Here is a 53,500-nt window from a genome sequence, read left to right as displayed (position 1 = left end):
TTTGTTTTGTTAATTTGATTTTTTATTTTATATTTGCAAATTCATTTATTGATTATAAATATAGATGTTGTGTTTTTCTCAATCCATTTTTGAAATTAAAGATTTTTAGATTATGAGTTTGTTTTTTTTCTTTAATTGCAAAATATTAATATTTCCTATAGAAAAGAAAATTTATGAAGACTTCTTCTTCCTGCCCTTCCCCCCTCCCTTTCATTTTGGTGCACGGTACACAAGAACACGTTGAAAAATTTTTTATCTTATTTCTAATATATTCGTAATTGCACAAATATTTTTCCTATGGTGTGTAACATAAATACATAGATATTAAAAGAAATGTGTGTGTAATGATCGAAAGCTTCAGAAAGTTCGAATTTTTCATTTTCTTTTGTATTCCATTTTGGTATTTTCTTTTGGTTTTCTTAAAATAAAAGAGCTAGGTGTTTTCTATTAGCTCGGATGATTTACAAAATTATGATGAACTTTCTTCTATGTAAATACACATACGTGTTAACGTATACATACATATATCATAAGTGTACATATATAATGCAAAACGAAAGAGAGAGAGAGAGAGAGAAAAAATGCACCGAGTGACAAGACACGTTGCACGTTTGTTAAGAAAAAAAAAAGATCAAATCATTTGTAAACTAAGAAGAAGACATTTATATAAACAAACAAAAAATCGTCTTTCCTTCATTTTTCATCTGATTTTTCTTCTTCTTCTTCTTCTTCTTAATTTTCTCATCTTTATGAAAAAAGAAAAATCAATAAGCTCGATCAAACGAAATAAAATAAAAAAAATGAAAATATTTGTAATAATACTTCGTTGAGAGTAAATGTGAAGAAAAGAAAAAAAAACAAGCATGAGATAATAAAAAAAATCGAATGAATAATTCATTATCATTTTTTTAGTTTATGCAAACCAACACTTCGTAAATGAATTTTAATCATAATCGTTTCAAATGAAAAATAACGCATTTGAAATTAGGAAGTTATATCATCAGTAGTTAAAAATACGTAAGCGTTCGGTTCACGTTTGAAAAAGTTACGTGATAGAAAAAGATAAAAAAACAGGCTGGTATTTATGATTATTTTTTATATTATTGAATTTCTTTTTACGCCAATTGGATTTTTTTTTTTATATGTTTTATCTAATACTATGAATAAAAGTCATAAAAAAAATTGTATATAAAATATTATTCGCATGAAAATTCAATGTGGCTGTTCAATTCATCCGTTTATTCAAATCAAATTTCTTTAATACGAAAAAAAATAAAACGGAAATAATAAGAACAGGAAATAAAGTATACAATGTCAATAAGATTAATTTATTACGATTTAAAATTCAATTTATTCTCCTTCAGGTTATTAAAGGTTAAAATAGGTTTCTACGTAAGTTGATACAAATGTTATGTAAAATATTCAAATTACCACTTCGTCGGTTATGCAAATCTACTTTGGCAAACAATAATTTATCTATAATTGACTATTTTAGTGTAGAATAAGGAAGTAAATGAAACGTCATAGTTGCTATTTTATTTGAAAAATGTCACAGATAAATAAAAGCTTTTACGATTACGTCCAATAACTAAAGACTTAGCAAGTATAAATAATTTAGCAAAAATTTTCGAATATTCTTTCTTTTGTTAATTTTTTTTTAATTGCACAGCAATATTATAAAAATAATGAAATAGTTTTAAAAGGGTATATAACAACTCTCTGGCATAATTCAATTTTATTTATCATTTCTTTTTTCTTATCGTAGTAATTATTATTTAAAACGTTACTATATTTAAAAAATATAAAAAATTTGAGAAATTCGACATTCCGACGGTTATGACGCAATAGTCGTTAAAATTGTTCAAATACTTGAAAATATATATTATTTAAATAATTATCCTTGTCCAAATATTGAGCATATTTAAAATAAATATATGTATTATTTAAAAAAATTATCTTATTCAAGTATTCAAAAGAAACTTGAGAACGACGTAAATGAAAATACGACAAAAGATATTTGTTTGATAATATGTCACGTATAGAATTTGTATAAATATCTATATAAATATTGAATATTGTCACGTTTTGTAGTAATTTTAATTTTTCTTCCTCTTTAATCATATGTAGATAGATATTTATTTGAATAATTTAAAAGAGCATACTAATTTTATTTGACGTCTACGTGAGTTTACGACATATATAATAAACACATGTGTCATAGCATAATGATGTCAAAATCAAAGTCAAAGATCAATCTTATATTTTAAGCTCTTACAAAATTAAACGAAAAAAAAGTAATCTCTACAGATATAAATGATGACGGTAACAAAAAATTTATATAAAATGTCTCCCAGTATTTTTGTGCACAATTTTACCACCATATTCTGGAAGTAAAATTAAGAAAAAATGTTATACGAACGTGAGATCTTAAATGCTTCATTAACAAATTGTAACAAAAATACGAAATAATAACAGACAATCGTTTCGTTACTAAACAGTATTAGGATACATTGTCGATTCTATTTGAATACGCGACGATGATAACATAATCTAATTTTAATTTTGACGTGAATAAATACCTGCACAGCTTTTCTTAGATTTCCTATAAATGAATTGCAGTTATATATATATATATATATAAAATTGATTGGTGATATTCCATTATTATTTCGTCATCATTTATGAATCCTATAAGATGGTTGTTCAGTACATTATATGGTATCAGTTATGGGAATGGTTAAATAATGGACAGGTTGAGAATAATCAATTTTTGGTTCTTCAAAATCATTGGATATCATACTACTAGACTTTTACTTGTGGGGACCAATAAAAGAACAATTTTATTGAACATAAAGGCAGTAATGAATATAAATAATTCGTGACGTATTGCTGCGATTAAAAGAAATATGTAGAAAAAATTAGACACGCAATAAATTTTATTCGTGGGATGTCAGTTTTACATTTATAATAACGAAATACATTTTTAAATAAAATTATAATTCGAACTGACTATTCTATTCCTATGTTGTATCGAACAAGTTCTTTGTCGTCTTTGTCATTTCGTATTTTTCTTAAAACTTTTTAATAATGCATTTTTATTTATAGATATTTTTTTTGTATTATCTATCCTTATTTTTCCCTATAGAATATGATGGTTAAAATGTTACGGAAGAGAAACAATTTATAAATAAAAGTATTTTAAATTGAAAATATTAGGAAGTCTAATGCCTAACATGATTTAAATTAGTACCGTATTATACGATAAATAAATTCAATTATTAAAAATTTATTCTATGTTATCGTCTCACGTCGTCAATTATTATTAATAAAATCATTATTTTTATTTCATTTCTATTTATTCGCTTTAGAATTATCCACTCGATCAATGTAAAATTTATTTAGGTAAAAAAATAAATATAAATGAAGGAAATGAATAAAAACAATGGCTGATTTATAAAATAAAATAGTATTCACAATATATATTACCATTTTGGAACAGTCGAATATTTTCTTTTGAATAATGTAGTATTCGTTTTAAAATTGATAATTATTATGCTTTAAGTGACGTAACTTAAGACAGAAAAAAATCGATAAAGTAGAAGATAAAAATTGTGTCAGTAATGATGACAGTAGACTCTAAACGCTATGAAATTGATAAAATAAATTTGTATAATTTTTTAACTTTAATGATTATTATAACTATTAGCACCATTATATGGGTCAAGAAGTATAAAAAATAAAATAAAAACTTCCTTTTACTTCCTGTTATTTACGCGAGTCATCTTTTAGATTACAAAATAATGCAGGAAGTACTTAATACCTTTCATTGAAAATTTAGAATAAAACGTAGATAACAATATACATAAATTTATTAGAAAAATGTGATTAAAAATGATAACAGACAGATAATAAGAATAGTCGATATTTTATGTTTTTTATAACAATTTTTTTAAGCTCATGTGGCTTGCAAACGAGTCTGTCTAGTTTTATTAGCACGTTTTACGTTGTCATATTTTTTTTTAGTGTAATTTTTTTATAGTGTAATGAAGAGAAAAAAAGATATTCTTATGTCTATAATGCAACGAAAAGAAAAAAAATGAAGAATAAAAAGAAAGAAATTAAAAAAAATAATTAGATAAATTATACTTAAATATAAATCATTCTCATCAAGGCCATATAGACATTGTACATTTTTCAAATTTTTATTCCGAACAATGATGAAACAGTTTCTTGGAGAACAAATCGTCAAGAAATTTGTTGCATTTCGAAAAAGATCAATGTTCTTGAAACGTTTTAAATATTAAAAAATGAATTTGATAGTGTACGTTCATTGACGACTAAACTATTGAAACTTATTATATATATACACACACACACACACACATACATACATACATACATAAATTAGGCATTAGGAAATAAAATAAGTTAGACCGTTTATTGTGATCCGTCTGAGCCGATGCGTCGTTGTAATGCGTTTAGTGTAGTTAATCGCATCGTCTACTTGTAGTCACTACCGAAGCCATTCATGAACGTTAACACCCACATTAACACACCAAAGAGAAACTAAAAGAGTATATATATATGTATATATGTATACGTGCCTAAGTTTGTTGGATTGATCGACCTTAGAGTTCTTGGATTTGAATTTTTACATACGTATACGTGTAACTATTCATTACACAGCAAACTATACCATGATTTCTCAAAGTGGGTCGCGACCCCATATGGGATCACCTAAATAAATTTAGGGGTTGTAGAAATTTTCGAAAAATTAACAATTTTTTTGTGCGTCCAATGACCGAAAATTAATTCAAAATTAGTTTGCCAATACTGTGGTATGTCCGCGAGTGTATAATAATGAAAGAGAAGATAATATAGTCAGTCCAATACTCAAGATCGTGAAAATATTTACTCAGGTAAAATGAGGCCGTCGAGTGGAAAAGTTTGGAAAGCCCTGAACTATAGGATGGTTCTTCATAGGTGATTTTAATTATTAATTATAATTTTTCTCCCTAACTCTTTATGAAAGTCTAATGTATTTCTTTTTATTTAAGTAATTTAAACATATTTTAATATTTTTCGATACAAGAGTATCATAAAGATGTGGGTTCTTAATAATTTTTTTTTTTTATGCTGAAATTACGAACCTAAGAAATGTTGACTAATCTTATATGTAGTTACGTTTTAGATAAGAAAAAATAAATAAAAAGTAACCGTGTGTATATACTTGAAATTATATTTCAACGAGAAATAAAGAGAAATATTTATATATAGGATTTATAAAATCAAGGTTAATTAGAAAAATTCCGGCATTAGAATAAAGTGACAGTATTACCGACATATGAATATGAGGTCACTGCACGTATGACCCATTTAAAAATTACTGAATGCTTTTTCTATGTATTAGCTATTCTAAACGATCACTTATTAATCAAAGCACATTATATGTAAATAGTACAACTTTGTCAATGTATCATTTTGATAAAATTTAACATTTGTTTTCATAAAATTATATAAAAATACGCTTCTTCATTCATTTTATTTCCATTTCTTAATGATTATTTCTTTAGTTTTTTTTTTAAATATATAAATTAACACTTTAATAAAAGAAAAGTTATTGAAATTGTTGATTTGTCGCACTTTTAACTTTCAGTTAGTTAGCTATAGTTAGTAGAGTTTAGGAGGTATAGTCTTTGCTATATATTATATCACTTTGTACAATACTTTTCTACCATTACAAATTCAATTTGCTAAATGAACATAGAGTATCTCTCAGTCCTATAAACAAAACAAAAAACAAATAAATAATTAGTAATTATTATTATATAAATTAATTTTTTAACATTTTTAATATACATTTTTTATATTTTAATTATTTTCACACCTTCTTTTTACCCCAATCTTCTGCAATATATGTAAGAAGATCAGTCAAGCCCTCGAATTCTGTTCTACTTTGTGGCGGTTCATTTTTAGGAATCTTAGGCAAAATCGATCCCATTTTGTATCTAAATTCTTTAGCATTATTTGCACCTGACAATTTCCATATACCATAAAATAAAAGACCACATCCTGTTACTGCATAAAATGTACCCCAACCAAGCGCTCTTAATGCCAAGGAAACTCCAGTTTCATTTAGTCTTCTAGATCCACCTAGTCCTTCGTTAAAGTATTTTGGATCTTTTTTTCTCGCTGAGGCTAGTGTTGTACCAAAGCCGATAAGTGCAGATAAACCGGTGACACTGCTTAAGAAAATTGCAGCTATACTTGTAACATAATAAACATTATTTAAGTAAGTATTTATACTAATAAAGTTTAATAGAATTAAATATAAGTCTTATCGATTATAACGATAAAATCAACAATGATTTCAAATGATTTAGCAAGATATCATGATTGTATAAGATTTTATTTACATATAAATAGTTAGAAATTAATTGAAATAAATAATAGTAACTTAAACGTACCGTAAAATTTCTCTTTTTCTTTCTCGATATCCTTAGTTAACGTTATCACTTCTTTCTTTGATTGTTCAATTATATCAGTCTCATGTGAAAACATAACCTCAGATTCGGCAGCCATTTTTAAATATTCCGCTACATGTTTCATTTAAATTCATATTGAATAGTTCCACGAATTAATTCAGATGTCGCTTTGATCGCATGTACTTGTGTATACAAGCAAAAAAGTTGGCATAGAACCTCAATAATTGAAAAAAATGACTATATGCATTTAATTGCTAACTCTTTTAATTAATTATTTATTAGTTATTGATAATTGAAAATGTGATTTTCTTGTATTACTTATATCCATTATGTAATTAATATTATTTAATGAAATATTAACTTTTGCGCAAATATATACGTTGCTTTATTTCTAATTTGAAAAACAAATGAAGAAAAAAAAGAACGTTTTAATAAAATCATTAATATTTCAGTAATTTTTGGTAAATTTTTATTTATTAAGTTTACAAAACTGTATTTGTTGGTATCCCTGTATATCCGACGATCAAATGTGTATTGTGGTGCAGTTGTAAGCTGAAATGTCTTTAGATCAAACTGTTTGCGAAGGTAAATATAAATAAATTAACTTTAACAGTTTTTAAAGTAATAAAATATTTAATGATAAATTTGGAAAACATATTAGATCATGGGCGATTGATTAGAATAATGAAAACTACGTTTCATAGACTATTAATTTTTAGATTTAAAGGCGTTTGAGAGACGCCTCACTGAGGTTATCGCAAGTTTACAACCGGCAACTCTACGATGGAGGAGTATGTTTTTGTTTCATTATTTTTGCTATGTACAAATGATTTTATTTTTTATATTAATTATGAAAAATATTTACATATGTAACAAATGTGTTAATCGACCATTGTTAAATAATAAGGATCATTCATGTGATTACAGTGTTATTAGGTTTTATCTCTGTTTGCACCGCTGTTGGTGCTTGGCATTGGTTAACAGATCCAAATACATCAGCGGTATCTTTTACTCAAAGTCTTTATAATCATCCATTCTTTACGACTGCTAGTATCCTATTAGGTAAGAAAACAAATTGAATATGTTACATCGATATTATTCTAACATTTTGTTTCAAATTTTAGTAATATTATTCATGATGGGAGTACATAGACGTGTAATAGCACCGAGTATCATTACACAAAGAGCGAGAAGTGTATTAGGTGATTTTAATATGAGTTGTGATGATACCGGAAAGCTTATTCTTAAACCTAAAAGACCTGCGCATCCACATGAAACTTAAAAAAGACGATGTACATATATGTTGTGTATATATTAAGCTGTAAGATCTTCGCAAATGCCTGGATTGCTACATAGGGTGTTCAAAAAGGAATGTATATGTATATCGAAGATATTTTTATATAATAATGAGTATATAATTTATGATTCATTCAATGTTTTGTTCCTTCCGCATAATATAAAGCAGAGGTATAGTACAAAATTAAACAGTTCGAGAATTTGTATACGTTGGATCATGCATAATGCATATGATCAAATATTATATTTGATACCATTTTTACGTCAAAATACCTTTTTTCATTACATAATATTTATAAAATAATAGATCACTTGACGAATAATCTAAAAACCAGAAAAAGCATATATTTTTGCTACTATAATTGGAGAAAAAAAATATATCTATTTTCTAAGTCCACGCATACATTCGTTCTGAACGTTTCAAAGAAGTTTACCGTTTCATAAATTCTTTGTATCAAGAGTTTATTAAATTGTCGATAATATTTAATACTAAGTTATTTTTGTTGATTTTTAAACAGAAAAATGTATACACCAACGACGATGTCTTGATCGTATTTATTAAGTTTTAGTGAATTGTGTGTTAGCTGATATTAGCAATGTCTCTACGATAAATTAAAGATATTCGCAAAGGCCGAGATCATAACTAAAAATACGATTGACTGTGTGTAATTATTTTGGTTTGTACATATTGTATATATATATTGTAACATTTAAAAAAATTTTTAGCGTTAGATAATTAAGTATTTAATTTTTATTGTGAACAATCTTGAAAAGAAAATATCTATTGATTATCACATATATATCGACGTATTCTACTTCCTCGTGTAACTTTAATATGAAGACATTTTTACTTAAAATTAATATTCTAAACGCATATGTATATAATAGTCTTTATATACTTCCATATTTTAGTTAAGAATTAATGGGTTTGTTTGCCGCGACGTCGTCATTACTTTTGTTAACTATTAAGTTATTTAAAAAGTGCAAAATCAATTAATCATTGTAATCGATATATACGTATAATATTCCTTTATACGTTATCAAAAAATTGTAATAGTTATTAAAATATTTAATCGGACGAAACTTTCTTTTAAACAAGCCCATATATATATCTATATATTCTATAATTTGTACAAAAAGCTAAAGTTACAAATATGAAAAAATAAAACTACTATCTACAAATATCTATCTATTTGTATTGAATATTTTTCTTATTATACTCCTCAATTTTAATTCCTAAGAGATATTACACAATGGTATATGTAAAACTTTATGAATTTAACTATTAATCAACTCAACAAGCGATAACGTTCAAAACATTTATTCATATTTAATTTTTCTTGATAATTATTACAGTCTTCGCGTTACACAATCATGCAATTTGTTGTTTCTTAAAATATTATTACATGTTATACTGTAACATTAATGATACAATACTATTTTATTGGATAGTATTGAATCATTGAGAATTTCAACAAAAGAAAAATACCATTGAAAATAATTCTATTTATATAATTTATATAAATCAGAATGTATTGTACAAGCATAAACATGTGTCAATTATTGAAAATTTCGTGTCTATTTAAATTCATTCTTTATATTATTATAGTACAACATAATTTAACCGTATATAAATCTATATTGATTCTTTTATTTTGATCTTGATTAATCAAATAAATTCGTGTTTTATTGTACAAAAGAGAGAGAAAGAGCGAAAAAGATAAAGAGAAAACAGAATTGTTTTTTAACATAAAATAAAAGTGTGTTTCAAATATATCATAATGGAGGAACAATTTATTTTTAAAGACATAATTATATGTATCTACAAGTGCTTATTTGTAACAAATAAACTTTTCTTTTATTTCTTTTTTAGTTTTTGTAATTTTATATACGTATTAAGAAAATTTATAGCAATCCGGCATATCTTCAAGAAGTCGATGTGGCAAAATATTCTGTACATACAAGCGGATTTAATACGAAGTGAATGGTGTTGGAAGAACTTTGTTCTTTTTGCAAAGAGAAGTTTCATATTCCTTACAAACAAACTAAAAAAAATACTTTGTACATTTATATATATAATATATATTCACAAATATATATATTTATATATATATATATATATAGTAGATTCATATACAGGGTGAGTCACGGAACGTGACGTTTCAAAATAACTCGTAAAATATACATTGTATGAAAAAATGTTTCTTGCACAGTTAAACTAAATTAGGGGGCAAATGTAATAGTAAATAAAACTTTTTTTAAGGTACTTTTTTAATGAGATGTCAAAGTTATCGTATTTATTTTAAATGAGATGTCAAAGTTATCGTATTTATTTTAAATGGAATGCCTAATTTTTTTCTGGATTCTGATAAAGCATCAAATTCTGCATAAAAAACTATGATACTATGTAGGGCCTAAAATGAATAATTACTAAGATGTTCACAAATAAGTTATTCGGCATACTATTGTTAATTCAATGGGTCTGTAATCGAGGACAAATTTGTTTATGACGATATAATAATATTGATAAACATAGGCATCTGATATTGTATATTTTACAAGTTATTTTGAAACGTCATGTTCCGTGATTCATCCTGTATATATATACAAATAAAAATAAAAGATAGATATAATTTGTATCTCGTAATAAATTAATTTAGAAAATTTGTCCGATCACTATAAATAATCTTTATACATAAATGAAATTTATAATGAGAAAAGTCATCAATCCACTACCAAAAGAAAATAATTGAAGCGAGAACCACAGTATAACAGTTTTTTTAATAACCGATACTTTTTAATGCAGCAATAAAATTATCGTTTCAAGTTTTATTGTTTCTGTTCACGTGCATTATTTGATATTAACAATTCATCGAAAGTGTAAAGTTTGTAGTATCTAATTTATAAATTTTTTCTTTTTCTTGGTCTTTTTTTTCTTATCAATGAATCATTATCAGTAGTTTTCCTTTTATATTTCAGATTTATATAGGAGAATAATGATCGGTAATATTATTTTGTTTGTGTAATATTTTTTGGAAAATAAAGTGATATACGATTCCTCTTTCTATCACAATCGACGAAGCCCAGCATAAAATGATTATACATTTGTACCGTATAAAACTCATCAAATGATAATCAAAAAAAGTTCTTACATGGTCATGCTTCATCAAATATTAGACTAATGCATAGAAAATAAGTCACCAGCTGAAGGAAGTGGAGCAAGGCCTCCTGTTACGTCCGGTAATTGCGTCAAATCTGGTAAATTAGAAATATGGGATTTCACTTCGGATCTAACAGCACAAACTTTCTTTAATTTTTCTTTATAATCCTAAAAACCAAATCAGATACATTAAGAATGTTTCTTTTTCTTCACACATTGTTGTTTTTAATATTAATATTTATAATTAAAAGAGATACCATACCTCTAGCGTTGTTTGTGCCTGCTGAAGTAACTGTCTTTGTGCTAACGTGTAATCTCTAAGCATAGTTAACAATCTTCTTCTATCTTCCATTTCAGCTTGCAATCTTCCGTTATAATCAGCTAATAATGCTGCTGCTTCATTAACTGCTACGCTTAATTGATCAGCCGCCGATCTATCAGCGAGATTTGCCAGAAGTGATACTTCTGATACTTCTGGTGGTAAGGATGCAATACGTTCTCTTACGCCAGCATCAGACGATGCTGTATTTTCTAAATCCTGAAATATAGAAGGCCTTTTATTAGTATATTTGCCTTCCGAGTATTTACTTTTGGAAGTATCCACGTAATATAAATTATATTCAAATAAAATTATCAATTTTTGTGCAGATATACATATGTAAAAATATATATATATATAAATGTACGTAAATAAGATATTCACACATGTTTTATATTCACGATCAAGCAAATGAAATTTTCATTTTTGTACATAATAGAATATAAATTATTTCTATATAGAAATATAAGGTTTATAAAGGAACAATAAAGAAATGATTAGAAAAAAAGAAATAGGTAAATTATATATCCAGGAACTCGTACAATTATTTGTCATTGGATTTTGGATGTATTTAATAATGTGAATAAGAGTATCACATTAAGAGAGAATATGAAAATGAATGCATGCATTTAATGTATCTTATGGACTGAACATGTATTTTTCCATGAATATAATAGTTTATTAGCTGTGATACATAGTCCGCACGATTATTATTTCTTTTTTGAAAATTAACATTAACCATTAAAGCTTTGATTAGTTCCTCCGTTTCTGGCGGATCACCGGCCGGCGTACGCGGACTTAAGGTTACGTGAAGTTCTTTGGTACCGTCTACTTCTACTTCAGTCTCGGATTTTTTCCTCTCCTTTTTTTCCTTCTGAAAAAAATGTAACAAAAATTAATGTAATATTTAAATTGATAAATAATTTCTACAATGATAGAAAATAAATCAATGAATTTGTTACCTTTTCTACCTCAACTTTTGTTTTCTTTTTGGGCGGTGGAGTTCCTGGTTCTTTGACTGTGTCTAAGAAAGCTGTTTTAAATTCTGCTATTTGCCCTTTATCGTATACACCTCTCTCTTCCCATATTTGTAACAGCCTATTTAATCTTTCCCTGGTTTTTTCGTCAAATCCTTTCATATGTTCAAACGCTTTGGGCAATACTGTTTCAAATTCTTTGCCAAATTCAGGACCTTTCTTTTTACTATTCTGGATAACATCATTTGCCAAATACATAAACATTAACTTACGATTGTCCTTCACTGGAAAGATGTAGAAGTTTTTTCAATATTTTAGGATACCAAATGAAAATTCTTCTAAGAAAGAGAAATACTATTAGGAGAGTCAATACTTTTTGTTTATAATTTTATTTATATATTTATATACAATAAAACGTTACCATTTTTATATTACAATTAAATAGTAAAATATTTTTCAAATTAAAAGTAATCATTTTAAACGACGTAATAAATGTACGTATTTTACAAAATTTTCTGTCGATCTAAGCAAATAAATAATATGATTTATCACAAATCTTTACATAATTGATTTTCTAGAATTACACATGGCCGATTATACATCTGATAATCAAAATAAAAATAAAAATAAAATACAAATAACGTTGACATAAAAAGAATGTTTAAACAAAATTAGTTGACGGCGTTGTAAAAAAAGACAAAAAAAAGAGCATTTTATTTTCTAACCTAAAAATAATTGATCGAGTAGGATCAGTCGTTGAAACCATTCGATGAATATTTATTATTTGTTTAAACAATGTATTTATGTTACATTTGATTGCAATCAAACGCATTGTGTTTGTAACTAACAGAGGGGGCGAGGAGGGAGGAGAAAAAAGAGAAAACCTAACGGTAACATACCTTTGCACATCTCTCTGAACCAGACTTTTACGATTGTAGGATGATGTTTTCTGTGATGTATTAACCAGAGAGAAAGTGTTTGGATGCTTTGTTGTGATGGATTTAAATCCATAAGTCTCTTAACAAGAGCACTTTCTGTAAAACCTGTCATCTTTCTTTAGATGACAATATCGTTAACGAACAATTAAACAAAACTTCGTCTTCTTCTAAACTGACTTCGTGTATGCATGTATTCCTTTACCGAAAAACCAGTGACGAATACTCCTCTTCGCTTCTTCTTCTTCCTCCTCTTATTCTTATTTTAATAGCCTTGACGATAGCAGCGCTTCTACTTTTCGATTCTTACTAGATGGCACTAGCGATGATTAAAACTAGCCACCAACTTGTTTCTAGTAATATTTAGAATAATTCGTAACAACCAATAGACGCGATGTTAGATTACTCAAATTCGAAAAAAAGTGTTAAAAATTATATTCATAAAGCCTGTGTACAATTTTGCATTTTAGTTAGAAAATGTTGGTATTACTGCTATCCGATGTATCAGCTGTTATGTGCGTGACGTTGTCAAACGGTTTTCATTTTTGTTAGGTTAGTCAAACCAATTGTTAAGATACTATCGGTAATTCACCTTATAGTTTTTCATCTTTCTGATGTAACGATCGATGTTATTTGCGTAATGATTAAAAATTGATAGTTGAACCGATGATATAAAAGTTCAAAGGATCTCGACACTGAGATCAATTAAGTTTAAAGAAGCATATTATCATGACGTGGCTTGGTACCATCGCTAATAACGTCCTGCGAAACATTGTTTTTACGGCACCTCCACCTAATATAGTTCTAACTGTCAAACCGGATCAATATAGTAATCGGCTTATTCTTTGTCGAGAGGATGGTATCGTCCTGTATGGACCTGGGGAAAAGGACACTATCCCTAAATATGAGATTATCCTTCATAGACCCTGCACGGAAACCTTGGATCAAGCTTACAGGTATATTATTATCCATTATTATTTTTATTATGATCATTACTTTTAGTTTATATTTTTATTTTTCATTAGTTTAATATTCCTGTATTTTTATAGCTTGTACCGATCGGATGAAGTGGAAGACAGCGAAATGCGTTTCTTGATATTCAAAGATAAAGTTCCTGTTTTGGTTCAAATATCACGCGAGGTATTTATTATTAGATTTATAAGGGTGGGTTGAAAAGTTTTGATCCTCAACAATAAAAAAAGAATATTTATTTAAAAAATAAAATAAAAGAGTTTGATCGAGAGTATACATACGGATATCTTTTCATTCAAAATTTTTGAATTCACCCACGTATTATGATTATTACTACTATTATTATTGTATTTTTGTTTTAGATATTTCAAATATTATTATTAGTAAATTATGTTAACAGTTTTATTTCTTTCTTTGTTTTTTTATTTTATTTATTTATTCATTATTAATTGAATGCACTATGATTTAATGCATTTGAGCTGTGTGCTAAAATCAGTGACACATTTTGTGCTTCTTATGTTTCGACTATAAAGTATATAACAAGTCTTACATGTTGTTATAGTGTAAGGAATTATTATTTATTTCGCTATAAAATATTGCCATCTATATTATGTTATATTTTATTTATTTTTATTATTACTATTACTATTATTATAATATTTATATAGAAAAAAAAATTGGTTACTTTTTTTATTTCAATTAAAAAATCTACAAACTATATGAAATAATTTTCTTTTTAAAAGATGTCCAGTGTGAGCAAGATACAAAAATTATGCGACACCTTAGTAGAACATCCAACGTGGACATTAGCGCATCTAGCAGCTCATTTTGCTCTCCACGAGGCGTTTAAAAATACGTTGGTAAATAGTCAATTGAATAGCAGCTGTTTAGAAACTGGAATATCGCCGTTGCAGGTAGCAGTACAGACTAAAAATTTATATACTGTACAAATGCTCAAGGCTGCTAATAGTTCGTTGGAACATACAGATAAGCGTGGGAACACGGTTTATCATTTCGCAGCTACTTCAACCAAAGATATTATTTTAACCATTAAAGGCTTACCAAATAGTTTAAATAGTCGAAACGACGATGGTTATACGCCATTACATATTGCTTGTATGAATGATGAGCCAGAATGCGTAAAAGCTCTCTTGTTAATCGGAGCTGATGTTAATATTCCACCATTAGATGGACAATCTTCTAATCCAGGATATGTAGGAGACTTCTTACACAATAAACCTAATGTACTTTATTCGGAAGACATGAGATTTGGTGGTACGCCTTTGCATTGGTCTCATAGTAGACCAGTTATAAATGCTTTGATTGAGCACCACGTGGATATAGATGCTGTTAATTTTCAAGGACGTACAGCTTTACATGTTATGGTTGTAAGAAAACGTTTGGATTGCGTAGTGGCTCTGTTGAGTCACATGGCTTCTGTTAATAAAGTTGATCAGGATGGTAATACCCCATTGCATCTGGCAGTAAAATCAGGTAGCATAGCTTTGGTTCAAATTCTTATTGGCTTTGGAGCTGACATAGATGCAGAAAATTGGAATTCCGAGACACCAAGACATTTGGTTAATCTTAATTCCTATGACGAAAAAATACTTTACATCTTGCACGCTGTTGGTGCCCAACGTTGTCCACCTAATATGAAGGATTGTAAAAGTAGCTGTAAATACAATGAAAATTACAATGGTATTATACCGACCGAATTACAAAGATCTGTCCCACGTTCTACCTTGGATCAAATGTTACATGTATCTGGTATGGAAACAATGGCATCGATTGGAAAAAGGAAGATAAAAGGTGGAAGATTGTTATGTCTCGACGGTGGTGGAATTCGAGGATTGGTATTGATTCAAATGTTGTTGGAAATTGAATCGATCTTGAAGAAACCAGTAATAGAATGTTTCGATTGGGTTGCTGGTACATCAACTGGTGGAATCCTAGCACTTGGCTTGGCATCAGGAAAATCATTGAGAGAATGTCAAGCTTTGTATTTCCGTATTAAGGAGGATGCTTTTGTTGGTTTTAGACCATACAACAGCGAAGGTTTAGAAAATATATTAAAAGATTGTTTAGGTCCGGAAACGGTAATGGCCGATATAGAAAAGCCTAAATTAATGATAACAGGTGTATTAGCCGATCGCAAACCAGTAGATCTACATCTTTTCCGTAATTACGAGTCACCGAGCGAATTATTAGATGTTCCGATAAATACCCAATTCAAAGAAACGTTATCGCCCTCAGAACAATTACTTTGGAAAGCTGCACGTGCCACAGGAGCAGCACCTTCTTATTTCAGAGCTTTTGGAAGATTTTTAGACGGCGGTCTTATAGCTAATAATCCAACATTGGATGCAATAACCGAAATTCACGAATATAATTTAGCATTAAAAGCTGTTAGACGCGAATCCGAAGTTGTACCACTCTCGTTGGTAATTTCCTTAGGTACTGGATTAATACCTGTCGAACCATTAACCGCAATAGATGTATTTAGACCAGAAGGTCTTTGGGATACAGCTAAAGTTGCCATGGGTATTAATACTTTAGGATCTTTGTTAGTCGACCAAGCAACAGCTAGCGATGGAAGAGTTGTAGATCGTGCTAGAACTTGGTGTTCTATGATAGGCGTACCATATTACAGATTTAGCCCACAATTGACCTCGGAAGTAGCCATGGATGAAAAGAAAGATGAAGTACTGGCGGAAATGATATGGACTGCTAAAGCCTTTATGCATGCCAATAGAAATCAAGTTCAGGAATTAGCTGCTGTGATAAATCAAGACGTGTAGTATGTGTATCATATATATATTCTCTAAGCCGCTTTTTTTGGTGTTGTAGATATTAGATTGGTTAATAAGTCTGTATGGTTTTTGTTCTGTTATTTACTTGGAACAAATCGCGCTGACTTATCGGCCAATCTTTTGATCAACTGTTATAATATATATATATATATTATAGAGTATATATATATATACACACACACACACGTGCGGTGACATTATTACTGATATTAATATACTCAGAGAATATATTTATTTCTTGCGTCAGATGCACACATTAGATACCTGATCCATTTGACATAGTTTATTTTGAATAGTAAGTTCCATTCAATAATCAGGTACAATTAAGATTAACGACATTTACGATTTTTGACAAATGTAGTAGTTTGTTCTAATTGTAAGTAGATTGAGTTTTCTTAATATTTGTTTTTTTTCAAAAGTTCATATATCTTTTGATGAATTTTGTTGAATTTTTGTTTGAATTTTTTTAATGCATAATTACTTGTTTGCACGATACAACGATTTATTAGGATATATTGTAATCTTTATTTCTTTCCTTTTTCTCACTTTTTATACGAACTATTTAATTTGTATAATAATACTTTTTTTTTTGTATTCTCATTATGGTAATTTTGAAAGATTCGTAAACGCGTGTCAGGAACTCTTGTAAAAGTAATAGAATTACTTAGATAATATTTATGATTCGCATATTTTATTGGAAATCTTTGCGGAGGAAATATATATAATATATTTAACAGAAAATAGAATAATAATAATAATAATAATAAAAGAAAAGAAAAATAGAGAAACTAATTAATTAGAAAGCAAAAAGAAAGGGACGGGTAAGTTTATTTTTTGTTCAAACTGTTTTTTCCATCTCCTATCTTTTCTCCTTTTATATCACGAATTTATTATATACCGATTATAATAATCTCAATAATAATAATAATAATAATAATAATAATAATAATAATAATAATAATTATAATAATTATAATAATAATAATTTAGTTGTCTCGATGATCCGAAGGTTCCCAAAAAATAAAAAATAAAATGAAGGACTAGAACGAACACGTAAAACGAATAATTGTCGATCTCGATGTAAAGAATATTATCAAAAAAACAAACAAAAGAGGCAAAATAATTATCTCTCATTATAGTAAATTATGATGAAATCAATATTCTAATAATAAATTTAATGAGATCGTAAAAAGAAACCTTGGATTATCAAGGCTATAAATTAGCGTGGACATACATGGATGCCTATCATCAAATTTCTAATATTAATTCATTAATTTTGCAATCACATAAAACACATTTTCTTCTTGTAGTTTACTTTTTGTTCTTTTTTTCATGGGATTTCAATGGAGATTATAGAGAAAAATTCTCAGAAACCTACAGTTTTTATTAGATGTAGCAATTAATTCAGTGCCTTTTAAACAAATTTAGTATTTATTTATAAAGTAATAATATTTGTTATTCTTCGAAATAGTTTTCTATTATTTTCGGATGATTTTGGTTCATCTTTTAAGCAATTGTCGAATTTCTTGACGAAAAAGAGATGGCTATTTTGGTGAAATAAATTAAATATTATATCAAGATACTTAATTAATTGGTACACCTAATACTTTGGTTTCGACCAAGAAGAAAATAACAAAAAATAGCTCCAATTCCTAAGATATCTATCGTGGACCCATGTAATAAGGAGCCTGAGACATGGTTGCTGATATGTAAGGATAAAAAGTATGCGCAGGCATCGTTTGAGTTTGATAATCATTTTCTTCTTGCATCGTGTACGCTTCCGGCGTTGGATAATATTGTCCGTGTATGCAAGCGTAAGATTTGCCATTGGTGGTCATCATGTCACTTTGATATTTCAAACTTTCTGTGTAACTTTTGGCGTCAGGATACTTCGGTAGATCGTAGGGTTTACTTATTTGCGATTCAGAATATTTTGGAATCGATTCCGTGTGATATTTGCTTGTTGCAATGTCGTGACATTTGGTTGGAGAAACTTGATGATACTTCATTGTTTCATGACACTTCATTTCGGTATAATTTTTCATGTTAACGTCGTATTTGTTTGTCGAATCTAAGGAAGAAGTCTTATTGGTGGGATGATGATCCATTGGATATTTAATCGTTTCGTTTATACTCCAGGACGCTCTCGATAAATCGTAAGTACTTTTGGTATCTTGATAAGTTGGTCTTTCGTAAATCTTTGCTTCGGTATCGGGATAAAGACGAGAGTAACTACAATCTGAAGAAACTGGACCTGTTTCTAACGGTGTTATGGTTGATGCTAATCCACGATGTATCGAATCCCGATTACCGAATACTTGATCCTCCGATTTTGGTTTTCTACGTCGTGGTTGATACTGGAATAAATTTATTTGATTATTACAAATTGATTATAAATTTTTAATTAACATTAATTTGATTAGTTTAAGAACCTTGTAATGTGGATGCTGTTTTTTGTGGGCATTCCTAAGTCTTTCGGCTTCCTCGATGAACGGTTGCTTCTCACCATCGCTTAAAATTCTGTACAAATAAATAATACCTCTTGTTGTTTTTATTTAATAATCATTTATCTTGGACATAATTACCTCCACAATTTTCCCAATGTTTTCGATAACTCAGCATTATGTAATTGAGGATACTGATCGGCTAATCTTCGTCTTGCTGCCTGTGCCCAAACCATAAACGCGTTCATCGGTCGTTTCACGTGAGCGTTTCTTCGATTTCCAGCTCGGGAAGTAACTGGAAGTAACGTCCAGTCGTATCCTAAACAACAATGATATTATTTTTGTTTAGTTCGTTGTAAAAAACGATAAAAAATGTTTATTCATGATTATTCGTGCAGATATGACGCCTGGAAGCAGGCATCACTCTATATTTGTTGGTAATTATGGTTGATGTATCGACTGTCGGTAAGATAATAACATTTTCTACCACTTATATACTGCAAAGGGGCTTCCCTAATTGTTTGACCGATAGATGGCACTCGGTATTGCAATTACCGACAATGTAAAAAGTGTTGCCTATTTACAGGCGAGTGAAGAAGATCACAAATGAATTTAATCGAAGATATTTCCCCATGAAACATAAACATTTTAAAATGATTTCTAGCAAAACTTTTTCCATTACTTTCTAATCATATTTTCCTTTTCACGATATAGAAAAGTAACACGGAAAAAAGAAATCTTTGCAGGAAAAGGAAGTTGAACAGAGGCAGAAGCTTTGCTTAGCTCTGTAAATATAAGGTGGACCGGAAGCTCGTTCCCTCTTCTTGTCACCTGCGGAATTAGATTGTAAATGAGGTAAAAAAAGAAAAAAGAAAAGGAAGATAAAAATGTATATCTTCTCTCTTGGTCTCTCCGTTTAATGTAAAAAAAATAATGTTAACATTTATCATATATTTCATTTCATTCTATTTTTCTGTTTGTGTTCATCTTTATATACCAACTACCCCACATATATCTTTGACGTCGGAAATGCGATAGCAGTTTTATGTCTCTCGAAAGTTTAACTCTTGAGAATAGTCGTGCATGGTGGTCTTTATCGGCCCTTATCACGCTAATTGTCATTATTATTATTATTATAATTATTATTACGTGCATCGAGGCTTTTCAATCTGACGATAAATTTGTATTTGTCGTTTTATTAAAAGTTTGGCTATCGAAAATACTTCAAGTTTTATTTTGTTATTCGTACGATACCCATTTGACTCTCGTTTTCTTGTTTTGTATGCAAATAAGTATGGTTTATAAGATTAGATATAATTTTTGAAATGTGGTATGTTCGAGACACAGGGAGGGTAGGTACATCCTCATTAAACAAACTTCACTCTTTCGACGATATCTTCCTCTCGTCGTGGGAAATGAACGTTTCAACTAATGTAACGCATGCCATAAAACTAACTCTCGTCTCTCCTTCCGAAATTCGTTCTTCCACGTAGAGTAATATAAATCTTTGCCTTTCGTTTTCTACGTCGCTTTAATTTCCGTTCTTTATATTCCCGTGCTAGCATGGAAATCGTTAAGACTAAGCGAAGAAAAAGAGAGGAAACCAAAAAAAGAACAAGAAAAAAGAAAAAAGAATCATTAAAAGAAAGAATTAAATTAATCAAATTTGTTGTATGTACCCACTTTCAAAAAAAAAAAAGAAGAAGAAAAAAGACAAAAATATTACAACAAATTAGCTTGAAATTGATCATACGCGTACACGTGCATACACGTGCATTTAAAATGAATCCATGCATAATGCGTGAATATAGTCTTGTTTCTATTATCATAGGTTCGTAGGCAATCGTTAGAAATATATAAAAAGAAAAAGAAAAATATATAATAAAAATATGAAAAATGTTTTAAAAAGAAAATAGAAAGAAGAAATGTACACGTGGTAAATCGTCACCAGGGGCGTAGACATTTTGGAGAAGCAGTGGGAGCTAATTACGGTAAGGTTACGGTCCACCGATGGCGGTTCTTCTGTCGGCTCCTTTCAACGCCTGCTGGAGGTCCTTGCTTACAAACGGGATACCGTTCCCCTAAAACCCGTCACGATATCACCGAGAATATTTTACAAGGAAATGCGGAAGGGGTTCGCACCCCGAAAGCGACAGGAATAGAAAAACTTTCGGGCGAAGTTTTCAATGGTGCATCTCGTGCCTTTTCTATCCTATCTCTCTTCTTCTCGTTCATATCTTCTTTTGATTTTTCAATATGAAAATATATTTAGCATTATTACTTTTTCTTTCTTTTTTTTTCTTTTTTTTTTCTCTTGATCGGTTAAAACTCTTCAGGTGAGTTTAAAGTACTATAAATAGGCCAAAAGTGTTTAGGTGATTTTAAACAATTAATTATTCTTTTCTCCTATACTTTGTAGTCTCGTAATTAGTCTTGTAATTTAAAGAATTAAGTTTATTGTTTTATAATCTAAATACAAAAAAAATGATACTAAATAGAGTCTGGAAAAGGAATAATTAATTTTTATAATCATCATTTGGCATATCTTGAACTTTTGTTTGTTTGTTTGTTTAATTTGATAAAAATAAAATTAGTTTGGGTAATTAAATGTAATTGAATCATTAATTATTGTTGCGGTGTAAATGATTGATCATAGGATAAAGATAAGATAGATAACTTGCAATGTTTTATAATAGAAGAGTAAAAGTGTGTTGGTAGAAAACGATCAGCTTGCTTTTCTCTGTTAGCTTCTAGTCGTTCTATAATAGGGGGTTGTATGTTCCTGAATGGACGGGTGTGTGTTGAGTATCCCGATCATCAATGGCGAGCTGTCGTCGGTTCTTGCTACATTAACTCCTTTACAAATCCCCTTCTTACTGATTCCCATCGTTAACGAGACCTCCTTAAATGCTTCGACACCTCGTCTAGACGAGAATGTTTCTTGACATTGGCATTCGTGCAAACCCTGACTTGAAATTTTGCTTCAACTAAATCTCACAGCAGTCGATAGTTAATCTAATTATCATAATTAATAGATTTACGTTTGAATTTATTTGTTTATTTATAAATTACAAGAAATAAGTCTATTTTCAAAATTTATAATCAAAAATTATATGTGCTTTATTGAAGTATTTAAATTTGTTTTGAAATTTCATAGCAAATCGAGAAAATCGATCGTTTGTTTGTGTTATTTAATTTTAATATTTTTCTTTTTGTGATATAATTAAAATTTACTTTATAATGCGCGCGCGTGTGTGTGTATATAGTAATAAAAAGTTGATTATTCGATTATGTTTTATTTTTTTGTTCATTTACAGTTTTATGATACACACACACACACACACAAACAAGCAAGATTTTATTTAATTATATTAATAATTAACAGCAGTAGGTTTTTATTAAGATTGACCTGATTAAATATTAAAATGAACATTAAAGTATCCGAATATCGAACGAGTTATGGTTATTCGTTAGGTTTTTCGAATATTTTCAATTTGCAAAATTCAACCATCAGCATTTACTTGTAACATGTAACAATCGAACCAATATACTTCGAATAATATTCTTTTATCAAGATTGGCCTAACTAAATATTTAAATTGTTCAAACGTAATCGATTCTTGTTCTCCAACCGGACATCTCGTATAAACTATCGAATTTATCGATTGGTGATACATCCTCCTGTGCGTGGGATCATTTATATGAAATTCAATGGATGAATTTGAATCATTTGAATTAAAATAAAAATAAAAATAAAAAGAAAAAGGATACTAAAAGATAGAAATAAAAATCATGGAGAAATTCGGATTTTTTTCTTTTTGTTGGTAAAAATGATTATGCATCGTAATAATTTATTACTGTAAGATATTATTACACAAAACGTATGAGAATGAGAGAGAGAGAAAGAGAGAGAGAGAGAGAGAGAGAGAGAAAGAGAAAGAGAAAGAAAGAAAGAAAGATGGCCGACAATAAATCATGTTGTCCTCTCATACTCATCCAACCTCTTAGCCCTCCCTCCTCGATGTGTCAGATTAAATTTGGTACTCGCATAATTAGTGGCGACGGTTTCGCTTCGTTCGCAGCACCTGTCGTTCAAAATCTACACTCCCTACTTCTACTATTTACTACCACTATAACGCATTACAACCAGGATGGAGAAATTTTAAGCAGAGAAGCCAAGAGAGAAGAGCGATGGCCGACGACGGGGTCGAGCTTTCGGCACCAATTAAATTCAAATGAAAAATATCGGCACGATAACATTGTTTAATATTTATACTAATTGCATTTAATAAAAGATGCTATTTATATTATTATTATTATTATTATTATTGTTTTTAGAAGAGATTCGAATTATCGTGTAATTTAAAAAAAAATTGGTTAAATTAATATGTTGATATATGTAAAAAGAAATCATAATTTTTTGTAATAATTTTCCTACACCAACATATTATTGTCTTCATTGAAAGAAATTACAGATTGAACAATATCAAAAATGAGTATATTGAAATCTAGAAAGAAATCAAATTTATCAACAAATGATTGCTATCATTTGAAATAAAAGATATAGAAAAAAAAGTTTCTTATTTAACAATATAAAATGAATAATTATGAAATATAAAATTCACAAACCTTGTAATAATTTTCCGACAGCATCGTCCAAAGAATTGTTGCAATTTTCGATACCGGAAGTACCAGCCTTTCCTTCCAACGTCGACAAATTATTAACGTGATGAGCTTCCATCCTTTTTTTTTTTTATTATGGTACACCAAAGAAACACTCTCCTTTCAAATATTTCTGATTGTTTATCCACTTGAAACGTTTTAAATGAATTCTGAAGAAGAAGAAGAAGAAGAAGAGGCAAAAGAAGAATAAAATAAAAAACAAAAATCAGGATAATTTTCTTCGGAGATAAGGAAAGCCCATATAAAGGAGAAAGTTAATTTTTAAATTGAAGAAAAATGTCCTTATCTTCTTTCTTCCTTACTCTTTCGATAGACTCATAAAGAATCCTCTTCTGACAATATGAAGCTGTTAATTACTTCGGGGGTTATCTCGAGCTCACAATTTATCGCGATAATGATATACTATTATATCCTTTTCTTTCTTTTTCACTTGAAAAGTAAAATATTCCTTGACCCTGTTGAACGGTCTATCAACTTCCGATGAACAGTAAACTCGATTTCTCCAAGTATTTCAAACTTTCGACGACGATAATTGATCGATGATATTTCTTCTTCAAATTGATCACTCATCTCGTTCCAAACATCGTAATCATTTTAATCTCTATTCTTCCCCCACCCCATAAAAAATAATCCTCATATTAATTATCCACAATTATATTTAACATAAGTCTTAAGCAATTAATTCGGTACCGTGATATTAAATTTATTGCATTTAAATCGTCATCCTTTTATTCGTCAAGGAATATGACAATTGCCTGAAAAATGATACGGATCGAAGTCATTGAAAAATAATAGAAATTAATTCGTATAATAACAAACGTTACGGTTATATATAAATAATAAATTCGTTGACAAAAATCACACACAAACCGAATTAATTGCTACGCGCGTAATATTATTATTATATATACATATATACAAAAAAAAAAAAAAGAAAAAAAGACATTAAGATAATTTTGAAAGAAACATTTTTCTGATTATTATCTAACAATCGATGTTGAAGATAACGAAGATAATGAAGTTGATGAAGATGACAAACGAACGGTTTATCACGGGAGAGAGAAGACACGAATGAAGTTAAAGTCCGATGGCCGACTGAGTGAGACTGACGAAACTTTGTAACTAGAAAGACACCGGATAGGGAGGTAGAGAAATCGGTGAGTGAAAGAGAAAGAGAGAGAGAGAGAGAGAAAGAGAAGGGTGCATGCGAGAGGCCAGCCGCACAGGTTGGTCCACAAAAGAGGCTGAAACGAGCCGCACACGTCTGGCACACGCACGAAACGTTGGATGGAAAGATCGTGGAGGCGGTTCCGTGGACCACCTACCTCTGCTAGGAGAAGGAAGAAGGGGGGTGTGGTAGGTGTGGTATGGGGGGGAGATACCTCCGATCCTCTTCCTTTTATTCTTATCCTTCCTCTTAATTCTATCTCTTTCTAAAGTTTCTCGTGACGACAACGACGAGAGTTCATCTCTTCCCGTCTCTTTCCATCTTATTTCTGAACAACCCTCGAAAAGATATTATTACATTTTCACCGCGATCATTATTCTTCTCTGGTGAAAGTATATTTCGATTTTTATTATTATCTTATAGGAGGTTTAATGTTTACACTCGTTTTGGTTATTTCGTTTTTTCTCTCTTTGATTTTGTTTCAATAATATTCAATTTGTAATATTGGAAGTGATTTATTAGATTTTTTTTTTAGATTTCAAATTATTGATTAAAAACATTTTTAACGATAATATTGAAATATTTTAAATAAAATTGATTTTTGTAATATTTATTCGTAAATTTTGATTATTATGTCGGAGTTAAATGTTTGAACTGATTGGTAACCATCTTTTAATAGAGATCGCCATATTACAATGAGTGAATTCATTAAAAATGTAATATTTATATAATAATTTCATTAAATGTTTAGTTTTCCTATGTGTTTATATTATTTTTATTATTATTAATTATAATATATTGTGAAATAATTGTTCTCGTTGAAATTACGGTTGATCTTTATTATTAAGACATAGGTGTTAAATGTTTGGACCTGTTGGGGTCCATCTTGAAATTGAGACGCCATATTAAAATAAGTAAATTGATGAAATTAAAATATTTCTAGATATTTAAGCAAATTTACGATAAATTTGTATTGATTATTATTCATCTCTGATCGAAACACTATTTAAAAAAGTGACTATATTAACAATAACAAAAAAAAACAATTGTATAAATACATAACCAATTATCTAATTCTATGCGCGTACAAGTTTAATAAATTTTAAATATTTTTATTAATTTCGTACACATAATGGACATCTCAAAAGTTTTTAAATGATTTAAAAAATTAATTACTCTTTTTTGAAACACAACAAGCTAATTTTGTTTTCCGATACTAAGATTAGAAGCTTAAAAAATATTTTACCTACCCTGTATGTATTACGTAAATGTATGCTTTGGTCTGAACGGTAAGAACATATTGGATAATTTCTGGTTTATGTTATTTTAGTATAAATTAATACGATATTTGTATCTGTTTTTCTTTTGCCTATTTTTTTTTTTTTATATTTCTTTGTTATAAATGAAATTAGTTCCAAGATTGATGTGATGCGTCGACATGGACAGGTTGCACGAGCCAGTTAGGTAGCATTCTTCCCTATCTTCAACACAATAGACTCTGTGTCTGGGTTTGTGTTTGACTCGACATTAACACGTCCCAGTGACGACTCTCTGACATGAGTAACACGAGTGTATACACATGTATACGTTTATAGAATACACATATATACCTATGGATACATATGCATGTGCCTGATTATCTTATTGGCAAATAATCAACGATCTACGTTTTATTATTATCATTTATTTACAGTTATTGATTATCACAATTTTCATTATTCGTATTATTCGTGATCATAGATTATTATGATCTCTATTATTAATATTATTTAATTAAATAGAATTTTTTTTTAAATGAATTTAATCAAAAAGAATTAAATTTATAAAGATTAAGATTTGATTTTCTTATGAATTCATTATATGTATATTGTTTTTAATGAATATAATCAACGAATTATATATTTATGAAGATTAAGATTTGATTTTTTCATGAAAATGTATATCCTACAAATTTGAAGTAATTTTAATTTCGCGATACTTTGTCATCGTCTGAAAGATATATTTCTCTCTCTCTCTCTCTTGCTCTCTCTTTCTCTCTCTCTTTTCATTTCTCTTTCTCTTTCTCATTTTGTTAGCAAATTCTCGCGAGGAGAAAAGAGACAAATAGGATGAAACACGAGTCAATTTTCGGTACAGAGTCATTTTAATGTTCTTAAGAGAAAGAGAGGGAAAGAGGGATAGAAAGAGAGAGAGAGAGAGAGAGAGAGACAGAAGTAGAGTAGAAATGACTTGTTTTCTGTCTTTCCTCTCGTGCGCCTAATTATACAACGAATTTAATGAATGAGTGAGCTAGCAAAGACAGTGCCCCATAGATGAGCGCATATAAACCACGGTCAATGCCGTGTGGCGGCTTTTGCATAGAGATCAAAGGGAACGTCTCACTCGCACTTTCGGCGACGGGGGTTCACTACGAAAGAATTGTAGAGAGAAAGAAAGAAAAAAAGAAAGAAAAAGAGAGGGAGATAGATAGATAAAGAGAAAGAGAGAGAGAGAGAATATGTTAGGCTAACATAAGTTGAAAAGGAGACACTTAGGTACTCGTTACAAATTACTGTAAATAATTGCTGAAAGGTTTTTTTTAATAACGTGTGTTTCACTAACGAGGGAAGTTGCTTCGAATTTTTTTTACTATTTTTTCTTTTTCTCGTCATTCTAAGAGAATAGTTTTTTATAGTAGCGCAATAACTAGAAGTCAGATTAGAAATTTGGAATAATTTGATGTATAATTTCGTGTTCTGGTTAGATTTGAATGCATGGTTTGAGACTTTTAATTTCGATCGGATTATTGATTAGATATTTTTATTGGGTACTTATAATAATTAAATACCCACGAATGAGATTAATAATTTATCCGAATTTTATGTTACGTTTAATTAAATTTGTAAGTAGCTTTAAATGCGTGGTGCGTTATCGTTAAATTTATATCCGGAATTTTTACGTGGTATTTCTATTAATTCTATAACAACTATGAATGAAAAAATAATGATTAATCTAATAAAATTTAAAATAATAATTTTATATACTTTTAGCAAGAGTACCGAAGTAACGGTTTGACAAGCATTTGATTTGATACGAATTTTATTAGGATATTAATGAAAATTATTATAATTAGAAAAGTAGTAACATCTGTTGAGAAATGTTTAGAGTTGGTTTCAGTTGAAGAGTATCTCACAATCGTGAGGGATGGATCGTGATTCGTCGCTAACCACGAATCCAAATTTAGAACGACCAGTGAACAATAATATTGATTTCAACGAAGCCCGAATTTTGCTCTTGCAATGGTAAACATCCCGAAACTCCACGTGGTGGCAATATGTGCTGATGTTCGTTCTTGGTACGTACGTAATACGCATGCTTCGGCATTTCAGGGCCGTTTCGAAAGAACCGATCCGCATTTCTTTCGAAGAAGATTCCACTCTCTGGCGCCTAGTCGCCTACTTCTTCAACAAAACCCAGTCATTGTTTTGCTCCTTTCCTACGAGCTCACCATTTCCCTTTATTATATTCTTACATTATTTTAATTCTAATCTCATATCGAATAAAATGATTTCCATTTTAATTCTATGTCATTTCTCTATGATTATTAATTAATATAGAATTTTATAATTTTTCACTTATAAAAAAACAATTCATTATAATTTTATATTCATCTCAAATTCATCTAAAATTCTCTTCAAATTGTATAATAATATTTCCAACGAATATGATTACATTTTTCTTACGATTTATATATAATCTCATTAATTATAAAATGATTTATAGAATAAAATTGTTAAAATAAAATAATTATATATATATATATACTTATATGTGCGTAATAATTGGAAGGACAATATGGCGGATAAAGTGTACAAATTTGTTCATCGGTTCATTTGTAACGTTTCTCGTTTTCTTTCGTTGATCTACCGGTCGTGACACTATAAAATAATGATTCTGATAATTCTTGGGGGTCCAGGATACCCCGTCGGGTACTTGAAAGGGACCCGAAGAGACGTCTCAGGGGCGGCGAGTTCGGTGCAGCGCATCGGGTACTCGACACATGTAACCATGTAAACCCCCTGGGATGCCGATACCGCAACTTTTCAGACCCCCAACGGAGAACTATGCTACGATACGATTTTGCGTTGTCATCGAATCCGGACGAGATTGTCTCACAATCAGTTGCAATTTTCTTGACCAATTTAAAGAATATTTTTTAACTCAAAATTTCATCCTCGTCGTGTACATTTCGTAAACATTTTTTAATACACAAAATTATTAACAAATTCAATAAAATAGAATACGCGTTGGTTAATTCGAAAGTTTAAGGTCTGAAACAATTTTTTTTCTGTCTCAAATTTACTTTTATTTGAAACAAAAAGAAAGTAAAAATCAATTGATGACGTTCAGAACGTTTCAATCCACCCTCGTGTATATAAATTAATAAAAAAAAACCATATATATATGAATTATAATAATAATAATAATTAACAATATTTGTACAGTTTCACAGCAACGATTAGAATTTGATTTACAATTTATAAATAATAACAATAGTAATAATAATAATAATAATTAAATAATTATTATCAGCAAAAAATGGGATGCAAAAATATTTAATTATTAAAATATTTAATTTTAAATATATATTTAAAAAAAAATAAAGAGATGGCGAGATGCGATCGATAAGGTGTTGTTGGCTTCTCGACGTCCACGCGAGAAGTGCAACGTGCAAACGACGAATGCAATGCCGAGTGCAATCGTTCCTGGTCCAGTGCCAAGAGATTGCACACTCCTTCTATTGACGTCATAGTTGTACACGATCGTTCGACCAATCGCATTGCCAGAAGGTAGAACGACGGAGAGAAAGAAATAAAGAGAGAGAGAAAGAATAAAAGAAGAAGGGATAGGGTTGGTGGGTATTACGTTTGTATGTGTTCATACGTGTGAGAGAGTTGAGGAGTAAAAGTGGGGAGAAGGAAGCTCATTGGTTATTCTCTCGTAGGATATCGTAACCATGGTTACTTTTCGGTGTGTGAGGTAGAACGAGGAGGATAAAAGATTTATGTATGCGTGAGAAAAAGAGAGAGAGAGAGAGAGAGAGAGAGAGGGAGAGAGATAGAACTTAAAATAAACGTAATAGATATGCCTACTCAATTTTTTTTTTGAAATTACGGTCATAAATTTTATGCGTTTTATATATTATTAATTATTTATAATATAAAATATACTCGCGTATGAGTTGACCAAGTTCTAAATCTTTTTTGTTTTCTATCGAATTTTTATTTCGATAAATAAGTTTTCTTTCTTTTTAATACTTTTTAACTCGTTTACATGCTATATGTGTAATATTATATTTGTGTTTTATATTTAAAATGAAAATTATTACTAAATAAATTTAATAGAGATATGTTTATTTAATTTTTGATAGATTATACGTATTTTATATAATATTAAATAAAATTACTTGAATAATATGTACGAAACAAAAATTATATATGTTAAATTATTGAAATTTGAGAGAGAGAATAACAGAGATCTATATTTGCTATATTTTATTTATAATTAAATAAATTAATTATCCCATTAAATTCTTATCCATTAAAATTATGAAACTTTTACCATAGATTCGTATATATAAACAATTATTTAAATTTATTCACGTTGTTTTTGGATTGAAAAGTATCGTGCCTTAACGTAAAACACACAAACTCACTTTTTAATTTAAATAAAAATAAAGAAAATGTTGTTACATACAAGTTCAATACTTTTCGATCCACCCCTATTCCCTCAAAAAAAGAAAATACAAAAATAACATCCGATACTTCTTGAAATTAACAACAACAAAAGAAAATATACAATCGATCTTTCCTGTAGATATAATTTCGAAAATTATCATTAAATGAATATCACAAAAAAAAAATTTTGAAAAATTCGTATAAAATAAAATAATAATTCTCATTTAACACTGGTTGATGGAAAACCACGCAAACTCAACGAAGTTGAGTAGACCCTCCCCCCCACTCTATAGTTCCAACAGTTTTATTTAACTCCCTTCCACTTTCTGTAACATCTCTCTCCCTCTCTCTCTCTCTCTCTCTTTCTTTTTCTATCTTTCTATATGTATATTTCTCTCTCATTCTTATATTTAGTATTTCTCATACTGGCACGCGGTCGTAACGATCACGAAGCAACAAGTGTCCGGAGGCCGTTGTCTTCGGCTCCGCCCCCGAGTAGTGTGTGTTCTCTCGTGTATACTACTTTCCTGCTGGAAACTGCCCCGAGGCGATGCAACCACCTCACTCGAGAGCTGATGATCGTGCCGTCAGCTAGAAATCCTCCGCGAATATATAGTTATTAACTTTTTTTCATATTACATTTCATTCACGCGAGTTTTTAAACAACATTCAGTCATTTTTGTTTTTTTTTGTTTTTTTTTTATTCTCTTCGTACTTTTCTTCTTTACCTTTATTTCCTTGTTTATTTCTTCTTTTTTTTTTCTCTACAATTTTTTTTTTGTGACAGACACACACACACACACGCGCACACGCATTTTTTCCCCATACCCCTTTCTCATGTTACTCGTAAATATTTTTTTTTATAATAATAATAATAATAGTAGTAATAATTGTTGATTGTTGATTAATAGTGTTTATTTTGTTAAAATGTACTTCATTTCGAGATAATGAGAAAGAGGAATATATATATATATTTGTAATCGTTTGCAATAAGGATATTTTAAAGAAGGACGAAAGAAAGAATGGACCTGTGTGTGCAGTGACTTTTTCCCTAGTGTCCAATTTCAATTAGTTTTAATTTATCTATTAAAATTGTATAACAACACGGAGAGACAGAGATGGAAATATATAATATTCGTTATTAAGTGAAATAATAATAATAATAATAATAATAAAAATAATAATAATAATAATAATAATAATAAACTATGATTTGATTTAAAAGAACGAGAGGTATGATCGAGATTGATCAATATCATCATCATCATCATCATCAAGGATCTTAATAGAAGAATAAGAAAGAAGAAAATCAATGTGTGACGTATTCTTTCATTTGATTGTGATAATCGAGAAACAATTCGCATAAGTTAGTTTATTTTCTTACATGATGACAACGAGAAAACGAGATAACGTGAAAGATAGATCGATGTTTCTGAAACGTTAGAACGAAGAAGAAGAAGAAGAAGAATAAGAAGAAAAAGAAGAATAAGAATAAGAATAAGAAGAAAAAGAAGAAAAGTGTGACCGGACGATGACCATTATCATTCTGTGTGTGATAATTTAAATACAAACAATTTTCCTTTCCTTTTGTTTTTTTTTTTCTTTGTTCGTAAGTTCGTTCATTGGTTCGTTCGTTCGTTCGTTCGTTCGTTCGTTCATAGTACGACAATTCTCGTGATTGATTAATTATTTATCAGGAAATTATGAAGGACATAATGGATGATACTTCCGGTACTACAAACAATTCGAGTAACGCTAATAATCCACATAATAATAATAATCATCATCATCACCATTCTAACAATGCCAGTGTTAATAATAATAACAACAACAACAATCTTAATAATAATAATAACAACAACAATAATAATAATAATAATAATAATAATAATAATAATGGAAAAAAATCTACGGAAAATACGGGGCCCAATGGTGGTGAAGGAATCAATGCTGCCGTCGCTAAAGTTCTTCAAGGATTTGATTGGACCCGGGTACCGATTGCTACCAAGTAAGCTCGTTTTTATAATTATTTGTTTTTTCGTATTATTTATATTCTTATTCGTACGTTATAATCCAAAAATTGAGGCCACCTAAAATAATCTTGCGTGCAATGTGATTTCCCGTTCAATACTTAAAAGTAATGTTTTTAATTTGTTTTCATATCTTTTCTCTTTTTCTCTTCTTAAGTTTCGTTTTCTTTTTGCAACGTTTTATTCATTGTAATTATTGTAATCATTAATTATATTAGTTAAAATGATTAATAGACGAATAAAGAATTTTGTTTAGTTTTTTATGCCAAATGTTAAAATTGATTTAGAATTTGTTTTCTTTTTTTTTCTTCTTTTTCTTTTAAGATTCGTTTCTTTTGTGTAATGTTTTATTGTAATAATTATTTACGTTAGTTAAAGTATAATAAGGTAAAGGCAATCACACATTTTCTTCTCTAATGTCAAATGAAAATTGTTTCAATCGATATCTCACGTTTCAATTCGTTCAATAATTTTTAATCAATGACAATCCTTGTTCGATAAATTTATCAATACATTTTTAAGATCATTATAATATTAATTACGATGACTACAAAGTAATAACAAAATAATAACGATGGTAATTATTATTTCATGAATTATGAACGGACATAATAAACTTGTAAGAAAGTTTTACAAGGTATAAAAGAAACAACAGTGTTGAAAGAGAAAATCTTTTGCATTTAAAGAAACAACAAAGTAACGAAAAAAACAAAAAAAGGAAAAAAAAAGGAGAAGGAAGAAAGGAAGAAAAAGAAGAAGAAGAAGAAGAAAAAGTAAGAAAGGAAAAAAATGAATATATAAGAAAATGCGTGTAAGAACGAAGAAATTAGAGAAAAGATGGCGGTATGGTTTTAAAAATACATGACGCTAACTCAATTATGACGCACCCGTTTCCACGGCCTGGGAAACGACACTCGGAAGAAAAATGTCCTCGCTTGCCAATTAACGGAAATTAGCTAATTAATCCCCGATCGCGTTGCCTTCTTCTCCTTCTTCTTCTTCTTCTTCTTCTTCTTTTCCTTCTTCTTCTACATTTTCTTTGTTTTCATCTTCTTCGATTTTCAACTCTACGTTTTTACTATTTTTCAAGGCGTTTTTCTATGACACATAAAGTTGAAGATTAAAATTTCAAAGTAAAAGAAAGAATAATATTAAACCAAAAAAAATTGTTTATATATACACTCGATCGAGTGATAGAAAGAATGATAGGGCGGGGGAGAGGTGGTGGTGGTGGTGGGGGGATAAAGAAATAAAAAGAAAAGAAATTAAAATTAAAAAATTAAAATAAAGATTTTACGATCAGAGTTAGGTTGCAGCATCCGTCGGATTCTGTTTAACGAGACCGTTCTCTCTTTGATAAAATCGATGATAGCCTTTCCGTTAAGAGAAAAATGACGCAACGCAAGATGCACGGTGATCTGGTGTCTTCTAATTGCCTCTCGGTAACGAGATTAGGAACCTTGAATAGAATCTTTTTTTTTCCCTCCTTTTTTCTTTTTGCCTTTTTATTACGTTTATTACGACTCTTTTGCTCTTTGGCATAAGGTACTTTTATTATTATTATTTTTTTTCTTTCTATATGCATATTTAATTTTCTTTTCACGTGCCATTAATATCTTTATGATTCATTCAATTTACTGTATAGGATGCTATTCCAAACGTTTTATGGCTTTTAATATTTTATTATTTAAATGAATATTATAGTTAATTTATATTTCACGTTTATATCGATTACTGAATTATAAATTTTTATTGTTTACTCGTTTATTGTACAGACTAGATCCAAAAATTTCTAAGTTTCGAGTTTTATAATTTAAAAATAATTCTAATAAATTTAATTAACTGTGTGTAAATCGATTGGAAATATGTTTGACGAATTATCTTATTGAAATATAATATTTGTTTGTTTCTCTTATGACATAATTTCGATTAAATTAATCGTACAGAATGGGTACAAAAGATTTAACGTTTCTAGTTTAAAAATTTAAAAAGTTATTCTAAATAATTTAATTAATTTTTTAAAAAGTCAATTAAGAAAGTTTTCTTCTTTTTTAGAATTTACTACCCCCAAATATGATATTTAATGTATCGGATTAAAAGAACATAATATTTCTAAACAAATCGAATCTCTTAATAAACAAATCAGTTTAAATAATCTCGAAGGAGAGTAGGAAATATCAATAAAATGTATTTGAGTAAAGGTAAACTCTTATGAGTTGGCGTGTAAATACGCGGGAAAAGAGAAAGAGTTGATACATAGTTACATTCTCATAGAGAACTCTCATGGGAATTAAAAAACAGTCGATTTTATCGGGTCCCCTATCAGAAGAAATAAACACGGTACCCTTTACACATCCTGAGATAACTCATATAATTGAGAGTTAGCGATAAGCCGGCTGGCACGTCGTAGTCTGACCCGACGCGCTGCACATCACAGAATATATCTAACACCGCATTTGTTGAATCATTTTTTGGATATGTTTCTTTTCGATTAGTGTACTACTAACTTATCCCGTCTAATCTCAATATCTTATTAATTTTACAATTAGATTTTTAATTATGATCCTTAAACGTCAACCAATTGTAATCATTTTTATTAAAAATACACATAGGGGCTGTAAGAAAAGTATTTAATGTAATTTTTAACAATTGTCCAATAAACGTATTAATTATTGATAAATGAGTACCATTTGATTAAAATAATTTGAGCTTTTATAATAATTTCGAGAATAAAAATGATGTTAGTTAATATTCGTTGGAAATATTTCGAGAATTACGTAACAAACGTATTAATAAATTCTATTCGTATTTTTCTTAGATTTTAATTTTAAAGAAAATTTGAGAGAGACTCCCTTTGTAATAAATTTAATTATAATGATTGTTGATAAGACAAAATATATGTTCAGTTACAAGGGTAGTAGTATGTCAAAGGGTCGTAAAAAACATAAAATAAAAAAGTTCTATTCGAGAGAGAATTAGATATTATATTTTACATTTATTTATATTAAGAATTAATTTCAATTAGAATTATTTGCAATAATAATTGCAACAATTTGTAGGCAATCTTTCTTTCTTTTTTTCGATAAAATAAATAAAGCGTGTTAAGAGTCATGTCACGTTTACGAGTTAAAGTTAAAACGTTAGGTTACTAAAACATTAGTAGTAGTAATAATAGTAGTAGTAGTTGTAATGTGAGTTGTAAGTCGATGTAAACGAGGTGTAAAGACTTGAAAGATTTTTTGCGTATCTAGGTAAACAACAACGAAGATACGTTATGGCGTGCGCGCACGGTTGCGACGAAGCATCGCCGTGAAAACCGCCTTGTTAGTGAACCCACGCTAATTACAAACGGCTCTTTCGGTTTACACACGGATTTAACGCCCCTCTTATTTCAAAGAGCCCGAAAATGTACGAGACTTCTTTTTTTCCTTTTTTCTTTTTTTATTCGAATCACAAAAACGGCCATGCCGATTTGTTTATCAAACTCCTTGTCTTTTGTCTTTTCGATCTATCGATTAAATCCTTTGTTTTATTAAATTAAATTAATTATAAATGATTGCTCGAATGTATCGATTAATAATTACGATAGTTATTGGCCTGAGTGAATCAATTTATACAAACTTATTTTTATATATTATATTTTTATAGAAAAATAAATCATAGAAATTCATTTACCTAAATTTGTTCACTTATTGGCCCACTAACGTAATTATACGAAAAATATTAATTAAATATATATTCATTATTATTGCACAAAAATTGTATCATTTTCTTATTATAATTACGGTGTTTATACGAAAACAAAAATTGAAACGGGTTACGATAAATATGAATTTGGATGAATCAAATAAATAAAACACGAAAGGGAAAAAGAGAGAGAGAGAGAGAGAGGTGGCAGCAATCACGTCCGTCACGTTCTCGCTCAGAACCCAGAGTTAAAGTTTTATGAAGTCATCTTCTTGGAAAGAAAGGGATACGTCCATTCGAAAGCCGTCACACGTTTTAACATCGGCAGTGTTATTTTAAGGCCGACCTTAGAGGACTATGCTCGCTCGGTAGATCGAAAGAAACGTCGAAAAACGGGGGTAGGGGTAAAATTCTAATCCTTAACAACGCACGCATCCCTCACCACCGTTTATTTCCTTCTGCAAGTCAGCGGATTATCTAGCGGAACTCGACCATTCTTCTTCTTCTTCTTCTTCTTCTTCTTCTTCTTTTTCTTTTTTTTTCTTCTTCCTTTTCTTTTTCTTTTTTTCCCCATCCCCTTTGTTCCTTTTTTTTCTTTTTTCTTTTTTTTTTATTAACTACTTATAACAAGAGTCCAATAATTATCTCGTTCATTTTTTATTTGAAAATTTGTTGAAATGTATCTAACGATAAAACGATATTTGATTGGATAAATATAAATAAAAGAGAAGAAAATTGTTTCCAATGAAGATAATGTCTACAAATTGCAGGGGCCCCGACGACAAAAGGAAGGGACACGTTAAAAGACCCATGAACGCTTTTATGGTATGGGCACAGGCCGCTAGGCGGAAACTTGCTGACAAACATCCACAACTTCACAACGCCGAACTCTCGAAATATTTGGGACAATTGTGGCGGTGAGTTTAATTCTAATATTATTCAATTATATTTTTCATAATAATAATAATAAAACAAAATATCAAATTAGTATCCTATCGTTATTGTCCAACGTTAAATTAGGCAAACTTATTCGAAAAAATAGCCTTCAGAGATGAAAAATATTATTCAAAAACAACGATTCGTTTAATATATCGATAAAGAAATTCGAAATTTGATTTAAAGGATAAATATCGTAATTTAAGAAATGATCTGTTAAGTTCGTACGATTTTAAATTCCACCAATGAAACGGAATAAAAAAAAATATAATGAAAACAATAATGATAAAACGGGTAAGAGTGATTGTTTAAAAGGGATTAATATAATATTTCTGGTAGAAGTAAAGGAATTGATATTTTGTTAAAAATGATTCGAGATATTATTTGTGGAGTAAATTAGATTGAATTTCTTATAATTCGATCGTACGAATACGTACGCATGTATGTATGTATGTATGTACGTATCGTGCCTTTGGAAAGAATTTGCGTCTCGCGGCTCGTCGGAAAGGCACCGTTCCGATAAAATTAATCGGCACCACGTGTCTTCAATCGGCTGCCTTTCCATTCTTGATCAGATAAGAACGATTCTCACAGATGCGAACTTGGCAAGCTGCGAGCAGCCGGCCATGTAGAAAGAGAAGAATCGTCTTTCATGATCTTTTACGCGAGCAAGAGTGTTTTACTTCGTTGAAAATGTGAAAACGATAAAGGAAGAATCTTTTTCTTCTTCTTCTTCTTTTTATTTTTTTTTTATTTATTTTCATTTTTTATCGCATTACTTCAAACGAATTAGTCTTTTCTTTTTTATCCCTTTAAATAGCCGCATGTATCGATATTGTTTATATTTTTTTATATTTAATTGCAACAATTAATTGATAAAACGACGATTCAAATTTGTTTTACATTTCTTACGTTTAAAAGAATATTTTCTATTTTGTTTTCTTTTTTCTTTTTTCTTTCTTTTCTTTCAAGCCATATTTTGTATTTTTTGTTTTTACGGATAGGAATGCATGTACATTATATTTAGGTATGGTTTAAAAAATATCTCTGTGCGTATATATATTTTAAACACGTTCTTACCACGTGGCGCCAAGCCTACACGTGGTTAGTTACAAGTGTTCCTGTTGCTCGAAAGCAACCAATGTGTATCGTGCTGGGTTTCATGAGCGACGAAAGTAATCAACACTGCTCGATTTCACAATCTAAATAATTAGAAAACTTCTATCGTAATCAATTATAAATTATATCCTTCGAATTGTAAAAATATTTAAGAAAAATAAAAAGAAAAGAACATTTTCGAGCTCGAAAGTAGAAGTCGGTTTAAACATTTGTTTTTTTTTTTTTTGTAAACTTTCAATCAAACAAATATATGTATTATTAAAAAAATATTAAATGTAAAAACAACGATGATTTTTTTTATTTAAAAGAACGAAAGAAAAATGTTTGCCTATTTATTTTTCTTTTTCATTAAATACGAAAATATGAAATTAAGAAAAACTTAAATAAGTGTACGTGTTTTGAAGTAAATAAAATCCAAGCATAAGGATGACTCGATGACGATTCCATTTCCTGGTTGGGACTAACGAGGGGCCCCCAGTGAGTCTCACAAGAGATCATCAGAGGACCTGCCGACAAGGCCCCCCATAGAGAATTATTTTATTATATACCGACTCGATCGCGATCCATCGTTCGATCGATCGATTCGATCCGATCCGATTCGATTCGATTGCCGATCGATTTCCCAATGATACATTTGCCAGACTTGTTTCGAAAGTGGAACGAATAATCGCGAAAGGATTATTACTATCTGGGAATTGTCATACAATCGTTTCAACTTTCGATTATTTTATATTTTATAGAAATATTTTCTATATATTATATATATATAATCGTCAAATGAAATTTTGTTCTCATAGAAATCGTCATGTGAAATATTTCATATAGAAATCGTTACATCAAAATCTCAATTTATAATTATCTTAATTTTAATAAGAATTCGATGACATAATTAAGATAATTAGTAAATTAAAGAGAGAATAAAAGAAATAAAAGAGAAAGTGTAAAGGGGTGGGGGGGGGAGGAAGTTATCAGAGAGTTTTAGTTTTTTTTTACCTCTTAAAAAGTAATTATTTAGCACCTTTGAAATGGACCTAACGTCAATTAACACTTCCTACCGACGATGTAGATTATTTTGAGAGCCTGTCAGTGAACTTTCAATATGGTTAAACAATACAGGCTGAAATAAAAAAATTCTAAATGGATTAACGGGTTCTTAGATTGATCAAAAATTTCTCTTAGTGATTTAGAAGTCGATTTAAAAAAATCTTTCATCTTAAATTATAGCTCAATTTAAATTAAATTTATCTTACGATCTTTTTTTTTCAAAAAGATTTGAATTACGTAAAAGAATAATTTCTGCAAGTATACTATCCATATAAAATTATAAAATAAACCCTTTGCATTTAATAATATTTTATAAAAAATAATTACACCTAAATATCTGATCGATATAACGTTCAATTTTTAAATTACACCAATTTTAACATTTTTTCCGAGATTACAATTACTACAGTAATAATATTCAACAACACTTCATTAAAATTAAAAATACATATATACATATTATTATTAAATAATAAAATTCGATTATCATTGCTATTTCCGGTGGATAAAACGAAACGGATTTACCTGTTCGCGTAAAATATTATTTGTACAAAAGGACGAAAAGGGGTGTAAAAAGGAGAAGAAGAAGAAAAAAAATGGAAAAAGAGATGAAGAAAAAAAGGGGGGCAGGTTCGGAAAAATTCACCTGACAGGGACAAGGAACGTATTGTGATGTGATAGTTGTGTAGGGTGGTAATGGTGGTGGTAGGCTTTTATCTCAAGCAGGAACCGGCCGGCAGCTGCCAGCACGCGCCAAGGATGAACTGTGATATCTGTTTTCTTTTTGTCGGCAAACACGCCTTCTAATATCTTCACTGGTGAGAGATACCTTAGGAAGTAGTCTAGTCTTTGGACGAAAAGTTAGAGGAGATGATGATAGAGATTTATTTCTGTCACTTATACCCCATACACCTGGATATACACGTATACATATGCACGTGCTCTGTGCATATGTGTATTTGCTTTTTTATCGAGGACTATGTTCGCGAAATACAAAATCAAATAGAAATCAAAATGAAAAGATATAAAATTCAACAGGAACACGATTTCTATTAATCGAACGAGATCGAAATTTGCTTTTTTTTTGGCTTTATATTTCTTTATTTTCTTTTTTCTTTTCGAAACACATTTATTATTATTTTTATCAAAAGTTTTATTCGATAAATAGAAATCGAATAAATAAATTATTAACAAAAGTGTGAGACAAAATAGTAGATGATAGGATATCTCATGTTGTCTTTAGAATAATTGAATTCGATCTAATTGTAAGAGAAAATTTTCTCATTGATAAGAAAGTCAAGAAGAGTGTAGTAAACCTAATTGGCTGATCCTGGATTGCATCTGGCGTTTGAAAAAGAAGCTTTGCGAAGAGAACCCTATCCGTTGGTTGGTAGGCTAAGAAACAAAAAGAAAGAGAGAAAGAAAGAAAAAAAAGGGGAAGAAAAAAAACGTCAACCGAGACAGAGTCCATTGACCAGATGCTACTCTCTCTCTCTTTCTCTTTCTTATTCTTTCTTCTATAAAGACATGACAAAACATATATCCGTTAAACTCGAGGATGTACAACGTTGCATTTAATGTGCATGTTTCAAGCTCTGGTCAAGAGCTTTACGAGACGTGGGATTTAAATTTCGAAGGACAGAAACGAAGTATATTATTATCGGTATTTCGAAAAAAGAAAGAATAGAAGAGAGAGAGAGAGAAAAACAAAACTTGAAACGATGGTAAGAGTGATAAAATTGATAAGGATCTAAGCAATGTCTCAATTTAGTTTCGAATTCTTATCCCCTTCGAAGAAATATTCTTCTCATTCTGATTTCTATCTCTTTCTTTTATCTTGATAAAGAAAGAGAGAAAGAGAGATAGGGACAAGACTAATTGAAGTTAGATTTGATCTTCTTAGAATTCATTAGAATCCCGACGCGAGTTAAATTCCAAACTATGTTTTAATATATTTGTAACTATGCGAGGAAGTTCAAATAAAAATTAGATCTGTGATTGATTAGAAAGGTATTATAATAATATAATAAATAAAATATAATAGTATTATAATAATATAATAAATAAAATGTAATGGTATTATAATAATATATATAAAATAATATTTTATATTTTATATTTTAATTTTACTCAAACAAGTTTGATGAAATACAAAATGAGACGTGTCATTGATTAAACAATTAAATCCATTTATTTGATCAATATTCGTATAATAAGAAATCGTATCATATCAGTGCATAAAATTGCATTAGGATTGTAACAAGTTACTAAAATCTTCTTATATTATTCTAAACATTAATATCTTATCAAAATTATCGGACAATCTTATTTTTAAAATGCATATTGAAATATATATTCAACCATATGAAATCGAAATATATAAATATCAATCAATAACGGTTTAAAGTTACTTTTTATATTTTTCTAAATTGTTCAGAACATTTCGAGACGCCATTATACCGGAAAACCTTATCGTTCTTTAGGGGTCTTTAGAAGAGCCCAGTGGGAACGTAAACACAAAACGTCTCTCTCTCTTTTTCTCTCTCTCTCTTTCTCTCTTTTACTCGAGTATACCATGGTTATGCTTTCGCGTGTTCTTTACGAGCTTAAACTCCTCGAGATTTAACGCCAAGCAGGAACACTAACCAGATGCAACAACCATCGCACCTTCTCTTCACTCTTCCTCGAAAGAATGAGAGAATCGTTCGATGTTGATAGAAACGTTCGAGATTTTATTCGACCACCCTAACCCGCCTCCCTCCGAACATATACACCCCCGCCCTCTCACCCACCCTAACACCACTACCAACTTTCATACAAGAGAATATGCAGTGCATGCGTCAGGCGTGAATCATGTTAATCCGACGACAGTTTAGGATTGAAACCGTCAAGCGTTTGCTTCTCGTTTGAATTTGTTTAACCCTTAATTATAATTATTGTTCTATTATAATTTGTTTTCTTTACAAAATAATTTACATTTACAATTAATTTCTCTGATTTTGGTATTTCGTTTTTAAGGTATGAAAAGAAGCGCTTGTAGTGTTTTTAATCTTTTTTTTTTAATTCAATGAATTTATTAATTAATTAATTAAATAAAAATATAATGAAATAGATGAAAAAATGAAAACAAATTAAAGAGGAATCGAATTCGAAATAGAATATTTGATAAATATTTTTCAGAGATCTTCCCGATAGTGATAAGAAGCCATTTATCGAAGAAGCCGATCGTCTTCGCGTGATACACAAACGAGAACATCCGGATTACAAGTATCAACCGAGACGACGAAAACCAAATGGATCATCCGGCCGAGAGAGTTCACCCACTAGGAGCAGAACTCATGTAACTTATATCGTTTCGAGGTCCTTGAAACAAGAGAACATGAGTCCTAGAGGAGTACAAGGACCAAGTTCACCCCAAAGTGCCGTTAATTCTTCCCCATCGACGACACCTAATCAAGGATTGTCACCATTAACACCACCTGCTACTCCTAGAAGTCAACATTATGCTAATCAGGTAACGTTTAATTAATAAAAATTCGAAAAATTGTTAAATTATCATCTAACCAAAAGTGATGACTATCGGAAAATTCAAATTTTTCGATTAAACGAAAAGAACATCTTCATTTGCGTTTAATAAAATAGGGTAATCAACAACAACAAAACAATACGTTTTATCATCAAGAATTGGTAAACACAACGACGTCAGTCGAATCACCTCAACAACCTGGGGTAGATTTTCGATACGTCGAAGTAGGAGATGGTCTACCAGTCGAGGAGAATCAATTGAACGGTCTTGGAAGTTTGGGTGGGATTGGCTTGAATCTTCCTCTCAATCTTCAGGAGTACGAGGTCGAGAGTAACGAGTTGGACCAGTATCTGCCACCTCAAGTGGCACCGGTTCAATATCCACCTGCTCCACCGACTACTACGAATCAGTGGATACTTAACAGGTAAAAATAAAGACCTTCTGTTAGACCTGTTAAAGGACATAGTAAAAATAAATGAAGCAAATAGAAGGGAAACATTAATTCAGAAATTAATTCGATGCTTTTTAAAAAAGCAAAAATAAAAAACAACCAACAACTATATTAAACTATTAAGTATAAAACGTGTCCGATCATTCGGATTACTTTCAATTCGAAATATAAAACAATTTCATATTTAATGATTTAATATTTCTACGACCGAATTAATTTCCTAATTTAATCATTTGTTTCAAAATACGATCAATGGATTGCAAAGGAAAATTATTTGATTGTCCCAATCGTCGTGTATGCGTGCATGCATGTGTGTTTGAGTTCGTCCAACGATATGTTTCACAGATACGAGGAAGAAACCGAAAGGCCTAACCAACGTCACTGTAACGAACACCCAATAAACGAAATCTTTTGGGAAGACAGAACCCAAGAGATGGTCAGGTATCACGAATTGCAGCCACCGTTGCCACCGGTTGGTCACATTGCACCAGCTCACAATCCTCAACATCATTCGATGCAAATGGCTCATCCCTATGCTACGTATCTTCGATATAACTTCGATAGGTCTAATTATTTATAGACTTTTAAATATCTTTAAAGAACACATTTGTTTTTCATTTTCAAAATTCAACTTTTTGTTTATCCTTAAATCGACTAATTAAATCGACTTCTCTCTTTCTCGACGAATCCAATTCATTCGTAGGAAGTTTATTATCTCGAATTATTATTTTGTTCAAAAATATTAGTTTTATCTTCCCAAGTATAATAACACCATATCACTCTCTCTCTCTCTCTCTCTTTCTCTCTCTTTAAATAAATGAACTAAAGGTCAGAGGTTCGAAGTATTTTTGAAAGATAAAAAAGTATGTTTTGTGCTTCTTGATTCAATCGTTCGAAAAAAAATAAAGCAATGACAGTATTAGCGAACTCTTTGATCAAAATTCGTTCTTATTATCGTTTTATTGAATTTTTGACGTAAGAGATAAAAAGTTAGAGTAGTAAAATAGTTGTACGGGGATGAGGGTGGTGTTTACGTTTGTCTGCGTGTTAACGTGGAAAAAGGGGGCGAAGGGGATTGAAGTAAGAAATTGACATACTCCATGACATCATTCCATGACAGCCGGCCATTCCAAAGCGAAGAATTTCATGCTAAACAAACAGTTGAAGCTGTTGATCATGTGCGTATGAGTATAAAATACACGTACACGTATATGCACATATAGGTGTATGTGTGTGTATGTTGCTGCAGCCGATTTAAATGTAATATTAATAATAATAATAATAATAATAATAATAATAATAATAATAATAATAATAATAATAAAATAGTAATAGTAATAATAATAAAAATAATAATAAGTAATAATAATATTATTAATAATAATAATAACAATACTAATATATGTATTATAATATATTAATAATTATTAATATATTAATATATATATAATAATATTAATAATTATTAATATATATATATATATGAATGTTAGGCTCGCGAATTGTATAAACCAAGTCATGCTTGGTACAGAGGCCTGTGGTTTATTATACACCGTGTCACGAGCACGTTCTACGTCGTACACGGACGTTCTTCAAATAAACCATGAAATTCGAGTCGATTCGCCCGAGACGAGAAGAAATGTTATCTTGGCAGTCCGCGATTCTATCCTATGTCAGTTTAAATCCACCGATTGTTGATCAATTTTAATGAATTTTTATTCGAAACTTATTATTGTACGAAATATTTTGCACTTTTTGTATTCTTCCTTTTTTTTTCTAATCGATAAATTTTTTGTTTTCTATTTTGTTTTTTGGTCTACGATTCGATCAAATTCGCAGATTAATCTTTTCTCTTCTTCTCCTTCTTCTTCTTCTTCTTTTGTTTTCTGTTGTTTTATTAATCAATCAATTAACGAAGAGCACTGTAGAATTTTGGAGAATTCGTTTGAATTTAACATTAAAGAAAGAAACAGAAAAACAAAACGAAAATGAACAAGTATTAACACTTGTCACGCCGATTCAACCGTGCTTGTTGTACTTATTGTTAGATATTTATTTTCTATAGGTCAGCTAAATGTTTCTTAGTTGAGCATAATAAAACACCTAAGCTATTATTAAGATCAATTATTTTATTTTTCCAAGATCTCTTTTGAGATAATTTTTTTTTTAAGTAAATTATAAAATTGCGAGATTAGATTGAACAATTGTAAGTCTAACTAGATGCCTAAGAACTTTAGATAAAGTGTAATTAAATTTTTGAAATCGTTTAGGAATTTTTGGGCCTCATTAAAAAACATTTAGCTTACCCTGTATTATTCCTCTCTCTCTCTCTCTCTTTTTCTCTTTGTATCTCTCTCGCTTTCTCTTTATTAATTTTTATCTGTAAACTATATAAATAGAGATAACAAAAAGACAATAATAATATTAGTAGAGAGAGAGACACGCACAAACATGGGACCAGAGAAAAACAAGCGAAAAATAACGAATTAATAATAATAAAAAATGAAAAACAAACACAAATAAGGAATTGTTATTTATAAGAATTGTATGTATTAATTCGTAAGAATAAAGAAAGATATTTGATGATTTATACGAAATCTCAATCAATCCCTTATTCTCGATCCTTCGATATGCTAAAAGTTTCTAACAAGGGCTCCATCAGATCTTTAAAACACCGATTTCTTAAAACTACACAGTTGTACGGATTCGTCAAGACCATACACTGTGCAAGTAATAAGACCCAATACTTAACTGTTTCGAAAAAAAAGGGAGAAGTATCACGTGCAATTTATGTTAGATGGAAAAATAAACTTTTTACAGTAAAATTTCCAAAAAAAAAGAAACTATAGAAGAAATATATAATATATAAATAGGGTTGAAAAGTTTTTAGTCTAACACATGAAGAGCCTAACATCGTGTGGAAAACCATAAAGATCCAAATTTTAAAATCAACCTTACCTTCGTGTGTTAAGCTCACAACTTTTCAACCCACTCATGTATACTTATTTTCTAATTTATTTCCCTCGAATTAAATTGTAAATAATTTATTCGTCCATCTGAGAATCGAATTGGTATGTAAGAATGCGTGTGAAACTTCTTCAACTTCGTTTATCATTTATATGGTTCATTCTGTTTAAATGAGAAGTCAAATAAAATGTAGAAAAAAAGAAAAAAAAAGAGAAAAAGAAAATAAAACTAAAAACGTGATTCAAATATTAGCGAACTTCTCTTTGTTTGATTTTTTATTTTGCATACTATATCCTTCTCTCTCTCTCTCTCTCTCTCTCTCTTTCTTTCTTTTTTCTTAATGGTTTTGAGAGTGAAGCAAGCAATGGACCATTCCGTGCTTCGAAGGGCAAACAGGCTTATCGAAATCCGTCCAACGAGAAACGTGGGAATGTCGCGACTTTTATGCCACTTATCCGCATCTCGAGATTAAAAGAGAGGAGGGTCTCACGTATGTATGCGTATGTTCACGTGTGTGTGTGTGTATTCACGCGTATGTGTGTATATTTCTCTTTCTTTCTTTCTTTCTCTCTCATTCACGAAGTTCTAGTACATACACGTGTACGAATAAACACGTTCATTCTATGTATGCACTATATATGAAAGAAAATTATTTTTTTTTTAATATAAAAAATATATTAATTCATAATAAATATACCTAATGTGCGTAAGTGTGTATTTACACATATATAGTTTAATTATTTTTTATTTCATTTAAAGAAAAATATAAAACTTCGTAGCGCAATTGTATCGGTGTTTCGATTTAATTTGAAATAAAAACAACAAAATATTGTAAAAATATCAAATGTTACGTGTCATCGTGATTATTTAATCATTTATATTTAACTATAACTGTAAAAGTATAAAATGTGACATCATATCGCGATTGAATCACTATGTTTTTCTGATCGATACAAAATTCATGTTACCATTAACCATATTCCCTCTTTACGAAGAAATAATTAAAGATATTTTTTTCTTTCCTTTTTTAAATTTGTTCATTTATCTCGAGTAATAAGCCAAATTACTATCTTTATGGAAACGTACGCATGAATGGAGCTCGTTGTTTAAACGTGACCGCTAATTGGCCAGACTATTCGTAATCCTCAACGATATTTTGCATTTTGTTCTTCGAATTGATTATTTTCCGACACAATTAAAAAATTATTCAATAGAATCAGATCTATTTGTATATACGAGTCAACAATATTACAGAAGAAGGTAAGATCTTGTTTTCTTTACTTTTTATTATTTGTGCAAACCAATTTCGAATTGATTTGCTATTAAAAAAAAAATTATTTGTATAACGAAACAAAACAGATCGATATATTAGTATCAAATATACAGAATGGGCTCAAATTTATTCTACGGACTACAAAAGTTACTATGCTTGAAATATAATCTAAAGAAAAATAAATAATATAGAAAAAAAAGTATATACTATAATTGTAAAAATTAATTTAAAAAATTATTAGTTAACCTTATAAATAAAATACGATAGAAAAAAATGTATCTGTAATGACTTATTTTATTAATTATTATTATTGTTTTTTCTTTTATTATGGAATGAATTTCAAATTGGTTTTACTTTTGAAAAACTTAAACATTTCTTTTTTAAACGAGACAGATCTATGTGTAATAGGAGAAATAAAATAAAAGAAAAAAAAGAGAGTGAAGTGTAGTAATAAGGGGTTGAAAAAAATGTTACGTTATACTTACGTCAGCGAGGACTATACAACCGAAGACGTCGACATATGGTTTACGACACTTTCGTCGACGAACGACAGCCTAATTTTTTCTTATCGAGTTTAGTACGATTTTTCTATCCTTTTTTTAACACCATTTTGGTGGTTTACTTTCTCTCTCTCTCTTTCTTTCTCTATCATTTTGTTAAGAATCATTGGAAATCAACGTTCGGAATTTCCAAGAAATTAATTGAAATAAAAAATGAAAGAAAACACGCGTCCGGTTCCTGTACATTAGAGAGAAAGTGAAAGAGAGAGAGAGAGAGAAAGAGAGAATTGGAGTTCTTCCTGTGTTATGGCACTTTTGACCCCCATGAATTCCAAAGAAAACGAGATCATGATCGAGAGAAATCTCTTGACCCGAGAAACAATCGTTCGCCCAAATGCACAATAAGATCCATTGAAATCCGTTAGTATTCAATGTATTTCAAAAAATGAAAGAGAGAAAGAGAGAGAGAGAGAGTTTCCTCTCTTTATCTAATATTTTAATTACGTTTCACGCATCATTTCAATTCTCGTGTCATTAATATCTTATTTTTTTTTTAATAAAAAAAAAAAAAGAAAACTGATTCAAGGATAATATATATGCGTAATTAGATCAACGATATTTATGAAAAAGAATGCATTCATTATAAAAATACATAAATAATTTTGACGAACCCTCTTTAAATTACATTGATGTAAATTACGGAGGACGTTTAATTTAAACGAGTATTCACATTTTTATATACATTATCATTATTATTATTATTATTATTATTATTCTTTCATTCACCTAATCGCGCAATTACTTTATCTATTTTAAATTACTTTTCCTTGTCTCGAGCAATAAATTATTTTCTTAAAATAAAAGAGAGGAAAAAGAAAAGTATCCGATGAGGTATTAAATTAGAACGACGACAAATTTATGAAGAGATTGTATTCATTATCCAGAGGAAAAAAAAAATTAAAAGAAAAAAAGAAATAATTTTCATCATTCAAATAATTAAAATAATTCCTTTTTTATAATTCTTTTTATTTTATACAAAAATATTTCTTACCAATTGTGTGTGTGTGTGTGTGTTGTGTATTTTTTCTTATTTTTTTGTTTTGTTTCTCCATTCATTTGTATTGCAATATAATGATAATTATTATGTAATGTAAAACAGGAAGTAAGATGTTAATACTTAGTAAGCATAGATATTTTCAATTAAAATAAATGACCCATATCTATTAACATTCAGTCATGGAACAAAGAACTTCAGTGGGATCTATGGCGCTTTAGCAAGTAACTGATTGATAGGCGATACAGAATCGAGAACAAAATTCAAATGTGTAACATATAGTTGTTTGTCAGACGTAATCCATTTCCTGTTATTTCTTCCGTTATTATTGTCATAAGTTGGATCTTTTTTTAACGTCAAACGTTACATTGATTTTCGTTTATCTCCTCGTACTTCCTTTCTTACTTCGAATCTTATCTTACTTCCTCGCATCTTTTATAGCATATCTCTTCCTATTCTACTTAAAGATATTTGCTATTCTTCCATTTCTAACACCTTTCGTATCATGTGTTTTTTTATCCGTTTTATTTTTCTTTTTTTTTTTTATTATTACAGATACGTTGATTCGAATCGAGATCACAGAATATGAATTTTATTTTCAATTAAAAGAAATTATTATAACATTTAATTATGTTATTTAATAATAATATATTAATAATAGATAATTCATGTATTATATGGTGTAACGTTTTTTAATTATTATTAGTAATATGTCATATGGTATGCATATAAATAACAATAATAATAATAATGCATTCATATAAATTTTATTTACAGTAAATTATTTTCAATGTCAAGTAATAATTAGTATATAAATTATAATTATATATAATAAATACATTATTAATATAAAATGTAAATTAAATAGTATATATACATACATAATAAAAATAATATGTAATATAAATAACCAAAAAATAATGTATTTATAATCTTGCCATCAGTTTAGCTTTTTTTGTCCCCCTATTTTTTGTATTTTATTTCATGTTTGGTCACACTCGAATCTAGGAGAGTACGTTGACACGTAGATCGTGTTTGCAATGTAAATATTTGTACTGAAAGAAAGAGTGAAAAGGAAGAAAAGGGATAGAGAGAGGAGGGTCGATAAAATTTTCGACAGTTCGGTCATTCAAGTTTTTTCCTCTCTCTCTCTCTCTCTTTTGTAGGGAGTCCGAAAGATCTAAGGTAACAAAGAGTTGTAAACTTCAGCTGTCTCGAACCGAAATATTGTGTACTTATCGTTCTCTTTTTTTATGTCATATATATATTTTTTTTTATTTAAATTCTAATCGTAGGTGGATTCAATATTAATCTATTTTATTTCCCATCTCATCTTATAACGAAAAATAAATGAACAAAAAAGAAATCAATCAATTAAAATAAACAAAGTGTATTGCACGTAATGCAATATCGTACAATTATCGTTACATTTTATATTATTATTAATATTTTTGTTTATTATAATCTTAATCGTTTTATATAAATATAGATTCGATTTAATTAAATTCGATATATTTAAAATCTCACATAATCTTAAATGTAAAATAAAATAGAAAACGTAAAATAATTAATAAATATAATAATGATAAAAAAATATATATATATATATTTTTCTAACAAGAAGATCTTTAAGAATCATGAATCTCCGTTTATATGATGACACACAAACACACACACACAAACAGATATGCACACATACATATATATACATATACGTATTACGATTCTGAAAAGCGACGAACATAAATCGTAGAACGTACCGCTGACGGCTTATCTTAACGGCTTATTATGATATCTTTACACGAACGATTATCGCGTTAATTAGTTGAATTAAAAGAAAGAATGAAAGAAAGAAAGAAAGAAAGAAAAATAAAAATAAAAATTGCATCGGTTTGAAACGAACCGTATGATCCTCTTTGACCCGTCGTCAAATTCACGATCATTCAAATATAACACATACACACACATATATATAATTATTTTTATATATTATACTTAAGCCAATGATAACGATCGATTAAGTCAATCGATCAAGATTAATTTTCTATAGATTTGAACGTCTTTCCTTTCTTTTTTTTCTCTCTCTACAATATTTATATTTCACGTTTTCGTTTGATAAAAAAGGAAATCTAAAAGGATTGTAATAGTGGCACGTGTGAAACTCCCATGACTCGAATACCCATAGAGAAGAAGAAGAAGAAGAAGAAGAAGAGGGTTGACACATTTTGTACAGTACAGTTATGCTTCAAATCCAATAGTCAAAGTCAAATACGAGTAGCCTTTTTATCATCGCGTTACCATGGTAATTATGCGATAGATAAGAGATAATCGCGTGCCCGCAGCTAGGTACATAAATATCGATACTCTTTCTTTCTCTTTTTCTTTCTTTTTCTCTCTCTCTCTCTCTCTCTCTCTCTCACTCACTTTTTTATCACCTTCGTATAAACCCTGTCGTTTAAGTCCCATGAAAGTGTTGTATGGACATAATATGCGAACACTGACGGTTCGGAAAATTTTCCCTCGATCGATTCCTATGGAATATATTTTTGTATCGATTTATTTTGTATAGGCGTTTAAACCGTATACCGTATATGTATGCGTAAAATCTTACTACATAGTTCCATATTCTGAATATTATTAATTAATAATGGAACGTTTGTTATTAATTTGAATATCAATCGTGGATTATACTTCCCATCATATTTTCTTTTTCTTTTGAATATATACGATTAATAAAAATCAAATAATATAATCGTTTAACGAAGAACTGAACTCTTCTTCATTATTCACCAGATCATTTTTATATCCAATATATTTAAATTATATTTATATTTATCTAATATATTATTAGAAAAGAAAAGGTTACCGAATATTTATTTGAACATCTAATATTATTACTATAGCATATAAATATATTATTGCATTATCTAATATATCAAAATTATGATATACAAAAATCTAACGAATAAATAAATAAAAGAAAACCAAAAAAGAAAAATAAGAGAAAAGGGCTGATAAATAAATGATAAATAAATTTCATTAATAATTTCTTCTACCCACTCATTTAACTTCTTCTTCTTCTTCTCCTTCTTCTTCTTTTTTCTTTCTTTTCTTTTCCTTTTTTTCTCTTCCTCGATGCCGTTCGTTTCTCGTTCGAAATGAAATCGGCACTTCGGTCTTAATTACCAGCGCCAAGCTCAAAGATAATTGGCATTTGCAAAAGAAACGATTTGCGATAGGAGTCTTTTCCTCCCCCTCTCCCTCTCTCTCTCTCTCTCTCTCTTTCCCTTTCTGACTACGTTTAGTGGCTTCTTCTTGGAAAGTCCGTCCCGATTTTGTTTTGTATGATTTTGCCGTTGAATTTGCGTACGCCGACATAGTAGTAGTCCTCGTCCTCGTTGGTCAATCCTTCTTCTTCTTCTTCTTCTTCATCTTCTTCTTCTTTTACTTCATCGTTGTCTTCTTCATCATCATCTTCTTCGTCTTTCTTTAACGTCTCGTGTAGTAAAGCCGATCGCAGATACGACCCGAAGACGCCGCCTCAGAGACGCCATTTCAATTTTTTCTTTTCTCCCTTTCTTATTTTTTAATTTTACTTTCATTCTCTTTTTTATTCTTTTCTTTCTCGAATTCCTTTTCGTTTTTTCTCTTTTTCTTTCTCTTTGTCTTTCTTTTTTCTTCCCCACCCCTCTCTCTCTCTCTCTCTCTCTCTTTTTATTATCTTTTCTTTTTTTCATTATCGCATTTGGATTTCATCCCGAGAAACTTTGCGATATCACAAATGTTATTAAGCGATTTTTTTGTAGAAAACATAAAAAAATGGAAATGGGGGGGGGGAGAAGAAGGAGGAGAAGTGACGAGAGAGATGATTTTTGAGTACGAAATATTTTTGTTTATTTTTATTGATAACTGATCGCGCAAGACTTTACTACTTTCAATTATTTC

At 29.5% G+C, this 53,500-nt stretch overlaps 6 protein-coding genes across 7 annotated transcripts; 3 read left to right on the top strand and 3 right to left on the bottom strand.

The window, feature by feature from the left end:
• Window positions 1–5,573: 5,573 nt before the first annotated feature.
• Window positions 5,574–6,630, bottom strand: LOC122526036 (transmembrane protein 242). The gene is made up of 3 exons (XM_043649142.1): window positions 6,468–6,630; window positions 5,888–6,261; window positions 5,574–5,781 (listed from the first exon to the last, which is right to left on the bottom strand). The coding sequence occupies exons 1-3, from the start codon at window positions 6,607–6,609 to the stop codon at window positions 5,776–5,778; spliced, it is 522 nt and encodes a 173-aa protein (XP_043505077.1). The 5' UTR covers window positions 6,610–6,630; the 3' UTR covers window positions 5,574–5,775.
• A 278-nt stretch (window positions 6,631–6,908) lies between these two features.
• LOC122526037 (nuclear envelope phosphatase-regulatory subunit 1) lies at window positions 6,909–7,914 on the top strand. 2 transcript variants are annotated; one of them, XM_043649144.1, is made up of 4 exons: window positions 6,911–7,070; window positions 7,205–7,276; window positions 7,413–7,547; window positions 7,610–7,914. In XM_043649144.1, exons 1-4 carry the CDS (start codon window positions 7,043–7,045, stop codon window positions 7,765–7,767), a joined length of 393 nt encoding a protein of 130 aa, XP_043505079.1. In that variant the 5' UTR covers window positions 6,911–7,042; the 3' UTR covers window positions 7,768–7,914. The 2 variants fall into 2 exon arrangements, with proteins under 2 accessions (XP_043505080.1, XP_043505079.1); XM_043649145.1 differs by lacking the exon at window positions 7,205–7,276 and having other exon boundaries at window positions 6,909–7,070.
• A 2,879-nt stretch (window positions 7,915–10,793) lies between these two features.
• Window positions 10,794–13,409, bottom strand: LOC122526031 (regulation of nuclear pre-mRNA domain-containing protein 1B). The gene is made up of 5 exons (XM_043649141.1): window positions 13,137–13,409; window positions 12,223–12,521; window positions 12,000–12,134; window positions 11,204–11,479; window positions 10,794–11,109 (listed from the first exon to the last, which is right to left on the bottom strand). Exons 1-5 carry the CDS (start codon window positions 13,285–13,287, stop codon window positions 10,960–10,962), a joined length of 1,011 nt encoding a protein of 336 aa, XP_043505076.1. The 5' UTR covers window positions 13,288–13,409; the 3' UTR covers window positions 10,794–10,959.
• Window positions 13,410–13,539: 130 nt separating this feature from the next.
• LOC122526029 (85/88 kDa calcium-independent phospholipase A2) lies at window positions 13,540–17,203 on the top strand. The gene is made up of 3 exons (XM_043649139.1): window positions 13,540–14,128; window positions 14,222–14,312; window positions 14,888–17,203. Exons 1-3 carry the CDS (start codon window positions 13,902–13,904, stop codon window positions 16,943–16,945), a joined length of 2,376 nt encoding a protein of 791 aa, XP_043505074.1. The 5' UTR covers window positions 13,540–13,901; the 3' UTR covers window positions 16,946–17,203.
• A 914-nt stretch (window positions 17,204–18,117) lies between these two features.
• Window positions 18,118–24,154, bottom strand: LOC122526030 (transcription factor Sox-8-like). The gene is made up of 4 exons (XM_043649140.1): window positions 24,030–24,154; window positions 19,543–19,720; window positions 19,390–19,477; window positions 18,118–19,314 (listed from the first exon to the last, which is right to left on the bottom strand). Exons 1-4 carry the CDS (start codon window positions 24,139–24,141, stop codon window positions 18,619–18,621), a joined length of 1,074 nt encoding a protein of 357 aa, XP_043505075.1. The 5' UTR covers window positions 24,142–24,154; the 3' UTR covers window positions 18,118–18,618.
• Window positions 24,155–32,891: 8,737 nt separating this feature from the next.
• On the top strand, window positions 32,892–44,341 carry LOC122525941 (transcription factor SOX-9-like). Its single transcript, XM_043648983.1, has 5 exons — window positions 32,892–32,976; window positions 37,456–37,602; window positions 42,965–43,298; window positions 43,427–43,734; window positions 44,107–44,341. Exons 2-5 carry the CDS (start codon window positions 37,496–37,498, stop codon window positions 44,339–44,341), a joined length of 984 nt encoding a protein of 327 aa, XP_043504918.1. The 5' UTR covers window positions 32,892–32,976; window positions 37,456–37,495.
• The last annotated feature ends 9,159 nt before the right edge of the window (window positions 44,342–53,500 follow it).

This window comes from Polistes fuscatus, unplaced genomic scaffold (genome assembly GCF_010416935.1).
Source record: "Polistes fuscatus isolate 324 unplaced genomic scaffold, CU_Pfus_HIC Scaffold10, whole genome shotgun sequence".
NCBI classification, from domain to species: Eukaryota; Metazoa; Arthropoda; class Insecta; order Hymenoptera; family Vespidae; genus Polistes; species Polistes fuscatus.
Note: the sequence above shows the minus strand (reverse complement) of the source record. Positions and strands in the feature narration are given on the sequence as shown.

Bases quoted from the DNA above. Each gene is read 5' to 3' on its own strand.
- LOC122526036 (XM_043649142.1), bottom strand. From the start codon at position 6,609: ATGAAACATGTAGCGGAATATTTAAAAATGGCTGCCGAATCTGAGGTT. The intron at 6,262-6,467 runs GTACGTTTAAGT...TTACAAGTATAG, and splicing joins AGAAAAAGAGAAATTTTACG to CTGCAATTTTCTTAAGCAGT.
- LOC122526037 (XM_043649144.1), top strand. From the start codon at position 7,043: ATGTCTTTAGATCAAACTGTTTGCGAAG. The intron at 7,277-7,412 runs GTATGTTTTTGT...ATGTGATTACAG, and splicing joins GGCAACTCTACGATGGAGGA to TGTTATTAGGTTTTATCTCT. The intron at 7,548-7,609 runs GTAAGAAAACAA...TTCAAATTTTAG, and splicing joins GACTGCTAGTATCCTATTAG to TAATATTATTCATGATGGGA.
- LOC122526031 (XM_043649141.1), bottom strand. From the start codon at position 13,287: ATGACAGGTTTTACAGAAAGTGCTCTTGTTAAGAGACTTATGGATTTA. The intron at 12,135-12,222 runs GTAACAAATTCA...CATTTTTTTCAG, and splicing joins CAAAAGTTGAGGTAGAAAAG to AAGGAAAAAAAGGAGAGGAA. The intron at 11,480-11,999 runs GTTAATGTTAAT...TCTATATTTCAG, and splicing joins AACTAATCAAAGCTTTAATG to GATTTAGAAAATACAGCATC.
- LOC122526029 (XM_043649139.1), top strand. From the start codon at position 13,902: ATGACGTGGCTTGGTACCATCGCTAATAACGTCCTGCGAAACATTGTT. The intron at 14,129-14,221 runs GTATATTATTAT...GTATTTTTATAG, and splicing joins ACCTTGGATCAAGCTTACAG to CTTGTACCGATCGGATGAAG. The intron at 14,313-14,887 runs GTATTTATTATT...TCTTTTTAAAAG, and splicing joins TGGTTCAAATATCACGCGAG to ATGTCCAGTGTGAGCAAGAT.
- LOC122526030 (XM_043649140.1), bottom strand. From the start codon at position 24,141: ATGGAAGCTCATCACGTTAATAATTTGTCGACGTTGGAAGGAAAGGCT. The intron at 19,721-24,029 runs GTTTGTGAATTT...ATTGTTGTTTAG, and splicing joins TGTCGGAAAATTATTACAAG to GATACGACTGGACGTTACTT. The intron at 19,478-19,542 runs GTAATTATGTCC...TTATTTGTACAG, and splicing joins ACATTGGGAAAATTGTGGAG to AATTTTAAGCGATGGTGAGA.
- LOC122525941 (XM_043648983.1), top strand. From the start codon at position 37,496: ATGAACGCTTTTATGGTATGGGCACAGGCCGCTAGGCGGAAACTTGCT. The intron at 37,603-42,964 runs GTGAGTTTAATT...AATATTTTTCAG, and splicing joins TATTTGGGACAATTGTGGCG to AGATCTTCCCGATAGTGATA. The intron at 43,299-43,426 runs GTAACGTTTAAT...TTAATAAAATAG, and splicing joins GTCAACATTATGCTAATCAG to GGTAATCAACAACAACAAAA.